The 72089-nt window shown below is 32.2% G+C and overlaps 2 protein-coding genes and 1 long non-coding RNA gene across 3 annotated transcripts; 1 reads left to right on the forward strand and 2 right to left on the reverse strand.

Moving 5' to 3' along the window:
* Positions 1-9891: 9891 nt before the first annotated feature.
* Positions 9892-13072, reverse strand: LOC107918048 (pentatricopeptide repeat-containing protein At5g11310, mitochondrial). The gene is made up of 2 exons (XM_016847549.2): positions 12453-13072; positions 9892-11731 (listed from the first exon to the last, which is right to left on the reverse strand). The coding sequence occupies exons 1-2, from the start codon at positions 13000-13002 to the stop codon at positions 10503-10505; spliced, it is 1779 nt and encodes a 592-aa protein (XP_016703038.1). The 5' UTR covers positions 13003-13072; the 3' UTR covers positions 9892-10502.
* Positions 13073-13388: 316 nt separating this feature from the next.
* Positions 13389-15144, forward strand: LOC107918042 (uncharacterized). Its single transcript, XR_001689884.2, has 2 exons — positions 13389-13990; positions 14910-15144. It is a non-coding gene; the product is annotated as an uncharacterized lncRNA (long non-coding RNA).
* A 32030-nt stretch (positions 15145-47174) lies between these two features.
* On the reverse strand, positions 47175-48709 carry LOC107918033 (40S ribosomal protein S11). The gene is made up of 6 exons (XM_041099308.1): positions 48507-48709; positions 48383-48423; positions 48168-48268; positions 47752-47896; positions 47571-47660; positions 47175-47442 (listed from the first exon to the last, which is right to left on the reverse strand). The coding sequence occupies exons 1-6, from the start codon at positions 48516-48518 to the stop codon at positions 47352-47354; spliced, it is 480 nt and encodes a 159-aa protein (XP_040955242.1). The 5' UTR covers positions 48519-48709; the 3' UTR covers positions 47175-47351.
* Positions 48710-72089: the final 23380 nt, after the last annotated feature.

The raw sequence follows: 72089 nt of genomic DNA on the forward strand, positions 1-72089 counted from the left end.
CAAAGATAGTACAAAATTTCTCTATTCGATATAAACCAAAACCTGTTATTTCTTTTCCAACAAACCTTACTAAATATACACTTTATACTAACCCAAGTGTTTAACCATTCACCCATGACATAAATATATTTTATCCATTATTGCCGAATATGGATATGCTTCACAAATCATAATTCACCTCACATAGTAACCGAATTAATTTTTATCATTTGTGAAATAGAATACAAAATAAGTTATATAACAAAATATAGATACATTTTAAACCACACAAATAAACAAATTTTCATGGCATTTCATGATCATCACATATCAAAGAGAAATGTTCTTGACATTTCTATCACATAAACCGAATTAATCAATGCAACCTTAATAATATAATCATCCACATATCATTATTTTCACACATATAAATATCATGACTATATTTCTTAAACATTTGATCAATTGCTTTTCAATACTGCAATAGTCCTTTAGTATCAATACATGTTTACCATTCAATTTAACATTTATCGATTATAATCGGGCATATGACCATTTATACACAATTCATTCATACATTTTATTATCCTCCTCCTGCTCTCCATTCCACACCCTTTATGTATAAAACATGCTTAATTAGCATTATACATAATTTCACTATTCACTTATATTTAAATTCAAAGCTGTCTATTTGAGACAGAGTCACTAAATCATTTTTATCGGAAGCTACAGAGCTCCAAATTAAGTTCTGTTAATTTTCCCCGAAACTAGAATCATATTTCTTATTACCATGAAATTTTTAGAATTTTTTACTTGGCCAATTAGTACATTTTATTCTTTAAAAATTCCCCTATTTCACTGCTCAACATCTCTGACCTCTCTTCACTAAAAATAAATTATCTCATTGTACAGGTTTCGGATGATATTTCCATTTGTTTCCTTTGAAAATAGACTCATTAAGAATTCTAGGAATATAAATTATAACTCATAATTATTTTTTTTACAATTTTTAATTATTCTCCAAATTCAGAATAGGGGATTCCAAAATCAATCTAACCCTGCGCCACTAAATTTCAAATATCTCAAAATGTACAACTCTTTTGCTTGCTCTGTTTCTTTTATGTAAAAATAAACTCATTAAGCTTTAATTCCATGTCTCACTCAACCACTAACTCAATTCCTATAATTTTTGGTGATTTTTCAAACTAACATCACTGGCACTGTCCAAATCTATTCTATTTCAAATTCACTATTCACATAACACTATAACAATTTATTTTGTAAGCACGGTACAAAACTTCATCACTCCAGTGACTATTTTGCAACTCATCGCATTTCAATCACATATTCTTATTGGTTTGCAATTTCTCATATCCCGTTAAACATGTCGGTATAATAGCGAACATTCGGTGGTTTGCACATAGTACCACTCATTTAACTATTATCATTCGATACACGCAGTAGCCTTCACATAGTACTCCACACGTGATCAAACTTTCCGGTTCACGTAGTAGCCTGCACATAGTACTACACACGTGACCATTAATATCTGATACCCGTAGTAGCCTACACATAGTACTACACACGTGATCGAAGCTATCCGGTATGCATAGTAGCCTGCACATAGTACTATACATGCGACCTTTCATTCCGGTACACGTAGTAGCCTACACATAGTACTACACACTGACCATCACTTTCACTTTCACATAGTGACCTACACATAGTCCATGTCACACATGTGATCATTTCTGTTACTTCATTCGTATCCGTTTTTATTCCGAATATTCAATCGGGAAATTTCTCACTTTTTCTCATTTTTTTTCTTTTTCACTAATCAAAGTCAATTCCTTGTCTTTCTTGACTTATAATAACACATTTATCTTATTTTACACTCACATTATTCAATCCAGTCCAGAAATCACATTTTGCACTCACATTATTCAATCCAGTCCAAAAATCACATTTTGGCAAAATTACATTATTGCCCCTAAAGTTTCACAAAATTACAATTTTTCCCCTAGGCTCGGAAATTAAATTTTATTCCTTTTTCTTATGTTTTATGACACGCTGAACAATTTTTACTTCTACAGCAACATCAAATTCTTGCTCTAAAGTGCACTTATGAATAATAATAATTTTTAACAATTATACCTTTTCACTCGTTTTCGCTAAAAATCGTTTAGCAAAAATCGTTTAACATAATTCTAAGTTTCATATTCTATCATGAAATATAAAAATTCACACTTTTCATCTATGGGTAATTTTTCAAACATAATTTGTAGCTCGAATTAATGATAGAAATAGCTTAAGCAAGTTATCGAGATTCTAAAAATATAAAGAACAAGAAAAACGGGGCTAGAACGGACTTACCATGAAGCTTGAAAGAATGAAAAAACCCTAGCCATGGAGTCCACATGATATTCGGCCAGCACTCATGGAGAAGATGATGATTTTGACCTTATTTTGTCTTTTTAATTTGTTTTAATTATCAAATTACCAAAATGCCCTTAACTTAAAAATATCCTATTTCACCTATTTCACCTATTTCATGTCCATTTTTGTCCATAACATAACCAATGGTCTAATTACCATTTAAGAACCTCCAATTTAAAATTTCATAGCAATTTGACACCTCTAGCTTCTAGAACTCAACTTTTGCACTTTTTACAATTTAGCCCTTTTGACTAAATTGAGTGCTCAAACGTCGAAATTTTTGAATAAAATTTTCACGAAATCTTTCTGTGATATTGTAGACCATAAAAATATAATAATAATAAAATTTTTCTCATCGGATTTGTGGTCCCGAAACCACTGTTTCGACTAGGCTTAAAATCGGGCTGTTACATATCATACCTGAATATTTTGTCTCATCAAATTTAACTTCTTCTTTATTTACTTTCTTACTTGTTTACTTACTTCCTTGCTTAAACAACTCATGATTATAACTTACTCCTTCCTTGCTGAAATTCTTTTCTCAACTGATAACTGAAATATTCTTAATCCTTATACTTACCTGAATCTGTTTATTGTACTTTTACCTGAACATTCATGTAACATAATTTCTTTACTATCCCATTGAATAACTTGGAATACTAAGGATACTCGGGTCTTCTATCTGATAATAACATGCCAAAGCCATGTCTCAGACATGGTCTTACATGAGATGTTTCCTATACTGCCAATGCCATATCCCAGATATGGTCTTACATGGGAGTTCTCATATCGGTGCCCATGCCATGTCCCAAACATGGTCTTACGGGGGACCTCTCATCCCAGTGTTGTCTCAGACATGGTCTTACATGGGACCTCTCATCTCAGTGCCAACGCCATGTCCTAGACATGGTCTTACATGGGACCTCTTATCTCGGTGCCAACGCCATGTCCCAGACATGGTCTTACATGGGACCTCTCATCTCGGTGCCAATGCCATGTCCCAGACATGGTCTTACATGGGACCTCTCATAATCTCAATGGTGCCAATGCCATGTCCTAGACATGGTCTTACACTGGCTCACAGATCGATGTCGATGCCACGTCCCAGACATGGTCTTAAACGAGATCGCACGCCGATGCCATATCTCAGATATGGTCTTATATGGAAATCACATATCACATGTTGCCATGGTCCAACCGTGGTCTTTTTTGTCAATTCATCACATATCACTAAACGAAAGTACTCATTCCTGTGTTCTACTCAATTTGATCTTTCAATTCAATTTTCATACTATTATAATATTCATGATTCAATAGCAAAGACATAAAAAAAATCATATTATTTCTAATTTAACAATTAAACATAAGATTATATCATATAAACATACTTACACTTATTCAAGCAAGTGTACATAAACATACATTCAATCTATTTGTGTATATTTACTTACGATGTTTACTTAATCAAATATGTTGAGCACATAACATCATATGCGCGCCAAGCAAACGCGGATGAGCATATCACCATATAAACTTTCATTTTATTCTACGTTTCTACATTTCTCAACTCATGGTTGTCTTACTTCATACGTTAACACATACTTATCATGCATTTTCTATTCATACCTTTCTAAATTTCATTTCACAATAAACACATTTCAAGCACTTCAACATAATTTTTTTTAGCATTATTGGAAACAACTTGGTTAGAAATCATCTCTGTCTTACAAAACAATTTCATTGGAGTCGAAAGATATTACATTATCACGAGTAATAATATGGCATGTATAGCTAAACTCGCATACGCTATGTTAGTCCGAGAACCGACTAAACCATAGCTCTGATACCACTAAATGTAACACCACAAACTTGGTCTAAACGTTATGACCGAATCTGGCGATGTCACGTTGTAACACCCCTTACCCGTATTTGACACCGGAATAGAGTACGAGGCATTACTAGAAGACATTCATTTGCATACGTATTAAACCGAGTTACAAAATTTCATCCAAATTAAAAATTTTAAATTATTAACATTCTTTTATAATTCTTTACAACATATCCTCGAAATATTATACTCATAACAAATAGGGCCCACGAGACTCGATATTTACACATGTAATTCAAAGCTTCATTTCCATTTCATTCAATTCACAATTTCTCATGTTCACAATTCAAATCAATTTCTCAATCCAATATATATATTTCAATCATCTAAGAATATAATTCAAGTTACACGAACTTACCAGGCTAAATTACAGAAATACCAAAATTCAAGGACATTTTGGTAATTTTCTATTTTCCTCGAATTTCCACTTAATCTTGATATAAATTAATATTTCATTCAATTTATTAATTTAAATAATAAAAAAATTCATTTCATGCAATTTGGTCACTTTTTGACATTTTTACAAATTTACCCTTAAAACATTACTTTTATTCAATTTAGTCCCTGAACCTAAAACATTCAAATTAGTCATTTTTAATGAAAACTCATGCTAGTTGAATAATCATATATTTTCCTCCTCCTCCTCTCCATTCCACATCCTTAATGTATATAACATGCTTATATATAACATTATCTATAATTTCACTATTTATTTAATTGTTCATTCAAAGCTGTCCACTTGAGTCATTCTCATAAAATTATTTATAACTTGAGCTACAGAACTCCGAATTAAGATCCAAAAATTTTATCTAAAAATAGACTCACATATCTTCTTACCAGAAAATTTTCAGAATTTTTTATTTAGCCAATAAGTACAGTTTATTCTTTAAATTCATCCCTATTCTGTTGTCTGACAGTTTTGACCCTTCTTCACTAAAAATTAATTATCTCCTCATACAAGATTTGGATAATGTTTCTGTCTATTTCTATTGAAAATATACTCATTCGATATTTTAAACATATAAATTTAAGCCCCTAATAATTTTTCTCCAATTTTTGATAATTTTTCAAAATCAGAATAGGGGAACCCGAAATCATTCTGACCTTATCTCACAAAATTTATTATAACTCATGATTTACAATTCCATTGCTTACACCGTTTATTCTATGAGAAACTAGACTCAATAATATTTAATTCCATATTTTTTTCATCCTCTAATTCAATTTTCACGATTTATTGTAAGTTTTCAAATTTAGACTACTGTTGCTGTCTAAAACTATTTTAGTACAAATTGTTGATTACTAGGTGTATAACTCCCTTATTCCCTTTCTCTATAATATTTCCCATCACTTTCACTTATTTTTCTTCACTAATATATCAAGAACGTAAGACCTTATATAAGAAAACTCTACTATAACATTATTTCCATGTTTTTTCAATAATATCAAACTTAAAAATATATTGAAATCTTGATGTTCTTACCTTGTGCTATTGATTTCAATCTTTAACTTGATTTTCTCTCTCCTCCAGCTTCTATTTCTTGAATCTAATTTGATATTATAGCTCCCCATTTTCTCCTTGTTATTTTTCTCTCTTGGAAGCTATGGAAATTCTTTTGATTTCTAAGTGAAAATGGTAAATTTTTGGTGGAAGCACCAAATTGTAAAGAAAGCAAAACTTTCTTTCTTTTCCTCTCTTCTCACGTTGGTTGCAAGGAAGAAGATGAAGATTCTTCATCTTTCCTTTCATATATATACTAAATAGAATAATAATAAAATAATAAAATATCATTTAAAAATCAAATTAAAATATTAATAAACTAATATTTATTTAATTAATTAATCTAAAATATCACCAACATCATCATTGCTTTCTAGATTTCTCTCTCTTCTAATTGACCATTTTTCCCTTCATAATCTTTAAAAATTTCGTCCTTGAGTTATCACTTAATTTGGTAAAATTATGATTTAGTCCCTCAAAATTCTTCACCTTTTCAATTTGGTCCTAATTCATCCATTTTCCTTAGTTTCTAGATTATTCCACCCTTAAAATATTTACACTATTGGTCCTTCAAATTTTTTGTATTTACACTTTATCCCTCAAATTTTGAGTATTTACTATTGGGCAACAAAATTTTTCTCACTTTTGCGATTTAATCATTTCTTAAATTAATATGTCATAATATAATTCTCAATGTTGCCATAACTCAAAATTTCCCTTTTTGTCACTTTATTTCCTTATTTTACTATCAAGGATACCTACTTTCTTACAGTAGTAATTTTCGGGGTATTACAGTAGTAATTTTCGGGATATTACAGTCGATCCCCTATCTCTATTGGAATTATAAAGCTACCTAGATCTTTTAATTTCGAGGGTATCCTCTTAGTGATTAAAGCACTACACGAGTCATCAATGTCAATTTGCTCGCCCTTTTTCATCTTTCTATGCTGTGCCATAATTTTCTTTATATACTTGGCATATTTTAGAATTTTATCTATAAGCTCTAAGAGCGGTAAATTGACATTAAGGGATTTAAATAAATTCAAAAACTTACAAAATCTGCCTCATCCCTCTTTTGTTTGTCCTCTAGCCTCATCGGGAATGATACCTTCGTTGTGGTTGGAATTGAAATTGTCAGAACAGGCACCGATTTGACTACCTCCTCGATCGGCTCGTGGTGCTTGGATTCCTCCACTTTCGTGGGTTCGTCAACCTCATCAAGAACCTCCTTCTCTTTATAGATGGACACACTTGACAACTTCAATTCTTTGTCCGGTCATAAAGAGGTCGTCTTTACGTGCTCCTTCACATCTCTCCGAAGATTATTCTCTGTATTTTTGGGGAGACTATGGCCATTTTGTTTTTAAAACATCATCATTAACTAGCTCATTTGGTCGTAAGGACTATCTATTCAGGATTCGAGTCATCCACATCTAGCTTGGACTTATTAAATGTCCATTTTCATGGTTTATATCTCCTCCTCTAGTCGATCAAGTCTTTGACCACATACAGCATGGTCGTTGTCCACGAATCTTTGTTGCATTGGTGGAGGTTGGTAAGGAAGAGTTTGTCGAGTTTGTGTTTGATTCACCCCTCCTTGGTTGCCTCCCCACTTAAGGTTCGGATGATCCCTCCAACCAAGAGTGTAGGTATTTGAATAGGGATCTCGACCCCTATTACTTACATAGCTCGCCTCATCCAGTTGGTTTTTAGAATGTGGCTCTATTCTCGTTGGCTTGACTAGTGTCTCTAAACAATTAAGCTTCTCTAAATTATTTTTCAATTAAATAATTTTATCAACCCAATTCTAATTCCATTAAAGTCGTGACAACTTTTCTGTAAAAGAATCTATGAGAAAATATATTTAATTTTCTTATTCAACGGATTCATAATGACTAATTAATTTAATTTCATTTTCGAACTTCAATTATTTAATTATAATTAATTAAATAATAATTTGAAAACCTTAAATTAATTCTTAAGCCATTTCTATACTTAGTGAGAAAACACATACATTTGTGAATGCAACCCATTTCTCCAACTTCATCCTTTTCATTTATTTTTGTTTATTTGCTTCTACAAGCAATTCATTTATGGTTTCAACGAGCTAGCGAGGGATCGATTGGACATACATAATTAGGGTTCAACTAATTTATAATTTACATTTTTTTGCCTATTATTTATATGTTTATTTAGTCATGTAGTCATTCCACTATAGTATCGTGGCTGAGCTTTCCTTAATTACATATTATTACGAAAGCTACTTAATAATTGTTCGTCCAATGATCTTATCATAAGTGTGTCACCATCATTGAGTATCTTTAAACTCTTTGGAATAAATTTGTTCTCCAAATATGATCCTATCTTATCTCACAGTAATCATTACATTTTTCTTCATGAAAAGTCAATTACTATCAAATAAAAATTGGGTCATTTATCACAAAGACAAACGACCCATAACCATGTTTACTTTTCATCTATCATCAAATGCCGATGAAAAGACATGATTTACCATTTAGTTGGGCTATGAATTTCACTATTGTGAATGATGCTACATATTTCAAAAATCATTTGCTTAACACACCAGATTTCGGTTCCATTCTTAATTGATTTTCAATTTATTTGATTAAACTTTTAAATTCTTGAAGATTTTGGAATTCCTCGTTGTTGTGGTTGCCTTCATTTTCCAATAAAGCTTATTTTTCATTCAATTTACTTCAAGTTGATTGTTCCAACTTTTAAAATTCACTCTCAAGTTCAGCATCACCAAGTATCTTAACCAAATATGACTTGGAATTTGAACATAACTTGTTTTGGATAAAACCAAAATAAATGGGCTTCGACCTCAACCTTATAATAAAATATTTTTAAAATAAATCTGAAATTTTAAAGGAATTTATTTATTTTTAACATTAATTTTTTATTTTTTTGAAAAAAATAAAATTGGAATAAAAATTTATTTTATTTTCTAAAATAAAGACAACAAAAAAGTGATTATATTTAAAACAAAAAAAATTCCCAAAATCAAACTTATGTGAATATCCAAATATCCACCCTCATGCCAATTTTCAAAGAATTAAATCAAATCAATTTAGAAATAAATTAAAATCAGTTTCAAATCAACTGGGACCAAAAATAAAATAAATCTAACTTAATTCAATCTAAAACCCTTAAAATTTATGAAGGGAATTCAACCCATCGTTATTTCAACTTCAAAAATTAATTCCAATTTCAAAATTAAATTAGTATTAACTTTAAAATCGAAACAATTCTACTTAAAAATATTTCATAGCCCTTCAATGAGTTCAAAGCCCAATTGAAATTGCATACCCTCATCAATATTAGGTGTTTACATTGGACAAAAATATTAAACTAGACCCGACGATTTTGAGCATGTAATGGGACAAATGAATTATTATTATATAGTTTCTATTACTACCCAAAAGAACCCCAAATCTTACACTCAAACTTACTTTATACGGGTAATTGTAATGACAATAAACCAATTGAGCTAAGACTCAATAAAAAATATAACCAGATAATAAAAAATAAATCATTTCAACATCTAATCTGTATAATAGTTGCATTGAAAAAAGCACATCAATTTGAGAAAAAAATGTAGATATAAGTTTTGTTTAGTAGAATGGAAAGAAAATTAGAAGGATGAAAAACTGAAATGATAGAAAATTAAAAGAATGAAAAACATAATTTTTCTTTCCATAGGTGTGCTTGATATGAAAGATGAAAAAATGAAAAGAAAAATACTTTATCTTCTTATTTATTGCTTGGTAAAGTTAAAAAATGGAGGAAATAAAATAAAATATTTGAAAAATATATAATTTTGAACTACCATACACATCTCTCATTTTTTTCCTCTTATCATTTCAATTTAGAAGGATTGAATTTTATATATTAGAATGAAAAATAATCATCCTTCCTATTTTCTTTCCTCCCAACCAAACACGCTCAAAATTTATTTTCTTCACTTTTCCACTCCCTCCCATCCCTCCACGTTTTCATCTAACCACACCTTTAAACTCCATAGCTTACTTGGTTTAATGAAACACCTATTTATTAGATATGCCATGCTTAAGAGAAAATATAACTATTTCAATTGTAGTTTTGGAGACATGTTCATTTTTTTTTCCCATGCCCCGGGGGGGGGGAGGGGGGGTTAAGGGGTGAACCCCAAAAAATGTACATAATATGGTTCCTCAATTTAGAACACCCAAGTATAATTTAATTCTTACCGGCATCGACATGATTAGCTCCTCAAGTCAAATCCAAGAATAAGATTTGTGATTCCATCTTTGACAATGAAAATAGTGATACTGACAAAAGAAGAGATAGTGCTGAGTAATTGCAACCTCGAAATCTCTCAAAGTCAATTTCAAATAAAAAGCAAGCACTCAATGCATTTACTTCAGATCCTCCAGCTTGAACATCAATCTTTTCTATCATCGTGTCTTCTACATACCGATATGTGCAGTGTAAAAATGGCCTTTCATTTTCATCATACCGCTGCTAATATTATACTCAAAGATATATGAGCTTTCACACGGTATCTTAATCACAAAACAGAGTTCTCCACAATCAATTTCCATTATGTTTTCCCCGGAGATAACAAAAGCCATCTAACAACTGCTCCAAAACTTCATGAAGCCTGCTCCATTGTAGTTGCTTCCTTGCAGTTAGGCCTTAACTATTCATACTTGTTTCTTTAGCTCTTTTCTTGATAATCTCAATCAACTGGCCAGCTCTTGACACAGCATTTTCAGATAAAAATCTATGCTTAACAAGTTCTCTCGGATCATTACATGTTTTTAGCATATCAGACAACTGCCTTATGGATGTCCTCCTTGCTTGTGACGAGTCCTCATCTCCACCATATGTATTGGGCAATTTTTTGGAAGAATGGATAGAACTCATAATACCACATAGTTTACTTGCCATCTTTGTCATTCCCCTTTTCTTTAACTCATCATTCATTCTCTGGAAAGTGAGGTATTGTGGAGCCAAACCCCTTTGTATCATGTCCTCAAACTCCCAAAAAGCATCTTCAAACCTATGCATTTTGCAAAGCAAATGAACCAACATAGTGCTAGAAGCCAAGTCCCTATCGTATCCCCTCGCCATCATTTCTTTGCTAACCTGAACTGCCAAGTCCAACCTCTCCTCCTCACACAGAAGCTTCAACAAAACCTGGTAAGTAAGCCGATCAGGAGTATGACCAGACTGAATGATCTTTGTATAAAGGTTCATTGCTTCCTCAATTTTCCTGAATTTCAAGAAATATCGAAAGAAATAATTGTAGGTTGTAGTGGTTGGGATGCAACCCCTGCTAATCATCATCTTAAGTATTTTACTAGCTCCTGCTAAATCTTTGGACTTGCAGTAACCTTTTACTAAAGAGTTATATGTCGAAATATCAGGGCTAAGTTCACAGAATAAAACTCGTCCCATCATCACTAATGCATCCTTTAACCTACCTGCTTCCCCAAGTGCATCAATAATTGGATTATATACTTTTAAGTTCGGCTGAATTCCTACTCCCTTCATTTCATCAACCAATTCCATTGCCCTCTCAACACGACGCATAGTACAGTATCCTTCTATTAAGGTACCATATGATACAACACTAGGTGACACACCATTCTTTTTCATGTCCAACCAAAGTTTCTCTGCATGCTTGAGCTTTCTCAACCGTAACCATCCATTTAATAGCATGTTATAAACCTTGATTGATGGAACCCAACAAAGATCTGTCTCCTTTTTTCTAGAGAAATATTCACTTGCCACCCCAACGTGCCCTTCCTTACATAGGGAGTCCAAAATTATTTCAAAAAGATTACTTTTGTCATTAGAACTGCAAATTTTATCTAAACAGCTTGCAAATTCAAATGTCCGGATAGCAGGCTGAGTCATACCTGCATGATTATATACTGCATCACTAAACCAAAAGAAATATAAAATTCAATGGGAAATTTAAACTCTTTAAAGAAGGTTTATTTTCTTATCATGTACTAATTTTAAATGATCATATTAACTTAATGATTCAATGTTGAGTTTCATTAGACAAGTACATTTACCTGCTCAAATATAGTAGTAATCCATAACTTCTAAGTCCAAAACAAATATCTTATTCACAGAGTTGCAAATTCATCATCGAATTGGTATATACTGCACATGTGAGTAGATATACCTGCTCCAAATATGGGACAGTAGTAATCCATAATTTCTTGGTCCAAGAACAATTTCTTATTTACGGATTCGCAGATTCATCATCGAATTGATAAAAAACTGAACATGTAAGAACATACACCTGCTCGAGATATAAGGTAGTAGTAATCCATAAGTTCTTAGTCCTAAAACGATGTCTTATTTACATATATCGTCTCGATATATAGGATAGTAATGAGCCATAATTTGTTATTCCGAATCCAATATCTTATTTAGGGATTTGCAAATCATCATCTATATACCTACCTTAAATTCGTTAAGAAAACAATATTGAAGGTCAATAATGCAAAATGTAGACACAGAAATAGAATGTGAAGGATTGCTTTATCAGGAATTCAGGAGTCCAAGATTAAATTTCTAGGAAAAAGCAAGTTCAAAGCTTTTTACGCAAAGCATGAAGGAAATTACCAGAGCGAGCGTATCGTCTGATCAAAATTATAAAGGTATTGACAGAAACCAAATTGGAGTCCTCCTTCCCAACATCAATCCGATCAAGAACCAAAGTCCAGGCGTCCTCAAACTTCCTAGCTTTACCAAGAATATTGATCATCGAATTAAACAACGTCGCAGAGGATTCAAACCCAGGTTTCTTTTCAGCCCAAAGAAATAAATTATGCAACAATTTTGGAGAAGAATCAAAGCGCTCGAATATTGCTTGGACCAGATCCGGGTCAGGGTCTACCCTTGTTTGGTCCAAAGCGGACTCGAAAGATGAACTGGAGGTAATGGCTGGGTCTTTGAGGAGATTGGAGATGATGGAAATTTTGTTTTGGGAGAAACCTGAGGTGGGAGTTGGGTGAGGTCTGGTGTTAGAAAGAGGAGATGAAGAAGGTGAGGGCCACTTCATAGAAGGATCACCTTTTTTGGAAATCCGTGATTGATCGGAGAAGAATAGCCTTCGCAGATAATTTACATTCAGAAGAAGGAAACGGCGTTGCTGCTGGTAGAGAGACTTCATTTTTCTTGTCTTCTAAAGAAATCCTGAGGTTTTAGGTGGGTTTTAACGGTCGTATTATCGTTGGGTAAAGACCCAAAGAATTTGGAGAAATTTGAAAGCCCATTAATATTGGCCATGATCTTGAGAATTTTGAAAAATTCCCACTCTAACACTGCATTTGAGGCCCAAAATGTTAGAAATCGAACGTTTAGAAACGAAGAGAAAATCCAAGAAGCATATAGCAAGCAGGAAAGTAGAGAGAAAAAAATGGCTCCACTAAACTAGCATAACACCCCAATTATCAGGTAAATTGTAGACAGTGGTGCTTTAAAAGAACAAATAGAAAAAAAAATAGATGGTAGTTTTTGGTTATTAATGTTTTTGTAACTATACTACCAATTAATAGCATTCCCTACAGGAGCACTTCTCCCTGCATTGCTCCATAGGCAAAACTACATACATGGAAGCCAGGAGCCTTGCCCCCATGATACCAACTCCATGGGCAAAGCTAAGCACCAAGACTTGTCATTTTCATGTGGTCTAATCATAATGAGCAAAGCAAAGCAATTTAAGTTGAAGTTGCAAGCATTTGTGCAAGAATTCGTTTTCAGCCATTTTGTGAAAAAAATTTATTTAATAAAATTCTGCCTTTGTGCATATTTTCCAACAGGTTGTGTTCTTTATTGCTTTCCAAATGAGCTTTTGTATGTAAAAATGTTTTTCCCTGAAAAGTAATAAAAAATAGACTTCAGTGGTAGTAAATTTTCAACTTATTTGAAGTGCTTTTGGGCATATGAAAAAGCATAATTTTTTAGCTTTTTCAGCCAAAAAATACTTTTGGGCTGGTATTTTACTTTTTTAGCCAAACACAACGCTAGTTCTTTGTTTTCATCTAGAAAGCACTTTGCTTTCATCTCTTCATCACTGGTTCTTTGTTCCTCTGCTGGTTCTTTGTTCCTCTTCTCCACTGAAGAAGTCTCTGGTTCTTTGTTCCTCTTCTCCACCACCGGTGAGTTTATCTTTTTCTTCTCTTCTTCTGTATATTTTTGTTTGTCTTTATTATGGGATTGATTTTTATCATTATTTCTTCTGTATATTTTCTCCTCTTCTCCACCACCGATGCTTCTCTTTGGAAGATTTTTTTCTCCCATTCAAAGCCCACATTTTTATTTATTCTCCCATTCAAAATCTCTATACTTTTTGACTTTTAGAACGAATTCACCTCTCGTTTGTTGTTACAATGCTGATTTTTTATGCTTTTGTTTTTTGTAATGTGACTAGTAAAGAACACTTGAAGAAGAAGGGGTAAATGCCAAACAATTTCTGGCATTTTAGTTCTAGCATTTTAGTTCTACAATTTAATATAGTAGGACGGCATTTTAGTTCTAACATTTTGTCGAACAATTTTTGGGCAGAATTGATCATGCCAACTTTGCTGTAAAATACCATCAGGCAATTTAGTGAGCCTTTCAAGGAAATATCATTATACCAATTTGTTTATGGTTTGAGTACTTACCATGTTCATTAATAACAATAGGGTTCTGGTCATCCTTTTTAGCCTGGTCTTGAGGCATAAACGTTAGATGCACACTACTAATTTCTACATGTGTTTGAGTAATAAAACCAGCTGACCAAGCTTCTAGGTAAATCATTACTCAGCTTTGATACCATGTTGCAATACTCATGATGAAGTAGAGGTTGTTTAGTGATGACAATATCGAATTTGGCAAGGTACTATATAATTGCCTATTTGGACAAAAACATTCCAATTCAAAGGTTTAACATGTTTGTTATTTCTGCAAGGTCTCTATATTACTAATACTTGTTTGCCAATCAGGATATATACTTATAAGGGTACCTTTGCTACGTAATCAAAATCTCCCTGAATTGGACCAATGCAATGACTGATAAATTTTGGTTTTTAACAGGTACAGAGGAAGATATGGGCAACATTTTAATCTGTTTCAAGTTATAGATATAGGAGATGGATTATATAGTAAATCAAATGTTGCAGAGAGCTGGATTGTTTATATTGTCTCCAGCCAAGCAATTATAGTTATTTGGTCTGCCTTTTAAGGATTATCAAACTTGTTTCTTAGTGACTATATATTATTATGATGAATTGTTACTTTTGCTTGAATGTATGGTTTATCCATGGTTGAACTCTCTTGTCTACCTTTGTTGTCTCCAATTCCTTTTTTCTTTTTATTCAATATAGCCATTGACAGTACATGTTTTTACTTGTTTTTGTGGATGCTAGTCACTATAAACATTAGAAAACAACCTTAAATTTTTTACCACAGTTTTATCTTGTAGTCAATTCAACAGTTTTCAGTTTTGTCTCCTATTCAAAATTTGTACCCCAAAGATTAAAGTCGTCTTATCCATCTGCTGGTGGGATGCTTTTACAATGGTTGTTAAATAAGCTATAAGAAGGGACAAGTCAAATGTTCTGCAACTCATATAGTTTTGTCTCTGTTTTTTAGGATTTTCATGCTAAATAACCAAAAAGCATATGTTTTTTTAACTATTATTGTTATTATTCAGTATGGATATGAACAAGCTGCAAGCTTGTATTGGTACACAAGTAAAGCTTAAATTACATTGTGATTAGTATTGTATGTGAGGTCTATTCAAGGAAGTGTGTAAGCTGCAAAGTGCAAACAAGTGGTCATAATTAATAACAAGTTTCAGAAACTAAAAGATTAGATGAATAATGTAGCAATGAAATCATAACTGACCTCCACACTTGTATCTGATCGGACGGTTGGCTATGTTGCATCGTTTAGGGATTGTTATGGCGATTTCTGGCTTGATTCCGGACGATTTGGCAGTGTTGGAGAGCATAACAGCACAGAGGCAGCTTGGAATTAACAAGAGATGCTATAGCTTCTAGTTTAATGAATTCACTTTAAATTGTAAATGCTATTGTAAAATTTTTAGTATTTATATTTGGTATATAAATATTATCCCTTTTAAAAACTTTAATCCAAATATATGTAATATTTTAATTTGTTAGGTTTATGTTTTCTATATTATGTTAATATCTAATATGAGTTATATATTCAAATACATTTTAAAATAAAATAATAAAAATGTGTTAAAAGTATTAATTAAAAATAAAAAATAATTTTTAAAATAATACAATTGTGTCAATATCTAATTACAAATATTTAATTATTATATTTAAATATTTAAATATAGTTTATATATTCTAATTAAATTTAATAAATAATTAATATTAATTACTTAGAAATATTTAAAATTAATATTATATATTAAAATATTAACAATAAGTTATAATAAATTATTTTTTTTATATTTTTGCTAAAATATCATAATATTAACTAATTTGAACATTATTTAAATGCATATTTGTTACTTTATAATATCATGTCTAAAATGGACATTTTATTCCTCAAAAGCAGTTTTTGACAGTAATACCAAACACTCAAATTTTTCAAAAAGCATTTCTCAAAAGCACTTTTCCACAGCACTTTTCAAAAGCACTTTTCAAAAGCAATAAAGAACTGGCCCTTAATCATTGTCTGAAGTTAGGATTACTTATCAAGTTGTTCAAGAAGTTGTAGCATCTTTGATTTTTCATGTCTCTTTCATCGATGTTTCTAGTTTCAAGTCAATTAGGGGTTCCATAAGAAGATTGATTAATTGGCAATTTTGATCATAAGTTCACCATGTAATGTCCCAAATCTCTGGTATAGTAAACAATACTGTTTTGGGACCTAATACAATGAAGCTTTGAAGAGAAAAAGAGTTTAATAAGTGAAGTCTTAAGGAATTATTTTATTTTTAGAAAAGGGAATTGCGAGAATGATTGTGAGTATGAGATATTGATATTAGAGGCCAAATCGCAATTTGAAATGTTAGAGGATTAAAATGCAATTTGACTAAATTGAGGAAATATTAGTTAATAATGATTGCTGGACATTAGGATGATTTGGAATATGTATTATGATGAAGGAAACCACTTTATGGACTAAATTATAAAATTCAAAAAGTATGAGGACCTAAAGTGCGAATTTCCTAACGATGAAAAAATAAGTTAAAAACCATGAATGAACTGCCGTACGATCGGAAGAGTAAGTGTAAAGAAAAAAAGGATTTGGGGACTAAATTAATGGAAATGTTCAAGGACTAAATCACAAATTTCCCATCTTATCTTGAAATGACCTAAATGCAAATTTCTGCATGGACTATTATTGATTATGGATGATATGTATAAATTATTGAAAGTTTGAGGTATTAAGTGCCATGAATGGAATAAAGAAATATAGTAAGTGAAAAAGGAGCTAAAGTGCAATTTTACCTCATAAGGGGCATTTTGCTCATTTTACATGGAATCTAACTAGAAATATTATATTTTTTTGGTCGAGACCAAGGTATCCACCAACGACAATAGTGACTAATCCCCTTGCATGGGTGCTCTTCAAAGATGTAAATGGTTGGCCATAAAATATGTTTTATTCCCATGAGTGAGGATCGAAACCCCAACAATGGATGAAGTAAAGTACCACCATTTGAGATAAAAAAAATTATTGATGTTATCTTTTATTTTAAAAATTTTTGATATACCAAAATTAACTAAAATATTATCCTTAATAAAATTTGAAAAATTCATGAAAAAATCATATAAAATTAGTTTCAAGTGTTTCTAAACTCATAACATTGATTAAAATGATTTAGAATATTTTTTATTTGATTAATGTAACATCTCCAAATTTTTTATCTGACATGTGGCACTATTCCGATAATAAATATAGTGAATTTTTTAGAAGATTAGAAAATTTATCAAGTAACAGAATTATTATCATAATAAAGTGATTTTGGATATAAGAATTAGTGAAAAGAGTTTTAGAAGTGAGAATGTGACAAAAAAGACTAGATTGTAAATTTTGAAAAGTTTGAGGACTAAAGTGCAATTCTGACCCAAATGTGAAAAGCAAGTTGTTACCCGTAGTTTTTCTAATGTCTTGATATAACAAAGTCAAATTATAAATTCTCACTTAGTCAAATTTGCAACCAATTGATATAAGCTCTCAAAATTATTCTCAAAGTGTTTAGAAACTCAAAATTGAAAATTCCTTTGAAAAATATTGATTCAAGACCAATTTTAATCTATTGGGACACTTCGACTGATACAAGCGAATACCTACATCGATAGAACTAAGCCAAAGAGCACATAATGCGAGTCTCAAGGCCCAATGTTAGTCCTATGGATGTGATGGGCTTACACTACCTTAAGGCCCAATAGCAAGGTCAAAGGCCAAGCAAATCAAACCAAGATTCGATAAAGATAATATGTGATGATGAATCTTTTTGAGAAAATGGGAAATGATACATGCACGAAATTGATAAATTTATTAAAGTCAATTTAACCAAACTGCCAATTTTCAAGCTGAAAAGATTAATCAACTTGTGACAAATTTTTGGATGGGATCTAGACATTTATGGACTTAGATTTCTGAATCTATCTATTAGCTTCGAAACAAACTTTGAATCACTCAATTTTGAGTGCGGGAGCTCAATTTATAATCGTTTTAGTCAAAACTGTGCAAGCAGAATTTCTAGACAATATTATTACAGAAATTACGAGTTTCGGGCTTTTTATTCGAGTTTAAATCATATTTGGCTTGAGTATCAAATTTAATTTTTATTATATATGAGCCCAATATTTTATTTATTAAGTTTTATTATTTTATTATTTATTTATTTCGAATTTAGGATAATTTTTAAGTATTTTATGTTATTCAAGAGTTTTATGTCAACAAGAAAGTTTTGTTTAAAACTACTTGTTGTTTAGATTAACTAGAGTTTCAGTATACTTGAAAGTTTTATTTAGATGTATTTAGCTAGCCTGTATAAAGGCCTCTTCATTATACACAAACAATCAATTCATTCATTATTCATTTTGAGTTAATAAAATTCTATTCGAGTTTTCTTTTTAATAATTTCTTAAATTTGTTCTAAAAGAGTTTTAACAATCTTTTCATATTGTAGGGATCATCTTCAAGCTTTTTCTTGCCAAATTTTCTTTCTTAGAGGGGAAATTAGAATCGTTTGAAGGGGGTTGTGAATTCATTGGGTTTTCAAGGCTCCTTAGGACTTCTACACGCCATCTTCATCTTCTTCCATCTATCTTTTTTATTTTCTTCTTTATTATATTTTGTTCCTGCTTAATTATTCAAATCATTGATTTATTTAATTTTTTTTCTATATTAATTATCTATTTTAATTGCTTCTTTTAATTTTTCTTTAGATTTGATTAGGATTTATTTGCGTTTCAGGTTGTGTCAAAATTTAAGTTTTTTTTTCCGATCATTTACAGTTTTTAGTCAAATCTGCGACTTGGACAAACTTACGATCTTGTTCCGTGCGATTCTTGATAATTTGGTATCATTTTATTGGGTGTTTTAGGTGTCATTTGTGTTCTTATAAATTGATTTCTAGCAAACAGCCTCAAAACAATTTTTTTTACCTAGAAAGTTTTTAGGAAAAAAATATTTTTTAGTGGGTAAACTTTTTCTAAATGATCTGAAATTTTACATATTGATTCTTGACACTCTATTTAAATATAAAAAATATTTCCCAAAGTGCAAAAACAGAAAAATACGAAAAAAGATAAAAAAAATATTTTATTGGTTGAGTTTCGTGCCGAAACTTTCCAGTTACTTCGCAATTTTTCGGGTTTTCGAGTTTCAGCGATTTTCATTGACTCTTAGGCTTAGGTTTTCATTTGTTTTTTTGCTTTTTATTGTTCTTTTACACATTCTGGCTCACTATTGTTTCTTGTGTTAGTAGGTTAAATCACATTGTACATTCCTTCCTTCGTGCAACACAATTCGTTGGTGTCTAGCCAGTTTTGGACTCCTAGTGCCATTAGGTTTGCTTTGCTAGATCGATTCCCACACATCCTGATTGGTTAATATAAAATTTTTTAAAAGACTAACAAGACTATTTCTTACCTCATTGAGAGTTTCTATTTAGAAAAATAGGAACCAACAATATAGGGTTTTGATGCCACAAGGAAAACCTTGATAAGTCCAAATAAGTTTTTTCAAGAACAAAGAGATAGAATGCTTACAAATTATAAAAATGTTCATTAGTCTTGGAAGGGTTTACAAGCTACTATTTATAGACAGTCATGGCATGTGAAGAGCTAAAATTCGACTATTAATGAAATCTAGAATTGTAAGGCTCTAAAAATAGGTCTAGTAGTTTCGGGTAGGTTTACTAGGTTCCAAGTGAAAATTAGGAGTTAATCGGGTTTATTAGTAAATTTTTTATTATTAGTTAGTTAGCTTAATTTCATTTAAAAATCGAGAAATAATATTCCAAAAAATAAAAATATTTTTAGAAAATTTAATTTTATAGTTTTAAATAATTTTTTGGGTAAAATAAATATTTTGGGTCAAATTAGAATTGAAAATTAAATTAAAATAGGGATTTAATTGAGAGAATTTAAAATATTAATTACATAGGAGCATTTTGAAAAACAAGGAAAATATTTGAGTGGTTCTATGGTAAATTACCCATATTTTTGGAATTTTGGAGGGAGAGGATTATTTAGTAAAACAAGGGAATTGTGGGAGTGGCCTGATGGCAATTTCCCCAATTTTTTGGAAATCAGATGCGGGTTCTTCAGTTCAAAAACACTGTAACCTCCTCACTTCACATACAATTCTCACCCGATATCTAAGCAATTTCTCTCATTTTTCTTTTTCATTTTCGAAGTCCACATATCAAAGATTAGATCTCATCTTTTATTCTCTCAAAATTCTTTAGAAAAGATTTCTAAAGTTGAGAAAAAAACTCATTCGAGTTCTTCAAAGATCTTGAGCCATCTTCAATATTGGTGATTCCTAATCGATTGAAGGTATTTTCTCATCTTTAAATTCATTCTAAGGTTGTTTTAATCTTTATTTTTTTATCTAAATTGATTAAAATGGTTTTTCAAATCTTGATCTCTTAGCACTTAAACATGAGATTCATCAATAGTGAATTCATGGTTTTGAGTTGGAATCCAAGTTTAAATGAATGTTTAAGCTCAAATCATGTTTATTAAGAAGTTTTTGATTAGAAAACAAAAGATCAAACTCGTTTGGTTGATCAATTTTGACAAATCCATTTTTTTAACTAAGAACATGAGTTGATTTTCCGAAAATTATGAAACGGTTTGTTTGATGAAATTGATGCTTAGGTTTTGTGTTGATAGATTAGGGATGATGTTTAGGAATTATTTTTGGTGTAGAGAAGGTCATTTGGGGCTGAAATTTGTGTTTTGGCTAGATCGTGAGTTTTCGGTAAGGTAGATTGGAGAGGCGTTTCAGATCTGTGTAGTTCATGATTTTTTTTATTTTCTTATTGTTAATGATATCTTGTAACATGTATTATTCCTCTGTTTAAGATCCACATTGAGGAGGGGCTACTGCTAATTAGAATTGAGGTCCAAACACAGCTGCTTGATACACTTTGGCTTGAGAAGCAAAGTGTGAATGTGAGTGGTTTTTAAAGGTAATTGGTAAACATGCATATTTACATTCTAAATTGAGGTTTTGAATTGTGTTTCTAGTGATTCAATTGTATCTCAAATGGTTTATATTTCAAAATTGATTTTAATTTTATGAAAGTATATTTGTAAATGATTTATGGAAACTATGAATAGAGTGTTTGTTATGGTTGATTTGAATTGTATTGATTAATAATTAGAGCATGGATTACTGTATATTAGAGCACTTGGTGACGATTTTATAGTTGGTTTTAGATCCATGGACAAAGACACTTATGGAGCTTATCTATTTTGATGTTAAAATTGCTAAGTGACATGCTTTAAATTAAATTTTTATATCCTGAATTAAGTGCTTAAATATTAGTGTTTATGCCTGGTGTATTTGATTATATTTGCAACATTGCATAGTGGATCCATTGGAAATAGACGGCATGCCATAAGATTAGTGAGTACTCACCATTACATGTGTTATTAGTGAGCATATGGCTCTTGGAGTATTGACTTTGCTGGAGTGAATAAGGAAGTGTTGAGTCTTTTTTCTCCAGTCAATCATTGGTGATTTCAAGGCAACATAAGGGAGTGTGTGGCTACGCCCTACTCAACCGGAGTATTGTATTCGGTATTTGGGAGATTGGAGATTCATTTATCCAATGCATGATCACATGTTTATATTTTTCCATGGATGTCATTTTCTAATATAAATGTGTGTATGTTAAATATATTATGTTTTCATGTCAAAATATATGTGATTTTTACTCATGGAATAACAAGTGGAATTATGATGTTATGGTGTTGCATTGTTGCTGGAAATTTTAGTCAATTGAATGCCATAATTGAGCATGAAAATATAATTGAAACTATAGATCATATACCTAAAATTTGATACATGATATGCCTTGGTTTAAGTATGTCTTTTGTTTGATTTACTTATTGAATTTATGGTCATTCACTAAGCTTTTTCAGCTCACACCCTTACAACTTTGGGCAGAGTTTTTCCAGCTTTGGAGAGTCGAAGAGTAAGGGCAAGGCTAGTCCAAGTTTAAGGCTACTTGGTAATAGAGATTAAAGACTTTTCTATAGATACATTAGAGGGCATTGTGGCATTCAATTGGGATAATTTGATACACTTGTAATGGATGTTTGAGACTTACATTTGGATATTAATTTTGAGATGTTATATTTGTTTTTTTTTATGTTTGGTTTTATGGTTAAATTTTGAGTGTAGTATTGTATGTTGCTAAGTGATGACATGGTGATTGAAGCATAAAATTTTCACTAATACATTTTAATTGTAGTTTGTCAATGAGTGGATAGCTTTGTGACTAAGGTAAGTCTATTGTATGTTTTAATTGTTGTTTGTTAAGCATGATTTTGAATGTTTAAATTATTATACACATGTTGTTTATTAGTTGTAATTAGATTAATTAGAGTTGTATATATGACTAAGGTAATAAAAATTTGCTAATATAGCCTTAATTAATAAATGGATTAAAAGAAAATTGGTAATCATTTAGAATTAAAATCAGGTTTGTTTAGCTTGAAGTGGTGAAATGGCCTAAACACCCTTAGGGTTAAATCCCTAAAAGAAGTTTTAAAGTGGTTCACAAATCACTTCCGCAAAAAGATTAGATAGTTATTAGTTAAAATTGAGGTGTTATAAGGTTGGGGTGTGCTTTAGGTGATTTTGTGCTGGAGAATCACTTCAATGACTAATATGTCGCTTTGGATTCGAGTCGGTCCGTTCCGGTTGGGTTTGAGGTGTCACAAGAATATTCTAAAATACTTAAATTCTGCACTTCAGCAGAACAGCCAAATGACCCATCTTTAATTTGTTCATGCTTGCTTGGTGATTAAGAAATGGCTTCATAAATTCGTCCATGCATGCTTAAAGGGGAAAGAATCTCTAGAAGTCACAAACAACCCCTATGATGGTTGGTGGCCGTTAATGGTGCATGGAAAATTCTAATAGACAGGTTCTAGAAAGCTTCATTCAGCTCCAAACTTGATGGTGCATTAACTCAGTTTTCTGTTGACCAAAAGGCCACTTTTAAGCCCAGATGAACAGCCATATGAACAGACATTACTGTTGTGGCTTGGAATCGGCATCTCCGAAAAGGACCCTTCCAACAACCTTACACATTATTTTTCAGTTTCGAACGCTATATTTTAAAGTCTTGTTTCAACCTGATTCATTCCTCATACATGGATCCATGGCTAATGATCGTCGGAATACTTTTTTCGATGTGCCACGGGACGTACTAGCGATCCAACATACTGTCCCAGCGGTATACCTCTGTTCTGTGTTTATTGTCCCTGTAGACTATGTTTTTTTTGTGTTCACTGTCCTAGTGGACTATCTCTGTTTTGTGTTTACCATCCCAGTGGACTATCTCTATGGATGTTATGGAGTCTTTCATCCATGGTCTTACAATGATTTGTCATCCTAGCGTACTATCATATGATGCCATTGGAGTCTTTCATTCTTGGTCTTACTCATTATACTTGGCTGCCATAGCGTCTTTCATTTATGGTCTTGCATTGTATACCTTATACCTTGTACCATACTGCCATGGCATCTTTCATCCATGGTCTTACGCTACGTACATCATACTAGACTGCCATAGCATCTTTCATCTATGGTTTTATACCATATACCGTCGTCATGGTGTCGCCTTGAAGGACTAGCCGATACTGCTGTTGTGACAGCCCTAAAGTGACCCTAGTCGGAAAGTGGTCTTGGGACCGCTAGATCGAGTCACCAAATTATTTGAATGTGATAATTATTGCCTAAAATATGTGAATATAAATGTGTGAAAGTTTTAAGCTTCGATTTAGTTAATTGCATGTGAATTTAGTTGATAGGACTTATGTGAGAAAATTTAGAAATGTGCTAGGCAAATGCAAGTGGCCTAATAGTGCATGTAATCAAAGGGGTGGACTTGCATGTCAATTTCCCCCCATTTAAGTACTAGTGGCCGGCCATGACAAGGGATGATGGGCAAAACATGTCATGAAACATGTTGTGTTAATGGAAAAATAAAATAAGAAGCATGGGCAAAACATGTCATGAAACATGTTGTGTTAATGGAAGAATAAAATAAGAAGCATGGGCAAAACATGTCATGAAACATGTTGTGTTAATGGAAGAATAAAATAAGAAGCATGGGAAATAAACTAATAAGAAATTGAAGGAAGAAAACAAAGAGAAAAAATGTGTTCATCATTCTCATGCATGACCAAAAAAAAAAGAAGAGAAAAGCTCTCATGTTGTTCTTGGCCAAATAGGAGAAAGAAAAAGAAGGAAAAAGAGCTTTGAGGAAATCGGCTATGGTGGTTTGATAGACTAAGGTATGTTTGATGATGTTCCATGAGATGCATGCATGTTTTAGTAGTTAGCTTGAGTTCTAAATAGCCCATGGTTCAAATCTTTACTATGTCATGGAGATGATATTCGGCCAAGGTGGATTGGTGTTGATATCATTTGCATGCTAAAAGTGAAGCTTTGTAATGGTGCATGTGATGGTGGATTGATGATTCTTGAATCTTCTTTTTAGCATTTTGAGTGAGACATTAAGTTCTTTGTTTAACCATGACCAAAAATTGAAATGGTATGGTGTTGTGATGCAATCGGCCCCAACATAGACATGTATGTTCGGCCACATGAATAAGTACATAAGTTATGTGTATGTTCGGCCATAGGTAGCCTATTGATGGCTTTAGCTTGACTTAGAAAATTCGGCTAAGGGGAAATATTAGCTAGTATGTTGAATTCGATTCGTGATTTCGTACATATGTGACTCTAGTGTCTAATGTATATATGGGCTAAGTACCTTGAGCTTCTCTTTTGATGTTCGAATGAATTGTATTAAATTGCTTGATGTGATTAAAAATGCGTATGACCATTGTGTATTTGAGCTAAAAGGTGGCCATATGACCTATCAAACTCCTTGTCATATTCGGCCATAAGCTAGCAAAATGAGACTTTAATGAGTTAAATTTGTTTGAATTAAGCTCAAGAGCAAAGGGGAACTAAATCCGATAAAGGGAAGGAAAAAGTGGTCGAATAGCCGTCGAAACCGTTCGACAACATCCGAGGTAAGTTCTTGAGTAATAGAGCTTAAATTATGATTTGATTAGATCATGTTTTAAGCAAATCAAAATCATGCTCCTTGTGTGTGGCTATTGAGCCGAAATTGCAAGAGTGATAAGCGTCTTGTGTTTGAGTTTTGCTAATGAAAATGAAATACAAATGTGTCATGATTTATTGTTAAATGTGCATGGTTATTCGAATGATGTCCGGGCTAAGTCCCGAAGGCTTTGTGCTAAGTGACCATATCCAGACTAAGATCCGAAGGCATTTGTGCGAGATACTAATTCCGGGCTAAGCCCGAAGGCATTGGTGCGAGTTACTAAATCCGGGTTAAGTCCCGAAGGCATTTGTGCGAGTTACTAAATCCGGGTTAAGTCCCAAAGGCATTTGTGCGAGTTACTATAACCGGGCGATGTCCCGAAGGCATTTGAACGAGTAGCTATATCCGATTAAATTCCGAAGGTACGTGATTTGGGAATGAATGATCTTGCTGTAAAAATTTCAGTTAATACGCTTGTAACATCCCAACATTGAGGTATGTTTCGTATGTGCTTTGAATTAGTTGAGCCCTTACAAATAAGTATTCGCTCAGTTGATAAATGAGCTACCGGCCTTTGGCTAAGTTGATCTTTGTGTATGAATAAAAAGGGTTGGTAATGTGAAGTAAGTATGATATTGAAAATTTGTGCATATGAAATTATCCGTTTAGCTACATGAATGCTATACTTTGGTTGTGTCTAAATTCTTTGCTCAAAACTTACTAAGCATTTAATGCTTACTCCGTTTCTTTGATTCTCTGTTTTATAGATTTTGGTTCTTCAGCTATCGGACTCGGGATTTTGAAGTCGAAGTCGCCCACACTATCAAAGCCCCCTTTTGGTACAATTTTGGTTGAACTTCGAAATGGCATATATAGGACTACCCTTTTGTTGTGGGTCATGGACCCTTTGGATTTGTATAATTTTGGATAGCCATGCGAAAATGACTTATATATGTTTGAGCATAATGTTATACTCATTTGGTATGGATATGCTTAACAAGGATTGGCCATGGTAATGGTTAATCACTATCATAATTTGTGCTATTTATGCTAAAAGGGCTAGTTGAATCATGGAAACCATGAACTAGGTAAAGTCTACCTTAAAGGCAGATGCTGACAGCAGCAGTGATGTAGATTTGGAAAATCACTAAAAATAGTAGGAATGGAATTAAATAGTGAATAAATTATGCAAACGAACCTTGATGAATCTACTTTCATAGGAAAGTAACGAAACGTTCATATGAATAGTATATTATGAGATGCTAAAGTTTTCGTGAGATAGGGCCAGAACGGTTTCTGGATTCCCTGTTCCGAATTTGGAAATCCATTATAAATTAACCAGAGATAATTAGAAGTCATGCCATATATGAATAGATTCCTTTTTGAGTCTAGTTTCTATAGAAATAAACGACATCAGTATTGAAGCCCTGTACAGGGAGATATCCAAGTCGTAATGCGCAAAGGTCAGTGTAGTCGATCCCTGTAACATGGGAGACTTTGACTAATAAACTGTACTAATTGGCCCAACCAAAAATTCTAGAAAAAAATTTGTAGATTCATATATGAGTCTAGTTTCAGGGAAAAATCACGAAGCTGATTTTTGAGTTGTGAAACTCAAGATATGATTTTTAAGGTGACAGTGACGCAGTTAGCCAGCTTGCCTGGAAAATTTAAAATGGATTGTGCAAAGAAGTGATTTAAGTCTGCAAACCCCTCGTGTCCGACTTCGGCAACGGACTCGGGTACGGGGTGTTACAGCTGTCGCAGTATATACCTTGTCATGATTCTCATTTCTCGAATCCTCATCCCATTACCTCCTTTACACCACCTAACATTGATGTTCGAACACCGCAGTGTTCCCTTCGCAAGGCCCGGAGCTTCGCCCGTGGCGGTAACTAACAAGGTCACTCCACATTTCCCTTCCTAACTTCATCTATCCCATAAAGGTTTTTCCCACAGTTATCATGCAAAGCATGCACATCATATTTCATGGCTACCTGGTGTACGTCATACTATGACCATTTCATGCTTACTAGCATGCATCTACAAATATTCATATTTATGCAAACATGGCATACTCAGACTGTATAAATCATTGTTAGGACCACTAGTATGCCCCGTAGCGCAATGAAAAAATATTTTGGCAATCCACGACCAAGGATCCATGTGCGAGGAACGAATCAGGTTGAAATAGAGTTGGAAATATACCTTTTTTACTAAAAACATAGAAAGGATGTTGTTGATTCGATGACGATTCCAAGCCACAACAAAAACATCCCGACTTCTATGTAGTCCACCCCGTAAAAAACAAACAGTCACTTTCTCTTGAACTTTTTAAAGAGAATTAAAAAAGATTGCTACACCTTTTAAATTATTAAGTTGGTAACCTTAACACACTAAGTGATTATCATCCTTTTATCCTACTTGATATCACATATTAAAAAGGAAAACCATGATTGTTCCCTTACTAATAGAGAAGACAAATGGAAAGTTAGAAAAAAGATTTTAGAAAAAGGATTTTAGAAAAAGGATTTATATTCTTTCCAAAAGAATATTAATTTTCATGTCTTTTATATTTTGATCGAAATTAATTAATAAAACTGTTTATATTAAAAAATTCGGTAAAATATATACAATTAATATTTTGTATGAACAAATTCATATATTAATTATATTATTTCCAAAAGAATATTAATTTCCATGTCTTTTATATTTTGACTGAAATTAATTAATATAATTGTTTGTATTAATAAATTCATTAATATATATAATTAATATTTTGTATGAATCAATTCATGTATTAATTCTATTCTTTCCAAAAGAATATTAATTTCCATGTCTTTTATATTTTGACAGGAATTAATTAATATAACTATTTATATTAATAAATTTAGTAAATTATATACAATTAATATTTTGTATGAATCAAATTCATATATTAATTATATCTATGTTCTTTATTTGAGTACAACAAGTTTGTACATATAATATGTTTAATATTTAACTATAAAATTAAATTAATTTAACAATTGTTTTAATTTATGTGACAACTAAATACAATACCAAATGTATTTGGATTATATTCGTTTCAACTATAGGGTGTGACCCTGTACGCTTTTGTAACGTTGTTAGTAATACTAGAATGTTTCCAACATTACAAGCAATGAGTGGCATCTAGCAATGCATTATTGCCACCCAAGTTACAAGTCGTGATTCGACATAACCTTTCTATGATAATCTTTTCATGTGTTATATTATTTTATCCTTAATACCTAGGTTGGACACAAGTCATGAAATAGTCACACTTGTATAGTCTAATCCCATATTTCTTGATTTTCTGAGCAGACTACAATAAACAAATAAGTGTGATATCTTATACCAACTTATTCAAGCATGGTCATGCATTTTGAGTCTCACTCCATCAAAAGGCCTAAGATATTGCTCCCATTATGTAGTAGGAATATATCTTTTCTTGATCAACCATATCTCACTACATGGATTGGGATATATCCAACACCAGTCTTTATAGTACAACTTGTTACAGTAGACGTTTTGATTGTATCAAAATATACGACTTACGATGTTGGGACAATGATGATATCAAGTCTAAGGATCATATACATAGTTATCACTATGAGTAACATTGTGACTATTACATAATAATCCAAGAAACATACTCATAGCGGGTCAGTCCAATATGTTATTTCTCTAACACATACATACTCATGTATTGATTTTGACATCCCTATGTCAATGACAATTCTTTGTCATCAATCAACTATACATTAGTCTCAATCCATTATTGTTGTCCAAGCCCACAATAATACTTAACTAAGGACCTTTTTAAGAATAATCATATTTTCTTAGGACTTTATTACAATTCAGTTTATTTATATGCACAAAGAAAAACTAAAATAATAATGGCAATGCCTTATATTAATAAATAAGGTAACACAAGTATGTGATTACAATAATCCCATGATTGGCATTTGGGCATACACTAACAATCATAACATCCATGGTTAGAGTTTTAGAAACTCACCTGCAGCTTCATCGTCTCCATAGATTAGCCTTTTCGAATGCTAGAGCTTTCATTCTCCAACTTGTTGGTTTCCTTACTTTTCAATCTCAATCCTCATGAAGTTTGCTCCATGCAAAACCTTCCATAGCCTATTCTTCTTCAAAGTATCCAAAGAAGAAGATGAAGAAAAGAGAAAATGAAATAGAATCGGGACAAAAATCATCCTCGGGAAGCCATCTCCTTACTATTAATGGCCCTTCCCGCGCTATTACCAACCTTATGAGAACCATCCATTTCTAATCATGTTGTCCCCCACTATGGAACTGGTTGGTTCTATTCTAACCAAACCAGGTTTGGTTTTCAACCATGTCCAATTTAGTTTTCAGCTTTCCCGTTTCTTTCAATAGAGGCCCCCAACTTGCGGTCTCTTTCATTTTAGTCCTTCAATTATTTCAAGTTTCTAGGTTAATTGGAAATTGGGTGTTATAGAAAACTCATCTAACTTTGAAACATGACTATTTTATTTTAGTGGAGTTGAGAGCTAAACCTATTTTTCTTCAAAGAATACAAGAGTTATAGATAAGTGATTTTGAATTGTTAGCTAAACGAAAAATTGTTGAAAATGATTAGACCTTAGAGTTGAGTATTAATGCTAACAGGAATCTATGCTTTTGAAATCGTTTGTGTGTATCAAGAAATTTACACCGATGGTCTGTAATAAAAAGAGAATCTCAGAATACGTGGTTAAATGCCAGATATGCCAACAAGTTAAAGTTGAGAATCAAATTCCATCAGGTTGGTTACAGTTATGGTGATTCTGGAATGGAGATAGGAATGAGTTACTATGAATATGGTATCGAGTTTACCATTGTCACTAAAAAAGGAAGATGCAATCTAGATTACGTTATGTATCACTATCTATCAATTTAGATTGAGACCTGAAATGTACCTCTGGATCTTGTGTAGATTATATGAAGTCCTGATCACAAAATGAGATTCCAGCATAGCGTATCATCTTCAAACTGAAGGACAATTAGAATGGATAATTCAGATATTTGAAGACATGCCACATTGCTATAAAATTTAATTTGAAGGCAGTCAAGAGGAATTCATATTGTTAATTGAGTTCACGTATAATAACAGTTATCGGTCGAGTATCAAAATGACACCATACGAGGTTTTCTACGAACGTAAATGCAGAACTTGGTTTTACTGGTTAGATTTGAGGGAAAGAAACCTTATAGCGACTGATCTGATTTTTGAGACAGACAATAAAATCAGGATTACATGAGAGACTATTTAAAAGTCGCCACAGATTGACAGAAATCGTACGTTGAATTGTAGAGAAAATTTATCGAATTTCAGATCGGTGATAAAGTAATTTGGTATCATCGTAGTATGAAAGAGGATATGTGGAAGCTAGAAAATAACCATGAGATTCTCAGTACCTTAACCTTTTCGCAGGTGAAAATTTCACGAACAAAATTTCTTAGGGAGGGAGAGTTGTAACAACCCGATTTTCAATGGTGTCGGAAATAGTGGTTTGGGGCCATAATTCTGACGAGTGAGTCTGTTAATATTTACAAGTAAAATATGATGTTATTGTAAATTTCAATTTTATAGATTTTATTAATTGATCAATCAGTCAAGGTACAAGTGGTTCATGCTAAAAGTCAATGATGATGGAAAATGAGGTATCGGGACCTCGTTTCTATAAACCGAGCTCGTAAATATTTTTATTAAATATTTATGGAGTTTTTATAATGGTGAATTGAAATTTGGTTAGATAATTTTTTTGAATTAGTGACTACTTAAGGTACAAGAACTAAATTGTAAAAAATGTAAAAATTAATCACTATTAATTTTTATTGACTAAAAAGACTTAAATAACATTATTTCAAGGACTTAAGTGGCAATTTGGCCTCGTTAGAATATAGTGGATGGAAAATACATGACTTTGGCTTTATTTTGTTATTGAAATTATCATTAAAAGTAAATAAAATAATAAAACATTAAAGTAGTGGAAAGACAAAATTTTTCATTCTCATCTCTTTTACCGTTTGAACACCATGGATGGAGGAATTGAGAGCTTCAAATTCTTCCAAAAAATCAGCCCTTGCATGTGGTGAATTCGAGATCGGGAATTGTACCAAATCAGAATTAATTGAGGAAAAAGGCAAATTGCTAATTAGTCCTTAGAGAATAAACCATTATCTATTTTTCCAGGTAAGTTCATATGGTATGTTTGTGTTAAATTGTTATGTATTCAAAATTATAATTATAAATATGTGTAATTGAAATATTGATTGTTTACAATTTGGTACAAAAAGGTGAGATATGGATTAAATCACAAAGAAATGACAAATTGACTGATAAATTGAATATGATGAATTGTAATATGAGATTGATTAGTTGAATTGAATCAAATTAATATGATTATGTTTGATCATCGAGATAGAAGACTAATTGAATAGATTTAGAAATATTATATATTGTTGTAACTACAAAATTGGTTTTAAAATACAATAATTTATAAAGTTATGCATACAAATTGATGATTTGTCACAGCCTATTTTCAGTGGTGTCGAAAACAGTGGTTTTGAGACAACAATTTCAATGAGTGAGTTGTTATTTTGATATCTATTTAATGTCCGTGAGATTATATTAGTGTCGAATTAAAGTTTCATTGAGAAATTTTGAAGTTTAAATATTTAATTAAGTAAAAAGGACTAAATCGTAAAAGGTGTAAAAGTTGAATTCTATTAGTTAAAAGGGCTAAATGACTATGAAAAGGAAAACTAAAAAATTTAGATGGTAATTATACCATAAATAAGATAGTGGATTGTGATGGATAGGTTTTATGATAGTTTGAATGATTTATAAAGGTTAATTTAGTAATTTTATAAATAAATGAAAAAGATAAAATAAATTAATGTATCATATTCCTTATTCTTTCATTTGAAAACCTAAAATAGCCATTAGAGAAGGAGGAGAGTTCAGCTAAGCTTATTCAAGTGCATGGTATGTGATTTCAATCCTATTTTTAATTATTTTTATGTTTTTGTAATCGTTTTAGCTTAATCTAGCTAGCTCGGAGGTTAATTTGAAAAACTGCTAAAGGTTGAGGGACTTTCCATGGTTTTTTTCAATAGGTTTGAAGTTATTTGATAGATTATTAATCTTGATTGTAAAATAAACATGTTTTGTTAGGTGAGTTTTGATGAAATTGTAAATAGGAATTAAATTGTTAAAAAAATGTAAATCTATGTGTTTAATTCTGCAATTTTTAGAAATAATGAGTTGTTTCAAGATCCCTTGTAACATTGGTTAACATGGATTTAGGTTCAAATGGTTAAATTGCAAGTTATGGGCTTAATGACTAAATTGGGAAAAGTTAAAGTATTATGGGTAATTTTATAATTTTACATAAATATGAATTATGGATTAAATTGAATACTAGAATTAATCAATTGAGTGAAATTATTGATTTAGATTAAGATAAATAACAACTGGACTTAAATCGATGAAAGGCTAAAGCTTTAGATTAGTGTTCAACTCTACTTCTACAACCAAAGTTATTGAGATCAGTTTGTTTGAATTATAATCGTATTAATGTTAGCTAAATTGATTATTTTCTATGTTGCATTAATATAAACAGACATGAAATTTCATATGTATCGATGATTGAGTAATTGACGAATAATGAATCTCATTTGAACCTTAAGAAATCTTAGGATACGAATGACATGCCATTAGGGATTTCATGTTTCAGGTGATGGTCTTGAATGTCTTACCGATGGCTAAGGTCCTGAATTTGTTGCTAATTCTCCATAGCTTGTGTGAACAGCATCGTGTATCTTATATTCTGACCCACAACTCGTGTGAAAAGGCCCATTTCACAGCTCGTGTGAACACTATTGAAAAGAAAGGTTACGGTTATATAGAAACGCACACTATGTTTGTGAGCATTCCCAAGTATTCGATGCAATTCTAGATGGTTCAATGGGTAAGAAAAGGAAATGGCATGGTATGTGTACAAATGAAACGGTTCATGATCATATGACAAGCTTGATAAATTAAATGATGTGTAGGTGAAACTTACTTATTATGTGATTAAATTCATTTGTATCATGGATAAGTATACTAACTTGTGAGTTGATGGTTCTTGTATAGGCTTATGCTAAGCTTGTCGTCCTGGTTATGATATAATGTTTGTTCTATAAATTATACTAATGAAATGGTAAGTTATGTTTAAGTTTATACGAGCTTACTAAGAATCATTTTCTTACGTAGTTACTCTCTTTTGTTTTATAGATGATCGAAAGCTCGATCGGTTGGAAGCTTGCCACGGATCAATCACACTATCCAGCAACCATTCAGTAGTTTTTGTGTATTTTGGCCAAGGTTATAAATGGCATGTATAGGATCTTTCGTTATGGTATTTCTTGAATATGTAATGGTTGATTTGGTTAGAACATGTTTTTGAAGTTTATGCTTGTTTTGTTGAGCTTTGGAAACTTACCAAGTTAGGTCATTTTGGTCACTTTTAAGAGTTTGTATATAAGACCTTTTGGTATGTTTGTGATGGCATGTAAATGGTCATTTGTGATATGATTTGGTAGATGATTGAGTTAGGTTATATGCTTGAAAAGTAGCTATGTTGCTTATTTTTTATCCATGTTGTTTTGATACAATTGTGGTGCATTTGAATGGCATATTGGTTAGATGAATTAGGATGTTTGAAATAATATGTTTAGGTGTATTTTAATAATGTTTAAATCCCTTTAATGTGTGCCCAAATGGAATGGTTACTTAGGTATGATTTGGTCTTGAATTTAGGGCCAATTTATGGATCATAGGGCCTGGGACATGGTCGTGTGACATACACGGCCTGGCTACACAGTTGTGTGGCAACTCAGAGAGCTACACAGTCTAGCACACGGTCGTGTGACCCTACTCAGTGAGTGACACGGGTGAGGACACGGGTTGGGACACGGTCATTTGTCATTTGTTTGATTGTTACACGGTCAGTGCTATGTCACACGGCCGTGTGAACCTTATTTTCACATTTTTACATATTTTTCTTAAAACTTCTGTTTTGTTTCAAATTAGTCCCAAATTATTTCTAAGTTATTTTTAAGGCCTCGAAGGCTCGATTTAGGGACCATATGCATGTGTTAAATATGATTTTGATTGAGTCTAATTTATTAAATGTTATGATGATAAATTTGTTTCGACTGATCGATAATGCTTTCTAACTCTAATTCGATGATAGAGACGGGTTAGGAGTGTTACATTTAGTGGTATTTGAACTATGGTTTAGTCAGTTCTTGGACTAAACGTAGGATGTATAGAGTTTATAATACATGTCATTTTATAACCTGTGATGGTGTGATATCTTCCGACTCAAAATGAATTATGGTTTCTTATAGATAAAAGATGTCATCCAACCAAGCCAATTCCGATGAGGTTGAAAGTAATGTGCAAGCCTCCGTTCATGGAGTAGCTAGCGGTAGGCCCATAGCTGAGGGCCAGAAAAGTGAAGCTAAAGAAGCTTTCTTCCAAATAATGTCCGAATGGTTTTGAGTTTATTAGAACAAACCTGATGGCTCAACGACCTCCACCCCCTCCGTACCCCAACCTGATCCCTTTATTCCTCAAGGTTTGGAACAAGTACATGTGAACAAGCCTCCAGTTGATAAAATACGTAAGTATGGGGCTGAAGAGTTTCGTGGTACAGCTAAAAACGACCCTGAAAAAGTTGAGTTTTGGTTAAAAAATACTGTGAGAGTTTTTGATGAATTGTCTTGTTCTCCCGATGAATGTTTAAAGTGTGCAGTATCTTTGTTGAAAGACTCAGCGTACCAGTGGTGGAATACTTTGATTGCGGTGGTGTCAAAATATCTTATAAATTTGGATTTCTTTTAGATAGAATTGAAGAAGAAATATGTTTATCAGCGATATCTTGACAAGAAACGGAAAGTATTTCTTGAGTTAAAATAGGGTCATATGACTGTAGCCGAGTATGAAAGAGAGTTCGTGTGACTTAGAAAATATGCTCGGGAATGTATACCATTAAAGGCTTTTATGTGAACCTGGTTTGATGACAGTTTAAACGAAGATATCAAGCTATTAGTTGGGATTCTCGAATTGAAAGAATTTGTGGTTTTGGTGAATTGAGCACATGAAGCGAAAGAACTTAGTAAATAAAAAAGAAAGGCAGATTAAGAACTTAGTAAATAAAAAAGAAAGGCAGATTCTAAGGCTCATGACACTAGTAAACGACCTATGGGAAAATCATTTTTGTCTCCATCAAAGAAATCTAAGGAATTTCACAATCATTTTTTTCTCCATCAAAGAAATCAAAGAAAGAGATAAAGGGAAGCAATATTTAAATTCGAGACCTCAAGCTACTTCAGTAGCGAGTGTGGGTAGTGTTTGAAATAATAAACCTGAATGTCAATAGTGTAATAGACGACATTTCTGGGAGTGCAGGTTAAGAGATGGATCATGCTTTAAATGTGGTTCTTATGACCATTTCCTTCGAAACTGCCTTGAGAGATCTGATAAAAAGAAAGCTTAGAACTGTCGTTCAAGTGACACGGCTACGATAGGGAGACCATCCAAAAATAGTGGTAATACAGGTAATAGTCAAAGAACAATAAAAGATTCTACTTTTAGATCTGAGGCTCGAGCACCAGTTAGGGCTTATGCAATTCGAGCTCGAGAGGAAGCTTCAGCACCTAATGTGATTACTGGTATATTTTCTATCTTTGATACTAATGTTAATGCTTTGGTTGACCCGGGGTCAACGCACTCATATATATGCACAACCTTAGTGTCGGATAAGAAAATACCTTATGAGTCAACTAAATTTGTGATCAAAGTAACGAATCCTTTAGGTCAGTATGTGTTAGTTGATAAACTTTATAAAAATTGTCCTTTGATGATTCAGGATTGCAACTTTCCAATTGATTTGATGTTATTACCATTTGATGAGTTTGATTTGATTCTTGGTATAGATTGGTTCATACTGCATGATGCTGTTGTGAATTGTAATTAAAAGCAAATTTTGTTGAAATGTCAGAATGGTGACTTAGTCAGGGTTGAATCTGATAAATTTGATGGTACAGTTAGTATAATTTCAGCTATGTCAGCTCAAAAATATGTTAGAAAGGGTTGTGAGGCGTATCTAGCTTATATATTTGATTCCAGTGCTTTAGAATTGAAATTAGAGTTAGTTCCGACTGTTTGTGAATTCTTAGATGTATTCCCAGAAGAGTTACCAGGGTTACTACCAGTTAGAAAGGTTGAATTTGCTATTGAGTTAATACCAGAACTTCTTCGATATTGATAGCTCCATATAGAATTGTATCTATGGAATTGAAAGAGTTGAAAGCACAGTTGTAAGAATTGACAGATAGAGGCTTTGTTTTTCTCCCTAGGGTGCCCCTGTGTTGCTTGTTAAGAAAAAAACAGGTCAATTAGATTATGTTTCGACTATAGACAGCTTAACAAAGTCACGATCAATAACAAGTATCCATTAGTGTGTATTGATGATTTGTTTGATCAGCTAAAAGGTGCGACAATATTTTCAAAGATTGACCTCTGTTTTGGATATTATCAGTTACAAGTTAAAGATTCGGATGTGCCAAAGACTGCTTTTAGAACCAGGTAACACATTATGAATTTTTAGTTATGTCGTTTGGTTTAACCAATTCATCTGTTGTGTTTATGAATTTGATGAACAGAATATTCTGGTCGTATTTAGATAAATTTGTAGTTGTATTCATTGATGATATTCTGATTTATTCCCGATGTGAATATGAGCATGCATAACATTTGAGAATAATTTTACAGATTTTGCGCAATAAACAGTTGTTTGCTAAGTTTAGCAAGTGTGAGTTCTGGCTTCGAGAAGTTGGATTTTTGGGACACGTTGTTTCGGAAGACGGTATTAGATTTTATACAAATAAAATATCAGCTATAGTAGACTGGAAGCCTCCGAGAAATGTTTCAGAAATTTAAAGTTTCTTAGGTCTAGCCAGATATTATCGGATATTTGTAAAAGGGTTTTCGATGACTATTATATCATTGATGAAGTTATGCGAAAAAGATGTCAAGTTTGAATGGTCTGAAAAGTGTCAGCAAAGCTTCGACCAGTTGAAAGTGTTATTGACCGAGGCCCTTGTGTTGATTCAGCCTGAGTCCGGAAAGGAAATTGTGATTTATAGTTATGCTTCACTGAATGGTTTAGGTTTTTTTTAATGCAAGAAGGCAAAGTGGTAGCTTATGCTTCCCAACAATTGAAACTGCACGAGAAAAATTATCCAACACATGATTTAGAGCTTGCAACTATTGTATTCTATTTAAAGATCTGGAGACACTATTTGTATGAAGAAAAATGTCACATCTTCACGGATCATAAAAGTCTAAAGTATTTGGTGTCACAAAAGACTTGAATTTGAGACAACGTAGATGGTTGGAGCTACTAAAAGATTATGATTTGATCATTGATTATCATCCAAGAAAAGCTAAGGTTGTTGCTGATGCTTTGAGTAAAAAGTCCTTATTTGCTTTGCGAGCTTTGAACACTCAGTTGACGTTGATTGATGATGGTTCCACTGTAGCAGAATTAAAAGCTAAACCGATATTTCTACAACAGATTTTTAAAGCTCAGAAAATTGATTCAGAGTTGATTGCTAAACAAGAATAGATTGAAAAGATACCCGATTCAGAATTTCATGTTAGTTCTGACAGTAGTTTGTATTTTTAAAACAGAATATGTGTTCCGAGGAATGACGTCGTTCAAAAGATTTTATAAGAAGCTCACAGTAGTATTTTTTTCAATACACACCTGGTAATAATCAAATGTATGGTGATTTGAAATAGATGTGTTGGTGGCCAAGTATGAAACGAGAGATTTTATAGTTTGTATCGAAATGTTTGATTTGTCAGCAAGTCAAAGCCGAGCATCAAGTACCTTCTGGACTATTACAACTTGTGATGATTCCAGAGTGGAAATAGGAATGAGTTACGATGGATTTTGCATATGGATTGCCTTTGTCCTCGTGGAAGAAAGATGATATATGGGTTATTGTAGATTATTTGACAAAGGGTGAGTTTGGATAGGCGGTGCGTTTACCTGCGGTTAGTGTAAAAATAGCGGTGGTGGTGAGATTAGATATTGTAGTGATATTGTAGCGTGAGACAAAAAGTAAGCTAAACGCACCGCACCGCACCCAATCGCCCATCCAAACCCGCCCTAAATCCGCACATTTCATTTCGGTACGTACATATTTTTCACTCGAGAAGTTGGTAGAATTTTATGTTTCTGAAATTGTTAGACTACATGGTGTTCCCGTGTCTATTATCTCTAATAGAGATCCACAATTCACCTGTCGATTTTGGAGTAAATTACATGAAGCTTTAGGTACTCGACTGCATTTTAGTACAACATTTCATCCACAGACTGATGGTCAGTCTGAACGAGTGACCCATGTACTCAAAGATATGCTCCGTTGTTGTATTTTAGAGTTCGAGGGTAGTTGGGAGAAATTTCTTCCATTGGTTGAGTTTGCATACAATAATAGTTATCAGGCGAGTATTAAAATGGCATCTTATGAAGCTTTGTATGGTCCAAAATGTCGAACTCCAGTATATTGGACTAAACTGAGTGAGAAAAATCTTTTCGGTGTTCATTTGATTCGAGAAACTGAAGAAAAGGTTAAAGTAATACGTGATAGTTTAAAAGTTGCTTCTAATCGTCAAAAATCTTATGCGGATTTGAAAAGAAAAGACATTGAATTTCGAATTGGCGACAAAGTGATTCTAAAAGTATCGCATTGGAGAGAAGTTCTCTATTTTGGATGAAAAAGAAAACTTAGTCCACGATTCATCGGGTCGTATGAGATCATCGAGAGTTGAGCCAGTGGCTTATCGTTTGGCTTTATCGTCAAAGTTAGAGAACATACATAACGTATTTCATGTTTCGATGTTACGAAGGTATCGGTCAGACCCTTCGCATGTAATTTCACCTGTTGATGTTGAGATTCAGCCAGATATGTCATACAGTGAAGAACCAATCAAAATTTTAGCTTGGGAAGTCAAAGAGTTAAGGAATAAATGTATAGAATTAGTTAAGGTTCTTTGGCAATGTCATGGAGTCGAGAAAACTACCTAGGAACCGAAAGAAGCTATGAAAGTGCAATACTATAGCCTATTTTCTGGTAAGATTTTCGGGGACGAAAATTCCTTTAGGGGGAGAGTTTTAATAGCCCGTTTCCATTGGTGTCAGGAACAGTGGTTTCAGTTTGATGAATGAGTTATTATTTTGATATTTATTTAATGTCTACGGGATTATATTAGGGTCGTATTAAAGTTTCATTGAGAAATTTTGAAGTTTAAATAGTTAATTAAGTAAAAATGACTAAATCGTAAAAGGTGTAAAAGTTGAATTCTATTAGTTAAAAGGGCTAAATGACTATGGAAAGGAAAAAAAATAAACTTATATAGTAATTATACCACAAATATGATAGTGGATTGTGATGGATAGATTTTATGGTAATTTAAATGATTTATAAAGGTTAATTTAGTAATTTAATAAATAAATGAAAAGATAAACTAAATCAATGTATCATCTTCCTTATTATTTCATTTGAAAACCTAAAATATCCATTAGAGAAGGAGGGGAGTTCGGATAAGCTTATTCTAATGCATGGTATGTGATTTCAATCCTGTTTTTAATGATTTTTTATGTTTTTGTGATTGTTTTAACTTAATCTAGCTATCCCGAGGGTTAATTTTCAAAAATTTTGAAGATTGAGGGACTTGCCATGGTTTTTTGAATAGGTTTGAATTTATTAGATAGATTATTAATCTTGGTTGTAAAATAAACATATTTTGTTAGGTGATTTTTTTATGAAATTGCAAATAGGGATTAAATTGTTGAAAATGTAAATCTATAGGTTTTATTGTGCAATTGTTGGTAATTAAAATTTTTTTCAAGGTTCCTTGTAACACTGGTTAACATGGATTTAAGTTCAAATTGTTAAATTGCAAGTTAGGGGTTTAATGACTAAATTGTGAAAATTTAAAGTATTAAGGGTAATTTCATAATTTTACATAAATATAAATTATGGATTAAATTGAATACTAGAATTACTCAATTGAATGAAATTATTGATTTAGATTAAGATAAATAACAACCGGACTTAAATTGAGAAAAGGCTAAAGCTTCGGATTAGTGTTCAACTCTACTTCTACAACCAAAGTTATCGAGGTAAGTTCGTATGAATTATAATCGTATTAATGTTAGCTAAATTGATTACTTTCTATTTTGTATTAATATAAACGGACTTGAAATTTAATATGTATTGATGATTGAGTAATTGACGAATAATGAATCCCATTTGAACCTTAAGAATTCTTAGGATACAAATGACATGTCATTAGGGATTTCATGTTTCAAGTGATGGTCTTGAATGTCCTACCGATGGTTGAGGTCTTGCATTTGTTGCAGATTCTCCACAGCTTGTGTGAGCAACATCATGCATCTTACATTCCGACCCACAACTCATGTGAAAAGGCCCATTTCACTGTTCGTGTGCACTATTGAAAAGGAAAGGATACGGTTACATGCCATAAGTATGAATTTGTAGATAAACTAGTTGTGATGTAATGGTTGAAATGTTTTTCTAAACTTGAATGTTTTAGTAAGCTTAGTGCCTAACTTATAGGATTGATTGTTGGGGTGTCATTTGAGGCACATTGGTATCTTGAATTAATGTGTTATGAAAATGTCATATTGGTATGCTTATTGTGAAAATTATATAGGTTTTTAGTAGACATTAATGTGTAATTGAACTTAGATTGTACATGAATTTGGTTAGGCTTAAAATAGTTCCTAAAAGGACATTTTGTACCACACGATTTGGCCACACAGTCGTGTGTCATACATGGGGAAATGACATTGTCGTGTGCTCTTATGTTCAAGGTGGTTTTGGTTAAACATAGCCACAGTCTCTCACATGGCCTGGCTACACAGTCAAGAGAATGTTTGTAAGATTTTACACTTAGGTCCACATGGCCTCAGTTTGTTACATAGCCTGGCGACATGGCCGCCTGACTCTATTTTGCACGACTCTAGTTTGTGACATAGTTTAGATTCATAGCCATGTGATTCATCATGACACGGCCTCAGCCTATCACACGACCGTGTGACCCTATTTTATGATTTTTCCCTAGTTATTTAAATGTTTGTAATTTAGTCCTAATTTGTACTGAGGTCAATTTTAAAAGCTTTTGTATGCTAAATTAAATCTCAGAATTATTTGTAATTCATATTAAACATGAACTTTTACACATATGTATTGATTTGTTGGATGTTATTGCGATAAATGCATGTGTTTGAATCTTTTAACTGTTGTAGCATCCTATAACTTGGGTCTGGCGACTGGACCAGGTAAGGGGTGATATAGGGAAAAGCTATGAAACTCATTATGATAGACCACTAGGTTATTGATTCTGAATTCACTAACCATGTTTGTATTTCTCTACAAGGGTTCAAGGAAACGAAAGATCTGAGAGATAAGAGTCTATCATTGTGGACCAAAAATGGGATAAGTGTGGCAATTAAACCAGTGGGAGATGTACATCTTTATTTTGATAATTTTAGGAAGATTATTTTGAAAGACATTTTCTATCACCAAGTTTCAAAAGAAACTTAATTTCTATTGCATGTTTATTTAAAAACAACTTGACTGTGACTTTTAATAATAGTGTTGCAATATTTAGAAATTGTACTATTATCTATAATAGGTGGATGTTTAATAATCTCTATTTTATCAAATTTATACACACTACTTAAAACTAAATTATCAAATAAAATACTTAAAACTTTTCACTCTAATTAGACGTACATTTAGCATTTGAGATTGGTCATATTAACCGGGAAAGAATCACTAGACTTGTGAAAGATGGCACCTTAAGTTCACTTAAGGAAGTTGATCTTCCACAATTTGAATTTGCATAGAAAGTAAAATGACTAAGCAATATTTTAATGCAAAAGAAATGAGGGTCGGGCCATAAAACCCTTAGAACTTGTGCAAACTAGTATATATGGCCCCATTAACATTAGTGTAAAAGGTGGTTACAATTACTACGTAACTTTTATATATGATTATTCCAAATATGGGTATGTATAACTAATGCACCGAAAAAATGAAACATTTGTTAAATGCAAAGAGTTTCATACGAAAGTGGAGAAACAATTAGGTTTACCCATAAAGTCACCTCTATCTAATCGAGGTGAAAAGTATTTATCGAATGACTTCTTAGGGTATCTAACTGAGGAGATTTCCTAAAAGAAAGAAGAATTATCTTGTAATCGTATGATAGTTGGTCAAGCACGTTGTAGGTATTATCATGCAATATAACAAGATGCTTTTCTTTAATAGAGGACAACTAGTCATACATGTTACTTGTTGAGATCGTCAAAAGATGACTCACATGTGATGCATGGAATGATAGATGTTAAGTTGATGATTATTCACTCAAGATCATTCTAGTTATGTAACTTCTCAACAAGTTATGCTTAAGTTAAAATAATGGCCAAACGTAAGGCGATTATTAGCATGTGTGAATGCCTAAGGAATTATGTTCAGTTATTAATTGGATGGAAATCCATGTTCTTACTAGTTGATTAAGATTGTCCTAAGTTTAATATTTTGTCTATGTACACTTATACTTTTCAAACAAGTTGTTTTAATAGTAATATTCATAAATTACATTAATACCCTTTGTATATTTTCCTCAATAGTTTTAGCATGCAAAAAAAATTGGAAGCAAATATTGACTCAACAGTTATCTAATGTTTAACTAATACTAAGCAGTAATACATGGTTGGATTGTTATACGAAAATACAACTTCTATTAGTAGATGAACCTAAACATGTCATTAGTCTAATCAGAAATGAGCAAACCGATTGAAAGACTAATATGTCGTCTATCAAGTCCAATTAGGGAGATGTTTTATCTTGAGCATTGAAGCGGATGACAACCACAAGATAGAAACATAGATATGGTTGAATAGACTAGTAGTACATCAAATAAGACCCAAGAAGAATAAATCCCGAATCCGTTTATGGAATTATTCACTTGTGACGTTCATAGTGTGGCATACCTTAATCTTGAGTAGATGATGGACTATGTATATGTGACTCGTATATTTTGATATACGTAAAAACCTAAGTTCAAATGAATAAGGAACTAAAAGCTAGTGTGTTGGGTATACAACTTCTGCAATATATAGCATCATTCACAATAGTGAAATCTATAGCCCAAGGAATGGATAAATGATATTCTCTCTTGGAATTACATGATAGATGAAAAGTAAACGTAGCCATGGGTTGTTCGTCTTTTATGATAAATGACTTAATTATTATTTGATAGTAATTAACTTTTCATGAAGGGAGATCTAATGGTTATCATGAGATAAAATAGGATCATATTGGAAGAATAAATTTATCCCAAAGAGATTAAGGATATCCTATGAGGGTAATACACTTATGACAAGCTAATTGGAAAAGTACTGATTGAGTAGCTTTCGTAATGGTATGCAATTAGGGAGAGCTCAGTCACGATACTATAGTGGAATGACTTCGTGAGTAAATTAGTTTATAATTAATAGGCAAAAGCTGGAACTTAATTATAATTTGGTCCCTAATTATATATATCTAATAGGTCCCTCTATTAGCTTGTTGAAACCATAAATGAATTACATGTAGAACCAAATTAACAGAAACAAATGAAAATGATAGAGTTAGAGAAATGAGTCACATTTGGAAATGAATGTATTTTCTCACTAAGTCTAGAAATGACTTGAGAATTAACTTAAGTTTTTTGAACTATTATTTAATTAAATAATTGGAGTTCGAAAATAAATTAAATTAAATTAGTTATGGTGAATCCGTTGAATTTGAAATTTAAATATATTTTCTCATAGATTCATTTACGGTAAAGTGCCATTACTTTAACGGAATTAGAATTGAGTTGACAAAAATATTTAATTGAAAAAATTAATTTATCTAATTAAATTAATTAGCAAATAATATTTATTTTGAAAAATAGAAAAATATGTATTGTGTTGGATTAAATTATAAAGTATTGAGTTAAAAGTTTAGAAAATGCATATCATTAGACTTAGTACAGGAGAATAGCGAAAAATTCGTGGTACGAGAATAGCGAAAAATATCGTTTGGTTGAAAGTCGAAAACATTTAGGATCCATCTAGCACAAATCACAAGTACTTTTTCAAGAAAAAATTGTTATTATAAAAATCACAAATTGAATTGATTTTCAAAATTTTAATTTTCTATTTTGAAAGAAAATCGTTTTATTAAACGTGATTTTTCCAACATAGCTTTCTTGAAATAGCTTGCTTTCGCTTTTATATCGAAGAAAGATCCAATCTTTCAAACACCCAAAAGAGAAAAAATTGGCTTCGTTGAATCTTTGTTCTTGGGTTCATTCTTACAACATTTTTAACTAAGCTTTTAAATCCAAATCTTTTCTTTTACCCAGATCCCTTCCATTCAATTCCCTCATGAACGTAAACCCCTGTAGGTGAAACATCAACCAGATGACGTGAAAATGATGTTTAATTTTTGGGTTTACGTTAAAGAAAAAGATTAAAAATATATAATTACGTGAAAATTGATTGACTAATATGGACTATTGGTCAAATAAGATGTGGCATATACAGTCAACCATTGTTAAAATTTATCGTTTTAGTGATTAAAATGATAAATTTATCTAAGATAATGATGGATTTTATGGGTGACTGAACTGAAAGCGCTCTAAAAGTTGGATGTCCAATTGAATAGTTTACCAAATTTTTAAAAATTACTTCTTAATATTTTAAATAAATTTTTTTAAAAAATTTATTTTTGAAAAGAAATTCAAAAATTATGAACAAGCTAAAACTATTTTGAAAAATTTTGAAAATTATTTTAAAATTTTAAAATTTATTAAAAATATAAATTTTTTAAATTTTCAAAAGATATGATAGTTAATCCTTGAATGGTAATAAGAGGTGTTCATGGACACACCTTAGCCAACCCTATTGACCCGACTAGTTTGGGGTGGGCTTAAACTTATATTTTTAACTTGGCCTATTTTACAGTATAAAATAATAAAATATAAAAAAACATAGTGATATATTTTGTATAATTAAAGTTAATATAATATTTTTATTTTGTGAAACGTTCCTTGACTTAGCCTCGCCCATGAACACCAAATGGTAATAATGTCTCTCCAGAATTTGAGCTATTCGTTTAGTCCATATTAAATCGTATTAGAACAAGTATATCTTTTAATTAATTCAAATAATTTATATATGAAAAATATGTTTAATTAAATTTAATTACAAAGAATATGAAATATTAGTGTAAAATAAATTTTAAATAATTATAAAAACTCTAAACTGATTCTAATAAAATTTAAATATATTGTGTATATTTTTTATTCAGAATACACTATATATAAAAATTTAGACTTAATTTATTACTTTTGTATTTTGCAAAATGTGGTCCGTTTTTTTATCAAATTATTTTCATAGTGTATTTTATACAAATATGTTCAAATTAGATTTAAATCGAACATAAAATATTTTATTATCATTCAAGAAGTAAATAACACCTTTTTTTAAAATTTCTGAAAATTTTCAAAAATTTTAAATTATTTAAAATGATTTTTATTCTTTTTAATTTTAAACATTTCTTAATTTTTCAGGACCTTGTAATATTTTTATATTTTTATTGAAAATAAAAAAATTAAAGCATTTATTTTAATAACAAAAAAAACTATAAATAATGAAGGCTAAAAAATTTTACTCCTTTTATAATAACCAAATCGAAAATTCCATTAGAAAGTTAACAAAAAGATAAAGATTTTTAAATTAAAAAAATATAAAAAGTCAATATTTCAAAATTAAAATATAGAGATTAATATAAACTGATACGTTTGGCAAATTTTTTTTTAAATCTAAAGTATTTTTTTATAATTAAGAGAGACTGATAAAATTGCTTAACATCGTAACATATTAGTCTTACCAAGAGATTCTTCGCATCCAAATATTGAGAATCTTTCTCCATCAACGCGAATTGCATTTCATTCCGCAGTGCGCTTGATGCCCCAATTGAATATCTCGCACGATACGTATAATTTATGCCTAAAATACAATCTAAATCCCAAATTGGATGGTTAAGCTTACATAGGATTATCGATTTTTATAATTTGGTTATAATGAGTCGATGAATTATGTAAGGCTACTTATTAACAATATTAATTACTAATTACTTATATTTGTTTTTAAAGATTTTTATTGAGATGTCAGCACATGTTTCTGTTTATAAAATAATAAACTGAATACAAAATCCGTAATACTTTGCTAGTAGTTTCATCAAGGACGAAACTTTATGACTGGAATTCGGCAATAGAAAGCAGGAAACAACGGTAAACCTTCCAACCAATAACAAATACCATATACTTCAAGATCATTACAATAATAATAATAATTGGAAATATATTGAAAATTCCATGTGTAGTCAGTTCATCAAAATCTTAGTGTCTTCTTCATAGGTTTCTAAAACCCCAAAACATATATATATTTTTTTAAATAACACTCACGCCCTTACATTCCAGTGAAAGCTTTTTTCCCACCACCGGAAGACCCAGCAGGAATCACTTTCAAAACATTGAACCTCACAGTCTTTGACAATGGCCTGAATTATTATAAAAATAATTGACAAAAACAAATTACAAACAAAACCAAAATTGCCAAAACATGACTATTCAACTCTGTAGATTCATAATAAACAAATGTAACAAAATCCTTTTTTAGAAGTATTACCTGCATTGACCAATAATGACATGATCCCCTTCCTTCACACGGAAGCATGGAGAAATGTGAGCAGGAATGTTTGAATGCCTCTTCTCGTACCTGGAAAATGAAAATAAAATTTTATTCTCCAAAAAGATAAATGAAATACCATTTTCATAAGAGAAGCACATTCAAATTAGCTGGATCATGCCTTTGGTATTTCTTGATATAATGAAGATAGTTCCGTCGAACAATGATTGTCCTCATCATCTTGGCACTATGGCAAGTACCAGCTAAGATGCGGCCCCTGACTGAAACAGGGCCAGTGAAAGGGCATTTCTTATCGATGTAAGTTCCTTCAGGAAACAAGGTACACAACATTACTAAATGATTCAACCAACAATCTTAATATGGTTCCGACACTTGGATTACAAAGCAAATATTAAGTAGCATGGCAGAGTCATTCCATCTAGCTTAAAGAAATATTTACTCAGCTTAAGCTAATAAATGCACGTAACAATCAGAACTTACATAAAGTCTACATAACTGACCGTGATATCACCTAAAGTTCATTCATCAACAATACACATAACATGAAACAAGACGGAAACTAAAAGGAAACGAAACCTTCAATAGCTTCACGAGGGGTCTTGAATCCCAAACCAATGCTCTTCCAGAAGCGGTTCCCTCCCTTTCCTGGTCTCTTCCCTTTACCAGTTTTCTTAGAGCTACAACAATATCACATCAAATAAAACCCACCAAAACTCAAAAAGAAAAAAACCCAAAATTGGAAATAAGCATGAAAGCTCAAAGGTTTCCTTGGTATAGAGCAGTAAGATTACCTTAAAAACACTTTGGGCTGCTTCAAAAATGCTTTCTCGGTCTGCAAACAAATGAGAAAAAAACCAGTAAATGAGAAGAAAAGAAAAGAAATGAATGATAATGACAATAGATCTCAGTGTAGACCTGTTCCGCCATGGTTGATGAGCTTCCTGGAGAGTGTGGCGCGGATGTGCTGCGGGCAAAGTCAAAGAAATTAAGAGAGGACAAGCCTGAAACCCTAATCCTAAGAAATAGCTCGACTTTCAATGGGCCAATTTGGACCAGCTAGTCAATTTGGGCCTTCAAATGTTAAAGCTATTTCAACGCAATTAGAATGGCAAAACTCAAATCCGCTGACACCATCTGATAAATTTTTAATTTATCTGTTTAAATGAAGTGAATTTCGATGTGATGTGGGGCGAGAGGAATCAGATGAATTTTCTTTAAATAGTTTATATAGAGTGATTATAGTAATTATTTGTCTTGCATTGTTAATTTTATGAAATTATTATTTATATTATATATAATTATTATAGATAAAATTGTAACAATATGTTTTAGAAAAATCTCACTAATTTGATCCATCGATTCCTAATGTGGGGCCCTCGTTAATTTAATCCCAGGACATTCAAACCTTGATCTAGAATGCTTGTTAGGTGATATGGTCTCAGATAATGGTACTTGGAACTTTGATTTGTTTTAGCTTTGGTTGCCAGAGATGGTCATCCATAAGATTATTGGGGTACTTTCACCACACCCTCCTACAGGAGTGGATAGGATGATTTGGGGGGACGATGACAAGCTCCTTTTTCGTCAAGAGCGCCTACAGGAAAATTCGAGAAAATTCATGGAAGCCGAAGGAGGAAGCGTGGGAGATCCCTTGGAAATATCAAGGACCACAAAGGGTTAGATTTTTTATTTGGCTGGTGCTGGAAAGAGTTTGGCGGGGGATTAGTCATAGCTCGATGTATGGGGTTTGTAGGCATAGCACTAAAGATCTGTTGCATACTATTTGAGACTACCTTTTAGCAAGAGAAATTTGGAACCTTTTAATTCTTACTGACCGATTTGCTAGTTGTTATTCTGGTAATTTACAGGAATGGATCACTTCAAATTAATACGATCTTGGCTTTAGGGAGGTTGATTGGCAATGTTTATTTAGAATTCTCATCTGGCGCATATGGAAAAATCGTAATTTATTTATTTTTCAGGGTACATCCTGAAGTAGTAATGACACTATTAAGGCCTCATATAGCTGGGCAAAACACTTTATGATGTCCGGTAGTAGACATACGAGTCCATTCAACGTCCTTGTTCGTTTTCTAACTTGTCTGAGTATGGGATTTACTTGAATACTGATGGATCTGTTAGACTTGAGGATGGCTCTGCTACAGCAGGGGGAATTGTACGTAATCGTATTAGGAAATGGATCTTAGATTTCAATAGATTCTTAGGGAGTTACTCAGTGTTTGAGGCAGAATTGAGGGGCATTTTAGATGGCTTAGGCATTTTGATTGATCGAGGATACAAGGAGGTGCAGATTCGGACTAGCAGTATTGAAGTGGCTAGTGCCATACATGAGATTTCATCAGTGGACCTAAGACGACTTTAATTAGGAGGATTCTTCAACTACTTTAACGGATTAAGCTTTAGAGCATTTGCCATATTCTTAGAGAAGAGAACCAGAAAGCTGATAGACAAACAAAGTTGGCTCACATAAATAATCAAAGGTTGCAAGTTTTTGAAGTCTCCCCCGCTAAGGGGTTTGAATTATGTAATGTAGTTTGTTTCTCTATTTTCTTATTTATCACCAAAAAGAAAATCTCATAAGTTTTTAAATTTAAATATAAATTTAAATATTCTCTTGAAGAATTATGTTTAAGTATTTTTTTATCTTTAAAAAGATTAAAAATATTAAAGATAAATAGTAAAAATTAAATTAAACCGAGCAAAGTAAATCGAGAATGGATACATCTAACATTCACAGAAATGATAGTGATTTTTAAAATTATATATTTATAAAAAAGCGAGGTGACATGTTAATTGTGACACAATGATGGATTTAACATCCATCTCTATAGTTGTCTATGAGTTTAATTTTTATTTTTATTTTTTACATTTTTTGTGTGCAATTGGTTATTTATAATTACAAAAAGAATTATAGGGAATGTCTATTTTACGAAAAATATTTTTTGCATTTTTTATTTATTTCATGAAAAATAATTTCGTCAACGAAAAATGACTTACAAGCGAAGTAAAAATAATTTTTTTTGTAAATTGACTTACCCTTTTGAAAAGTGTAAATCATTCTACGAAAAAAGGTTAATTTATGAGTAATTTTATTTTTATATAAAAATTAAATTTAATAAAGCTTAATATTATTATATAAATAATATTTTAATTTTAGTTTTTAAAAATATTTAAAATATTTAAATATTAAATATTATAATGTAAATTACTAATATATTTAATATAATTTATTATTTTAATATATTATTTCACATTACAACTTTATTTTAATAATAAATTTAAATTTTAAATAACATTCTTAAAATAAATTTTTAATATTTGAATTTTTTTATTAAAATTTAATAGTATTAATAGATTTTTATTGATTTTAATTTTTTATAATTTTTAATAAAAGCAGGGACTTAATTGCTTTTTTTGAAAAAGTTTGAGGGTCTTTTCGATGCATTTTGAAAGTTCAAGTACCCAATTGAGTGAAAAAAAAGGTAGGGGCTTAATTGCTTTTTTTGAAAAGGTTTGAGGGCCTTTTTGATGCATTTTGAAAGTTCAAGTACCCAAATGAGTGTTAAAAAAAACAGGGGCTTAAATTTTTTTTAATTTGAGGGTTTTTTGAAAAAGTAGAGGCTTAATTGGTTTTTTTTTTTGCAAAAGAAAGAGAGTAGGGGCTTAATATATATATTTTTTTTGAAAATAAATTTGTTAAATCTGAATTCATTATAAAGACTAAATTACAAAAAAAAGCTCTTTTTTTTAAAAAAATTACAAAAATAGACTAAATTTTTGAAAATTTACAAGAATGAGCTGGTTTTGATAAAACACTCCTAGTTAGAAACACTTTCAAGGAAAACTAAAAATAAATGCTTCTAACTGGAAGCATTTTTCGCATGTAACCAGTAAAAATACTTCCAGCGCTGGAAGTGTTTTCTGCCACATAAGCACTAAAAATGGCAATACAATTTTTTTTGATACTACCTATTAATGTGAAAATAAAACTTACAAAACATGTCTTTATATAGACCTAAAGTCTCATTTCCCTTGTTTTCTTAAGCAATGTGAGATATGAGACCCTTATTTTCTTAAACAATGTGGGATATGAGATATGTGTATATATAGATTCATGAATATGTTTGCAGCTTGTTCCTAGACAATGTGAGATTACTTCCTCTTTTAACTAACAATATAAGATTAAAGGCTACATTATATTTTATATTTTTTTTTACTTAAGTTTAAAAATTTTGTTGATAATGTAACAAATATTTTCCTTTTATGTTTTAATTTTTCTTTTTTAGAAAATTTTTACATGTTGATAGTTGTATTTATATTTTGCATAATTTGTTATTATGGTTTATTTTGAATAAAATTTTGTTTAAAGTAATGTGTTGAAATTCATTACAATTTTATTCATGATGTCAATTAATAATATTAATTTTTATTTGTTCATAGTATTTTAAATTTTTATATATTCTATACATTAATAATTCATTTATATAGATATTAACACATGTATTAATATTGTATTCGCATTATTTTATTATTTAATAATTTGATATAGAGATTTAGTTTTAACTTTAAATTTATTTTCTTAAAACTATTACACATTACTTATACGTTATATAAATATAACTAATACAATATTATACAAAACTTTAATCTAATTTTTTGGGATCATAGAGTAACATTTTATAATTTTAAACTAGTTCAAGTACATTATTTATATCATTAGATGACTAATGCCTTACAAAATGGATTTGAATTGAAGCTGACACATTAGATTTGTTGAAAATGATATTACGATTCTAATTCCTTTGGCAAAGGAAACTCTGTTCTATCAAAAATATTCCGCGCTTTCTTTTCCTATAGAAATAAACTCAGCTTTACCAACAACATTATTCAAGAATTTTTATTTCAAAAATAAATATTTCTTTTATCAACATGGAGCCAATTGGAAACAGTCGGGTCTACTTCACTTTTCTTATTTGTGAGACAATGTTAATGCAATTATTTTCCTACACTTTTTTGGCTCATAATTTCGGTCACCAGTCTTTGGAATTGCAGGAAAAGAAAATAAAAAAAATATATAAAATATAGTTTATGCTTTGTTTAATTATAAAAAATTATAAATTACAAAAATACAGTGTAGTCTTTAATTTTATGTTATTAGTTAAATAAGAAAGTAATCGCATATTATCTAGGAACAATCTGCAAACCATTTGTTTCCCTTGAAAATAGACTCATTGAGAAATTTAAGACTGTAAATTAAAAACCATAATTATTTTTTTTACAATTTTTAGTGATTTTTCAAAGTCAGAATAGAGGATTTCGAAATCATTTTGAATCTGTCTCACTAAAATTCCAATATCTCAGAATATATAACTCTTTTGTCTATTCTTTCTCTTTTCTATAAAAATAGACTCATTAAGCTTTAATTCCATATCTCATTCAACAACTAACTCAATTCCTATAATTTTTGGTGATTTTTCAAACTAACGTCACTGTCACTGCCCAAATCTGTTCTGTTTCAATTTCACTCATTCATATAACACTATAACAATTTATTCAACATTCAATAACAATTTAATTTGTAGGCACAGTACGAGACTTTATCACTCCAGTTATTCCTTTGCAATTTATCACATTTCAATCACATATTCATATTTGTTTGCAATTACTCATATCCCGTTGAACATGTCGGAATAATAACAAATATTCGGTGGTTTGCACATAGTACCACCCATGTGACCATTGTCATCCGATACACATAGTAGCCTACATATAGTACTACGCACGTGATCAAGCTTTCCAGTTCACGTAATAGCCTGCACATAGTACTACACACGTGACCGAGGCCATCTGGTACACATAGTAGCCTGCACATAGTACTACACATGTGACCATTATCTAACGATACACGTAGTAGCCTGCTCTTAGTACTACACACGTGTTCATAGGTACTTTATTCAATCCTTTCCTATTCTGACGGTCCAACAAGGATTCTCACTTTTCAATATTTTACAATTTATCCGAAATCAAATCACAATTTCCAATATTTCAGTCCAATACCATAACGAATTTAATAATTCGATTCGAACTACTTCAATTTTTACTCGACAATCATATATCCACAATTCAAGCTAATTTTGTTCAATTCAACTATCAATACTAAATTTCTAATTGTTAAATAACTATTTCAAATTCATCCATTTCTCATATATTATAACAAAATATTAAAAATAATTATAAACGATGTATTATTTACATACAACTTACCTCGGTGCAAAATGTAGTGATTTTGCAATTTAATCCGAAATCTTTTCCTTTCCCAGGTTAAGATTGATTCCACGTTCTTCTTGATCTATAATATTAAATTTAGCCTGTTTAATATTTACATTTATCCAAAACAGCCCTTGCCTCAATTTTTGGACAAATTACAATTTTACCCCTAAACTTTTGCATATTTCCACTTTTGTCCCAAAGCTCGGAAATTAAACTTCATCCCTTATTCTTATGTTTTATGACATGCTGAACAATTTTCCCTTCTATGATAACATCAAATTCCCACTCTAACACTTACTTATGAACATTAGGTATTTTTACCAATTATGTTGTTTTACTCAGTTTCACTTAAAATTGACTAGCAAAAGTTGTTTAACATAATTTCAAACTTCATATTCTACCATAAAACATCAAAATAAACACATTTCACCTATGGGTATTTTTCCAAATATGAACCCTAACATGAATTAATGGTAGAATAAGCTAAACCGAGCTACGAGGACTCCAAAAACGTAAAAAAAAACATTAGAAATGGGGCTTGGATGCACTTACTATGAGGCTTGGAAGCTTGAAAACCCTAATTATGGCTTCCCCCCTTGTAAAATTCGGCCTTAGCTTGAAGATGGACAAAACTTGCCTTTTAATTTTGTTTTTAATTCATTTTAATAACTAAATGACCAAAATGCCCTTAATGAAAATCTTTGGAAACATGCCTAACCATGTCCATTTTTGTCTACCAACTTAACCAATGGTCTAATTACCATATAATAACCTCCAATTTAAAATTTCATAACAAATTGGACACCTCTAACGTATAGAACTCAACTTTTTCACTTTTTACAATTTAGTCCTTTTGACTAAATTGAGTGCCCCAATGTCAAAATTTTCGAACGAAATTTTCACGAAATATTTCAATGAAATTGTAGACCATAAAAATATAATGATAATAAAATTTTTCCTCGTCAGATTTGTGGTCCCGAAACCACTGTTCCGACTAGGCCCTAAATCGGGCTGTTACAACTCTCCTCCCTTTAGGGATTTTCGTCCTCGAAAATCTTACCAGAAAATAGGTTTGGGTATTGTTTTCTCATAGCTTCTTTCGGTTCCCACGTAGCCTCTTCCATTCCATGTCTTTGCCACAACACTTTTACTAAAGCTATACTTTTATTCCTTAACTGTTTGACTTCCCGAGCTAGAATCTTTATCGGTTCCTCCTCATAGTTCATATCTGGTCAAATTTCAATCTCTGTCGAAGAAATTACATGTGAAGGATCTGAACGATAGCGTCGCAACATCGAAACATGAAATACATTATGTATCCTTTCCAACTCTGCTGGCAACGCTAACCGATAAGCCACGGGTCCAATCCTTTCAATGACCTCATACGGCCCAATGAAACGTGGACTCAATTTATCCTTTCGACCAAATCTCAAAATATTCTTCCACGGAGACACTTTCAAAAACACTTTATCGCCAACTTGAAACTCAAATCTCTTTCCTTTTTAAATCCGCATATGATTTCTGTCGATCTGAAGCAGCTTTCAAACAATTACGGATTATTTTCACTTTTTCTTCAGTTTCTCTCACCAAATCAACCCCGTGAATTTGTTTCTTACTAAGCTCGGTCCAATACAAAGGGGTTTTACACCTGCGACCATACAAGGCTTCGTACGGTGCCATCTGTATACTTGACTGATAACTGTTGTTATAAGCAAATTCAACCAAAGGTAAGTATTTTTTCCCAGCTACCTTCGAATTCTAAAACACAACATCGGAGCATATCTTCAAGAACCTGAATTACTCTTTCGGATTGACCTTCAGTTTGTGGATGAAATGTTGTACTTAAATTCAATCTCGTACCCAAGGCTTCTTGCAAATTTTTCCAAAACCTCGAAGTGAACCTCGAATCTCTGCCTGAAATGATGGATATAGGCATTTCGTGCAATCTCACAATTTCAGAAATATACAACTCAGCCAATTTATCAAGTGAGTAATCGATACATACCGGTATAAAGTGGGCCGATTTCGTCAATCTATCAACAACAACCTAAACAACATCTTTCTTTTAGGAATCAAAGGCAAACTTGTTATAAAATCCATCGTAATTCTATCCCATTTCCACTCAGGAATCATCACTGGCTGAAGTAAACCTAAAGGTACCTGATGGTCAGCTTTCACTTGTTGGCAAATCAAACACTTTGATACAAATTCAGAAATATCTCTTTTCATACTCGACCAGCAATATAATATCTTTAAATCATTATACATTTTCGTACTACCTAGATGAATTGATAAACCACCACTGTGTGCCTCATGTAAAATCGTTCGAATCAACTCATCATCTCTTGGTACACATATCCTATCACGAAACATCAGATAATCATCTGATCCAATTCGAAAATTTGTATCACCATCTGATTCACACTGAGCTCTTTTGACTTGCAATTCTCTGTCATTCTTTTGGGCTTCACGAATTTGCTGAAGAAATAACAGTCTAGCCCTCAATTCAGCCAAAATCGAACCATCATCAGACAAGGTTAATCTCGTACTCATAGTTCTCAAAGCAAATAAGGATTTTCTGCTCAAGGCATCTGCGACTATATTCGCTTTTCCAGGGTGGTAATCAATCACTAGCTCATAATATTTTATTAATTCGAGCCATCTTCGTTGTCGCAAATTCAAATCCTTTTGATCCATTAAATACTTCAAACTTTTATGATAAGTAAAGATTTGACATTTTTCACCATACAAGTAATGACGCCAAATTTTCAATTCAAAGATGATGGCAGCTAATTCTAAATCATGCGTCGGATAATTCTTCTCGTGTGGTTTCAACTGTCTCAAAGCATAAGCTACTACTTTGCCCTCTTGCATCAACACGCAATCAAGACCATTTAGTGACACGTCACTATAAATCACGAACTCTTTCTCCGTCTTAGGTTGCACCAAAATCGGCGCCTCTGTCAATAATGCTTTCAATTTTTCAAAACTCTACTGACATTTATCAGTCCACTCAAACTTAACATTCTTTTGCAGTAGCTTAGTCATAGGAGAAGCAATCATCGAAAATCCCTTGACAAAACGTCTATAATACCCGGCTAAGCCCAAAAAGCTTCTAACCTCAGATACATTTTTTGGCGGTTCCCAATCAATAATTCTCGTAATTTTGCTTGGATCAACCCTAATACCATCACTTGAAACTATGTGTCCCAAGAATCTGACCTCACGGAGCCAAAACTCACTTTTACTAAATTTAGCAAACAATTTCTTATCTCTCAAAATCTGCAACACAATTCTCAAATGTTCGGCGTGCACGGATTCATTTCTGTCGATCTGAAGCAACTTTCAAACAATTACGGATTATTTTCACTTTTTCTTCAGTTTCTCTCACCAAATCAACCCCGTGAATTTGTTTCTTACTAAGCTCGGTCCAATACAAAGGGGTTTTACACCTGCGACCATACAAGGCTTCATACGGTGCCATCTGTATACTTGACTGATAACTGTTGTTATAAGCAAATTCAACCAAAGGTAAGTATTTTTTCCCAGCTACCTTCGAATTCTAAAACACAACATCGGAGCATATCTTCAAGAACCTGAATTACTCTTTCGGATTGACCTTCAGTTTGTGGATGAAATGTTGTACTTAAATTCAATCTCGTACCCAAGGCTTCTTGCAAATTTTTCCAAAACCTCGAAGTGAACCTCGAATCTCTGCCTGAAATGATGGATATAGGCACTTCGTGCAATCTCACAATTTCAGAAATATACAACTCAGCCAATTTATCAAATGAGTAATCGATACATACCGGTATAAAGTGGGCCGATTTCGTCAATCTATCAACAACAACCTAAACAACATCTTTCTTTTAGGAATCAAAGGCAAACTTGTTATAAAATCCATCGTAATTCTATCCCATTTCCACTCAGGAATCATCACTGGCTGAAGTAAACCTAAAGGTACCTGATGGTCAGCTTTCACTTGTTGGCAAATCAAACACTTTGATACAAATTCAGAAATATCTCTTTTCATACTCGACCAGCAATATAATATCTTTAAATCATTATACATTTTCGTACTACCTAGATGAATTGATAAACCACCACTGTGTGCCTCATGTAAAATCGTTCGAATCAACTCATCATCTCTTGGTACACATATCCTATCACGGAACATCAGATAATCATCTGATCCAATTCGAAAATTTGTATCACCATCTGATTCACACTGAGCTCTTTTGACTTGCAATTCTCTGTCATTCTTTTGGGCTTCACGAATTTGCTGAAGAAATAACAGTCTAGCCCTCAATTCAGCCAAAATCGAACCATCATCAGACAAGGTTAATCTCGTACTCATAGTTCTCAAAGCAAATAAGGATTTTCTGCTCAAGGCATCTGCGACTATATTCGCTTTTCCAGGGTGGTAATCAATCACTAGCTCATAATATTTTATTAATTCGAGCCATCTTCGTTGTCGCAAATTCAAATCCTTTTGATCCATTAAATACTTCAAACTTTTATGATAAGTAAAGATTCGACATTTTTCACCATACAAGTAATGACGCCAAATTTTCAATTCAAAGATGATGGCAGCTAATTCTAAATCATGCGTCGGATAATTCTTCTCGTGTGGTTTCAACTGTCTCAAAGCATAAGCTACTACTTTGCCCTCTTGCATCAACACGCAACCAAGACCATTTAGTGACACGTCACTATAAATCACGAACTCTTTCTCCGTCTTAGGTTGCACCAAAATCGGCGCCTCTGTCAATAATGCTTTCAATTTTTCAAAACTCTACTGACATTTATCAGTCCACTCAAACTTAACATTCTTTTGCAGTAGCTTAGTCATAGGAGAAGCAATCATCGAAAATCCCTTGACAAAACGTCTATAATACCCGGCTAAGCCCAAAAAGCTTCTAACCTCAGATACATTTTTTGGCGGTTCCCAATCAATAATTCTCGTAATTTTGCTTGGATCAACCCTAATACCATCACTTGAAACTATGTGTCCCAAGAATCTGACCTCACGGAGCCAAAACTCACTTTTACTAAATTTAGCAAACAATTTCTTATCTCTCAAAATCTGCAACACAATTCTCAAATGTTCGGCGTGCACGGATTCATTTCTGTCGATCTGAAGCAACTTTCAAACAATTACGGATTATTTTCACTTTTTCTTCAGTTTCTCTCACCAAATCAACCCCGTGAATTTGTTTCTTACTAAGCTCGGTCCAATACAAAGGGGTTTTACACCTGCGACCATACAAGGCTTCATACGGTGCCATCTGTATACTTGACTGATAACTGTTGTTATAAGCAAATTCAACCAAAGGTAAGTATTTTTTCCCAGCTACCTTCGAATTCTAAAACACAACATCGGAGCATATCTTCAAGAACCTGAATTACTCTTTCGGATTGACCTTCAGTTTGTGGATGAAATGTTGTACTTAAATTCAATCTCGTACCCAAGGCTTCTTGCAAATTTTTCCAAAACCTCGAAGTGAACCTCGAATCTCTGTCTGAAATGATGGATATAGGCACTTCGTGCAATCTCACAATTTCAGAAATATACAACTCAGCCAATTTATCAAGTGAGTAATCGATACATACCGGTATAAAGTGGGCCGATTTCGTCAATCTATCAACAACAACCTAAACAACATCTTTCTTTTAGGAATCAAAGGCAAACTTGTTATAAAATCCATCGTAATTCTATCCCATTTCCACTCAGGAATCATCACTGGCTGAAGTAAACCTAAAGGTACCTGATGGTCAGCTTTCACTTGTTGGCAAATCAAACACTTTGATACAAATTCAGAAATATCTCTTTTCATACTCGACCAGCAATATAATATCTTTAAATCATTATACATTTTCGTACTACCTAGATGAATTGATAAACCACCACTGTGTGCCTCATGTAAAATCGTTCGAATCAACTCATCATCTCTTGGTACACATATCCTATCACGGAACATCAGATAATCATCTGATCCAATTCGAAAATTTGTATCACCATCTGATTCACACTGAGCTCTTTTGACTTGCAATTCTCTGTCATTCTTTTGGGCTTCACGAATTTGCTGAAGAAATAACAGTCTAGCCCTCAATTCAGCCAAAATCGAACCATCATCAGACAAGGTTAATCTCGTACTCATAGTTCTCAAAGCAAATAAGGATTTTCTGCTCAAGGCATCTGCGACTATATTCGCTTTTCCAGGGTGGTAATCAATCACTAGCTCATAATATTTTATTAATTCGAGCCATCTTCGTTGTCGCAAATTCAAATCCTTTTGATCCATTAAATACTTCAAACTTTTATGATAAGTAAAGATTCGACATTTTTCACCATACAAGTAATGACGCCAAATTTTCAATTCAAAGACGATGGCAGCTAATTCTAAATCATGCGTCGGATAATTCTTCTCGTGTGGTTTCAACTGTCTCAAAGCATAAGCTACTACTTTGCCCTCTTGCATCAACACGCAACCAAGACCATTTAGTGACACGTCACTATAAATCACGAACTCTTTCTCCGTCTTAGGTTGCACCAAAATCGGCGCCTCTGTCAATAATGCTTTCAATTTTTCAAAACTCTATTGACATTTATCAGTCCACTCAAACTTAACATTCTTTTGCAGTAGCTTAGTCATAGGAGAAGCAATCATCGAAAATCCCTTGACAAAACGTCTATAATACTCGGCTAAGCCCAAAAAGCTTCTAACCTCAGATACATTTTTTGGCGGTTCCCAATCAATAATTCTCGTAATTTTGCTTGGATCAACCCTAATACCATCACTTGAAACTATGTGTCCCAAGAATCTGACCTCACGGAGCCAAAACTCACTTTTACTAAATTTAGCAAACAATTTCTTATCTCTCAAAATCTGCAACACAATTCTCAAATGTTCGGCGTGCACGGATTCATTTCGAGAATAAATAAAAATATCATCTATGAACACCACCACTAATTTATCCAAATACAATCGGAAAATCTGATTCATCAAGTCCATAAAAATAGCTGGAGCATTAGTTAAACCGAAAGGCATCACAAGGAATTCATAGTGGCCATACCTCATTCTGAAAGTAGTTTTTGACACATTTGACTCTTTAACTCTCAGCTGATAGTAACTGGATCTCAAATCAATCTTTGAAAATATTGTTGCCCCTTTTAAATGGTCGAACAAATCATCAATTCTCGATAACGGATACTTGTTCTTTATATTCACTTTGTTGAGCTGTCGATAATCAATACAAAGTCTCATAGAGCCGCCTTTCTTTTTCACAAATAATACAGGAGCACCCCAAGGAGAAAAACTCGGTCTTACAAATCCTTTATCTGTCAAATCTTGCAACTGAGCTTTTAATTCTTTCAATTCGGTTGGAGCCAATCTATACGGAGCAATGGAAATCAGTGCAGTCTCAGGTAACAAATCAATAGCAAACTCAACTTCTCTAATCGGAGGTAACCCAGGCAATTCCTCTGCAAAAACGTCTGAAAATTCACAGACTACCGGTACTGATTCAAGCTTCGACTCAGTCATATCAGTATTTAACACATAAGCAAGATAATTTTCACACCCTTTTCTCATGTATTTCTGAGCAGACATGTGCGAAATCACCATAGGCAATTTATTTGATTCATCTATTTCAACCCGAAGAATTTCACCATTTTCACATTTCAACTCAAGAATTTTCTGTCTACAATTCACCTTGGCATCATGTAATGTCAACCAATCCATCTCCAAAATAACATCAAACTCATCAAATGGTAACAACATCAGATTAGCCGGAAAATAATTGACCTTGAATCACCAAAGGACAATTGTTGCAAACCTTATCAACTAACACATATTTTCCTAAAGGATTTGACACTTTAATCGCAAACTCAGTAAATTCAATAGGCAAACTCTTATTAGATACTAAATTCACACAAACATAGGAATGAGTAGGCCCGGGATCAATCAATGCAATAACATCAATATCATAGAGAGAAAATGTACCAGTAATCACATTAGGGAATGATGCATCCTCTCGAGCACAGATGGCATAAGCTCTAGCGGGTGATTTAGTTTCTGGTCTCACAACTGTATCTTTCATTACACTTTTACTGCTAGCTTTGCTTCCGGTATTTCTCGGTGGTCTACCCCTGCTGACAGTATCACCCGATCTAACATTCTGAAATTTTTCTTCTTCAATCTTCTCGGGACAATTTCTAACATAGTGTTTTCGAGAACCACACTTAAAACAAGCTGGCTAATTAAACAACATTCACCAGGATGTCGCCTACCACAATGCTGACACTCGGGTTTATTAGACTTCACACTACCCACACTTGCCATTGAAGTAGCTGGAGCTCTAGAACCCGAATATGATCTTCCCCGGTCTCGGCGTGAATACCCAGCTGAAGTAGTCAATCAAGGATTCATCTCTTTGGACTTCTTTCACTGAGTTTGGAATGATTTACTCATTGGCCTCTTTCTTGCATCTCATGCCTCAATCATAGCTTTTCTCTTTTCTTTATTCAATTCTTCAGCTTTGTAAGCTCGATCAACCAGTACCACAAATTCTTCCAGTTCCAAAATCCCAACTAACAATCTGATATCTTTATTTAATCCATCTTCGAATCTCTAACACATGATAGCCTCTATGAACACACATTCCTGAGCATATTTGCTGAGTCTGACGAACTCTCTTTCATATTCTGCCACAGACATTCGGCCCTGCTTTAACTCAAGGAACTCTTTACGTTTTTTATCAATGAACCATTGGCTTATGTACTTCTTTCTGAATTCCTCCTGGAAGAAATCCCATGTAACCTTTCTTTCGGAACCACATATACCAGTGTCTTTCACCATCAGTATGCTGAATCCTTCAGTAAAGATATAACACATTTCAAGCATTCTTCAAGAGTACAAGATAGCTCATCAAATACCTGAATAGAATTCTCAAGCCAAAACTCTACTTTCTCGGGATCATCTATATTAGCCCTGAATTTGCTTTCATATTTTATCAACTGGAGGCATAGTCAATCTTACCAAGTCAACACCTTGTAGAGTTATGGGGACCGGTTGGGGAATAGGAGGTGGTGGAGGAGGTTGAACATTCGGATTTGCTCGAACAAATTCTGCATACCAATTGTTCATCATATGGAAAAAGGCTTCCCGAGCCCCATCTACCTGTCTTTGTGTTTCAGGTCTATATCCTCAGGCACGGTCCCTTGTGCGGGAGCCGGTGTATTACTCTCTGCACCGTCAACTACAGCTCGGCCGGGATCCATTTACTATAAAAAACAATTTAAAGTGTCAAGAGTCATCACATTATCTCAGAATACTTATGGCATGTATAGATAGACTTTCAAACTTTACGTTGGTCCGAGAACCGACTAAACCATAGCTCATATACCACTAAAATGTAACACCCCCTTACCTGTGTCAAACGCCCGGACCAAGTACGAGGCATTATAGAACTTTAACAAAATAAATTTTTCATATTTTATTTTAAAGTCCCTTTTTTTTGCATTTAAACATTTACATACTTGCTTTAAAATTTATCAACACAACATTGAAATTTCATACACGTGGAATTTAATCCATATTAGTCCATATCAACGATTTATACAAAATAAACTATTATATAGTATATACAGAACAATTTATGACACATAACAAAATGACCAAGTCTTCTATACATGCTATAATTCCAAAATAATATTTTTGACTAAAATACCCAAAAGGAAGTTGATAGTGTGACTGGATCTCTGAAAACCTCCGATTTTCGAGCTGGCTTGGAAACACTATAAAACAAGGGAAAAGAGAAAGGGATAAACATATAGCTTAGTAAGTAAGTATGTAATTAATAAATAAATAATTCGATTCGAACTACTTCAATTTTTACTCGACAATCATATATCCACAATTCAAGCTAATTTTGTTCAATTCAACTATCAATACTAAATTTCTAATTGTTAAATAACTATTTCAAATTCATCCATTTCTCATATATTATAATAAAATATTAAAAATAATTATAAACGATGTATTATTTACATATAACTTACCTCGGTGCAAAATGTAGTGATTTTGCAATTTAATCCGAAATCTTTTCCTTTCCCAGGTTAAGATTGATTCCACGTTCTTCTTGATCTATAATATTAAATTTAGCCTGTTTAATATTTACATTTATCCAAAACAGCCCTTGACTCAATTTTTGGAAAAATTACAATTTTACCCCTAAACTTTTGCATATTTCCACTTTTGTCCCAAAGCTCGGAAATTAAACTTCATCCCTTATTCTTATGTTTTATGACATGCTGAACAATTTTCCCTTCTATGATAACATCAAATTCCCACTCTAACACTTACTTATGAACATTAGGTATTTTTACCAATTATGTTGTTTTACTCAGTTTCACTTAAAATTGACTAGCAAAAGTTGTTTAACATAATTTCAAACTTCATATTCTACCATAAAACATCAAAATAAACACATTTCACCTATGGGTATTTTTCCAAATATGAACCCTAACATGAATTAATGGTAGAATAAGCTAAACCGAGCTACGAGGACTCCAAAAACGTAAAAAAAACATTAGAAATGGGGCTTGGATGCACTTACTATGAGGCTTGGAAGCTTGAAAACCATAATTATGGCTTCCCCCCTTGTAAAATTCGGCCTTAGCTTGAAGATGGACAAAACTTGCCTTTTAATTTTGTTTTTAATTCATTTTAATAACTAAATGACCAAAATGCCCTTAATGAAAATCTTTGGAAACATGCCTAACCATGTCCATTTTTGTCTACCAACTTAACCAATGGTCTAATTACCATATAATAACCTCCAATTTAAAATTTCATAACAAATTGGACACCTCTAACGTATAGAACTCAACTTTTTCACTTTTTACAATTTAGTCCTTTTGACTAAATTGAGTGCCCCAATGTCAAAATTTTCGAACGAAATTTTCACGAAATCTTTCAATGAAATTATAGACCATAAAAATATAATGATAATAAAATTTTTCCTCGTCAGATTTGTGGTCCCGAAACCACTGTTCCGGCTAGGCCCTAAATCGGGCTGTTACAACTCTCCTCCCTTTAGGGATTTTCGTCCCTGTTTCACTGCTCGACAGCTTTGACCCCTCTTCACTAAAAATTAATTATCTATTTGTACAGAATTCAAATGATGTTCCTGTTTGTTTCTCTTGAAAATAGACTCATTTCAAAATATAAGCATGTAAATTGAAAATCATAATTATTTTTTTTCAATATTTAGTGATTTTCCAAAGTCAGCACAGGATATTTCAAAATCATTCTGACCCTGTCTCACTAAAATTCAAATATCTCAGAATATATAACTCTTTTGTCTATTCTTTCTCTTTTATATGAAAATAGACTCATTAAGATTTAATTACATATCTCATTCAACCACTAAATCAATTCCTATAATTTTTGGTGATTTTTCAAACTAACATCACTGTCACTACCCAACTCTGTTCTATTTAAATTTCACTCATTCATATAACACTATAACAATTTATTCAACATTCAATAACCATTTAATTTGTAGGCACAGTATGAGACTTTATCACTCCAGTTATTCCTTTGCAGTTTATCACATTTCAATCACATATTCATATTTGTTTCTAATTACTCATATCCCGTTGAACATGTCGGAATAATAATGAATATTCGGTGGTTTGCACATAGTACCACCCATGTGACCATTGTCATCCGATACACGTAGTAGCCTACACATAGTACTACACACGTGATCAAGCTTTCTAGTTCACGGAGTAGCCTGCACATAGTACTACACACGTGACCAAGGCCATCTGGTACACATAGTAGCCTGCACATAGTACTACACATGTGACCATTATCTATCGATACGCGTAGTAGCCTGCACTTAGTACTACACACGTGTTCATAGGTACTTTATTCAAGCCTTTCCTATTCCGACGGTCCAACAGGGATTCTCACTTTTCAATATTTTACAATTTATCCGAAGTCAAATCACAATTTCCAATATTTCAGTCCAATACCATAACGAATTTAATAATTTGATTCGAACTACTTCAATTTTTACTCGAAATCATATATCCACAATTCAAGCTAATTTTGTTCAATTCAACTGTCAATACTAAATTTCTAATTGTTAAATAACTATTTCAAATTCAGCCATTTCTCATATATTATAACAAAATATTAAAAATAATTATAAACGATGTATTATTTACATACAACTTACCTCGGTGCAAAATGTAGTGATTTTGCAATTTAATCCGAAATCTTTTCCTTTCCCAGGTTGAGATTGATTCCACATTCTTCTTGATCTATAATATCAAATTTAGCTTGTTGAATATTCACATTTATCCAAAACAGCACTCGACTCAATTTTTGGTAAAATTACAATTTTACCACTAAACTTTTACATATTTCCACTTTTGTCCCAAAGCTCGGAAATTAAACTTCAATCCTTATTCTTATATTTTATGTCATGATGAACATTTTTCCCTTCTAACATCAAATTCCCACTCTAACACTTACTTATGAACATTAGGTATTTTTACCGATTATGTTGTTTTACTCGGTTTCACTTAAAATTGACTAGCAAAAGTTGTTTAACATAATTTCAAACTTCATATTCTACCATAAAACATCAAAATAAACACATTTCACCTATGAGTATTTTTCCAAATATGAACCCTAACATGAATTAATGGTAGAATAAGCTAAACCGAGCTACGAAGATCCAAAAACGTAAAAAAAATATTAAAAATGGGGCTTGGATGCACTTACTATGAGGCTTGGAAGCTTGAAAACCCTAACTATGGCTTCCCCCATTGTAAAATTCGGCCTTAGCTTGAAGATGGACAAAACTTGCCTTTTAATTTTGTTTTTAATTCATTTTAATAACTAAATGACCAAAATGCCCTTAATGAAAATCTTTGGAAACATGCCTAACCATGTCCATTTCTGCCTACCAACTTAACCAATGGTCTAATTACCGTATAAGAATTTTCAATTTAAAATTTCATAAAAATTGGACACCTCTAACATATAGAACTCAACTTTTGCACTTTTTACAATTTAGTCATTTTGACTAAATTGAGTTCCCAAACGAAAAAATTTTTTAACGAAATTTTTAGGAAATCGTTTCCTGAAATCGTAGACCATAAAAATATAATGATAATAAATTTTTTCCTCGTCAGATTTGTGGTCCCGAAACCATTATTTCGACTAGGCCCTAAATCGGGCTGTTACATATTAAATAAACGTTAAAATACTAATTTTTCCATCAAAATCGTGGTCCAAAAACTACTATTTTTGATACCTCTAAAAATCAGGATGTTACACAATTTACGATTTGGTGAAATATTTACATAATCGATTGTACAATCACACAATTCCAAAAGTTGGGTATAGATCTGGGATTTTCGAATAACACTTCATAATATCCAATAATTCAAATGGTTATTATTGTCCTTATCGAATATATATAGATAAACAAAAGGATATCGTAGACAGAGGATAATCTAAACTTACATAATATCAAAGGAATAGGGGCTCAACAACTTCCTACAGAGAGTTTATTAGAGAGGAGGATTTGCAACTAGACAGAAGATAATATAATATATAAAAAAGGAATTAGAAATAGGATGTGATATACTCCTTTTTAAGAATAAAATATCAAAATTTAGGTATTATAGAAATTAGTTATGAGAAGAGCAGGAGAAAAGAAGAAGAATCAGAGAATTTAGCTGTGGTCGACAGCAATAGCGTGACCGTGATGGTGAGGTGGTGGTTTAGTGGCCTTTAGAAGTGGTGGAATGGAGGAGAAATGAAGAAAATAGGAAAAGAGAAATATGAGGAGCAAGGAGGAAGGGCGGCTAAAGGAAAAGGAAGAGAGAAAAGATTAGAAAAAATAAAAATAAAAGTGTGTCTATGTGCATGGTCGACCAAGGTATGGTAAAGGAGGGAAAAAGGAAATAGGGGGGACAAAGGCACCAAAAGTGGATCATAGGAGTGAAAAGGGGTTATGTAAGGTAAGTTGACTAGAAAGAAAAGGAAAGAAATCCTTGCCCATAAGGCAAGTGAGGTGGACAACTAAGGGGGTTTGACCTACTTAGAATTGTCAAAAATAAATTAAATAAAATGTGGGAGTGTGGTGGCTTGAACATGGGACCTTTTGGAAATAATTCACTCCCTTAGCCACTAGGCCATTTAATTCTTGTGTCATAAACTAACACAATAAAATAAATAAAATATGGGGCGTGACAGCGTACATGTTTCTTCTTAAATCATGATGAGGTGGTGGCTCAGTGATTGAAGGATGTAAGTGATGTAAGGAAGACATTTTGTTGAGAAAAGGAAAATGTTTTAGAGCAAGGTATAGTAACGGACAAGTGTAAAAGAATAGAACTTGAGAAAGCATTCACTAGAGGCAAGGTTGAAGGTTAAGAACGATAAAACCGCCTAAAGAAGTTATAAATTGTGATGTAGAAATATGAATCATGTAAATGACGTTTTTCTCACTAAGTTTCCATGAACTTATCTGTATGTGTTATGTCCCAGTTAAATTGATATGGGTCTGCGCCAGGAGGGACGATGCCAGGATTACATCAAAGAAATGGCGTATCGGGTTATTATGCATATTGAGCGAGTTTGGTGGAGTGTCCCAAGATTGAAATGTTACTTAGAGATCCATACTTTGGGGTATCTATAATTGATTAGGATTTCAATGTAGGCATTATTGTAAATTAATTACCACGTATTGTAGTTGTGTTTACTCATTGTATTTACTTATGTATTTTAATTAAAATTTTGTAATTAAGTTAGTTGTAATTATTTGTAAATTGTATAAATAAATTAAGCTTGTATGTGTATTCGTGTGGTAATACCCAAGGTGTGGATCCGATTAATTGGATCGGGTTGATGGGATTACAAGTTTTGTATCAGAGCACGATTTAGCTGGTTCTTGGACCGCGATGTGATTGATGTATTAATAATAGTAGTTTAATGAAGAGATATAATAGTGAAGTAAAAAGATAAGAGAAAGGTAAATGATGATTTCATTGCTAAAGATGAATACATTAACGAGTTAATAAAAAAAGAAAAGAATGGGATTACACAAAGGAAAATATTAGTCCCCACCCTTATTAGTCTGATTAATGGGTGCAAATGGGATCTCGTCAGCAAAAGGAGGAACTTCAGGATTCTGGCCCTTATATACTAAACCCTCATCATTCTCATCACCATTAGGCGTAGGTGGAATTATAAATTCCTCTGATTGTTTCCATTCCCTTTGAAATGTTTCCTATTCCATCTGGACAATAAACGTCAAAGTTAAGTGACTTAATGGATATGTTTTTTAGGCAATCGAAGTCTACTCTTCTAAGGTCAAGAGAACTTGCGGCCACTTCGGCGTGTGTCATAACGTTGCCTACATAATAGCATGGGGACTAGTAAGCAAAGCTAGACATGGAAGACCTAAATTAACATAGAGTCGCCACTAACCAATTAGGGCTAGGTTCGTTAGCCACCTATCGTCTAAAAGTCTAGAATTAATACTACGGAAAAATCCTAAAAGTCTAGACTTGATCTCATCACCAAATTTTGGGTTCAAGAGTACGATTACATGTGGAGAAGGTTATAGCACCCCCACAATGCCTATCCGAGGATAGTCTTACGAGGTTTTAGGAGCTAGGTTTTTTTTATTTAAGCATATTAATGTCTTAATCTAGACTAAAATCTTATGGAGATCTTAAATAATAACTCTAAAGAAAATTTTACATGTAACTCGATTAAGATGCGTTCACCAAACTTATGTAATTTGAAACTTGAATTAGAGATTTTTACTTTTAACGGGAACCCTAAAGGATACCGAAATAATTTTAGTAAAATACCTTCAATTCCTAAAATTAATTTTATTTTAGAATTCTAAAAGAACCTAGAAATTACCAATGAATTAAGAGAAATATTAAAATCCATCTACAAATTATTTGATCTTTTATAATTATTATTTAAAAGATTTAATTAATAACGTTGAACCTATCAAGATCTTACGAAAGTATCCTATGTCGGATTTATGATTTATTTTACTTTAAAATTCTTGATCTAAGGTTAAAATTCGTCAAAATCTTAAAATAATATATCTTAAATAACATTTATTAGCTTGCTTAAAAAGTTTCTAAAATAAAATACTTAGAAAAACCTACTCATGATTTACAATGCACCTACAAAAATTTTTAGTTTTAATCTTAAATAAAGTCCTAGAGAATATTTATTAACTTAAGATTCTAAAGAGGAATCCTATGTGATATTTAAAATTAGTTTAAAACCCTAAAAAAATATCTTACATATTATTTATATTTTTTCTAGGGTAAATGGTAGATAAGATCTTAAGGACTAACCTAAATCCAAATGTAAAAATCTTATGGTTTCATTAAAATGTAACACCTACTTAACTAATTTCATGTCAACAATTATAGGATGGAAAAATGATCTAAAGTTTCCTCTTTTAAAACAAATAGTAATAAAATAGGAAAAATTAATTAAATTGGCTAAAGTTAATGAAAAGTTAAAACTCTTTCAAAAAGGGCGATAATAAAAGGAAAACTTAAATAAATGAAATAAATAAGACTTTAACATGATGATAATAATAATAACAATAATACACCTTATTCATAATACAACAAAAGAATCAAAGTAACATAAATAAATAATATTAAAATGTATGTAATGGGAATGTGTAAAAAAAACATAAATATAAATGACATAAAAATAAATAAAGACGAAATAAGATTAAATAAAAATTATACAAGTGTGAATAAATATAAAACATTAAAATAAAGTGCATAATTGACATTAAATATATAAGGTATAAATGCAAATGAAAGGGAAGATATAAGTGTAAATAATTTATTAAAGATGGAAACAAAATGACATAGCTTGATTTTGGGACTAAAAGATAAAAAATGTGGAAGACAGAGGGCTGGTGTAGCAATTAATTTACTTTTAATTTTTAAATGTTGGATTTAAATCGAAGGTTTGAATAAACAAAAGGGTTACAGGTGTAAAAATGCTAGAGAGTAAGGGTAGTGCTACAAAAAATGAGGTATTTTTTGTAAATTTAAAAAATAAAGGTGTGAGAATAAATTACTCATTTTTGGCACCTATAATTGGGAAAAAAAAACAATTCATTCTTTCATTTTTAACCTCATTAGAAAAAACTCTTCCTCCTTCTCTTCCTCCTTCCATGTTGGTCATGACTTCTCTTGACTTTTCCCAAGAATAATAACTCCTTTTCCTGACTTTGGACTGTTCCGACTGTGAACCCTGTACCATGCTCTTTTGCAAAATTGCATCCTAAAGTAGATATTCTCTAATATAGTTCCTTTCTCTTGCTCTCTCTCTCTATTTTTTTGTTTCTTTTTTTGTTTTGTTGTTTTGTTGTTTTTCTATTTTTCTTGATTTAAGCAAAATCTTCTTTTTATAAACTCTTACATTCTCCAAGTAGATTAATTCCCTAATTTAAACCGGCCATGAGCAATCAGAGATGGACTTGTTCCAAGGTTGTAGTGTCGACTTGAGTTTATGTGCCAAAGAAAAGGGCTAAAATAGGCTCAAATAGATTACTTTAGGGCTCGTACCGAGGGATCAATTTCTTCTAAAAATCTTCAATATTCTCTAGGGCATCTCATATCTCTTTTTTTTTAGAAATCTCTCTTCACTGCTCATTACTGAGTTTTCACCCTAAAGTTTAGCTCCCTCTTTTATGATCTCTAAGACGTTACAATTTCACAAGGATTAACTTCTTGATTTGAACAAACGTATTCAATGAAAATGGTGTTTTAAAGGTTGTAACATGGTCTAAGGGTTAAGGGTCAATCAAGGAAAGGTTTTCTAGGCTAAAATATATATTATGTGAAAGAGTATAAAAACCATGAGGAGTTATTTTGAATTTTTGATTGTTCATTCCATCTCCCAAACACTTTTCTTTGTTCTTACTCCTTCCTATTTCATTTCTTTTTTATTTCTTATTCGCTTTCCCTATTTCTTATATTTTTTCATTTTTTTAATGAGATCAAAAACTTAGAATTTTACTTTCATTCTTCATGATCTTTCTTGTCAATTCATGATGTTCGATGGATGACTTTAATTAGGGTTCAGAAGCAAGATACATCAGGCTCAAAATAAGGTT

Source organism: Gossypium hirsutum, chromosome D08 (assembly GCF_007990345.1).
Source record: "Gossypium hirsutum isolate 1008001.06 chromosome D08, Gossypium_hirsutum_v2.1, whole genome shotgun sequence".
Lineage (NCBI taxonomy): Eukaryota > Viridiplantae > Streptophyta > Magnoliopsida > Malvales > Malvaceae > Gossypium > Gossypium hirsutum.

What these genes read in the sequence shown, in the direction of transcription:
- LOC107918048 (XM_016847549.2), bottom strand. Translation starts at nt 13,002, where the DNA reads ATGAAGTCTCTCTACCAGCAGCAACGCCGTTTCCTTCTTCTGAATGTA. An exon ending in CAGACGATACGCTCGCTCTG is followed by an intron (nt 11,732 to 12,452) that starts GTAATTTCCTTC and finishes ATAATCATGCAG; the next exon opens with GTATGACTCAGCCTGCTATC.
- LOC107918033 (XM_041099308.1), bottom strand. An exon ending in CCCTCGTGAAGCTATTGAAG is followed by an intron (nt 47,897 to 48,167) that starts GTTTCGTTTCCT and finishes TGTTTCCTGAAG; the next exon opens with GAACTTACATCGATAAGAAA. An exon ending in GTCATTATTGGTCAATGCAG is followed by an intron (nt 47,443 to 47,570) that starts GTAATACTTCTA and finishes ATAATAATTCAG; the next exon opens with GCCATTGTCAAAGACTGTGA.